At 39.7% G+C, this 72089-nt stretch overlaps 2 protein-coding genes across 3 annotated transcripts in view; both read right to left on the bottom strand.

Annotated features, from left to right (window-relative positions):
* Nucleotides 1-1673: 1673 nt before the first annotated feature.
* LOC119494823 (gamma-aminobutyric acid receptor subunit alpha-2) lies at nt 1674-45330 on the bottom strand. Of its 2 annotated transcripts, none has more exons than XM_037780989.1 (10): nt 44871-45330; nt 44290-44374; nt 40477-40592; nt 28758-28825; nt 24383-24603; nt 23138-23220; nt 22064-22207; nt 5809-5961; nt 4961-5163; nt 1674-2601 (listed from the first exon to the last, which is right to left on the bottom strand). In XM_037780989.1, exons 2-10 carry the CDS (start codon nt 44358-44360, stop codon nt 2293-2295), a joined length of 1368 nt encoding a protein of 455 aa, XP_037636917.1. In that variant the 5' UTR covers nt 44361-44374; nt 44871-45330; the 3' UTR covers nt 1674-2292. The 2 variants fall into 2 exon arrangements, with proteins under 2 accessions (XP_037636917.1, XP_037636916.1); XM_037780988.1 differs by having other exon boundaries at nt 44290-44394.
* A 21237-nt stretch (nt 45331-66567) lies between these two features.
* The window catches only part of gabra4 (gamma-aminobutyric acid type A receptor subunit alpha4), a 25125-nt gene continuing 19603 nt past the window's right edge, over nt 66568-72089 (bottom strand). The window contains exon 9 of the mRNA XM_037781230.1: nt 66568-69343. Within this exon, the coding sequence (XP_037637158.1) occupies nt 68810-69343 (534 nt within the window). The 3' untranslated portion in view covers nt 66568-68809. The remainder of the gene's footprint in view (nt 69344-72089) is intronic.

Raw genomic sequence — 72089 nt, forward strand, 5'->3', positions numbered from 1 at the left:
GTCCTCAGTCTTCGGGTTTCCCTTTTTGAATGACGAAAACAGACTACCGCCGCCTGCTGGTTTGGAGAGTTATTTACTCTCACGCAGGCACAGAACGTACGGGGTCGTTGGCCGTTGGCTGTAGACTTTGCGGTGTGTTTGAGTGCAAAGTTTTGGCCAAGACAAAGGCAACGTGAGGCGACACAACAGTTGGCCTTCATCACCGCTAGTTCTCTGATGGCGGGTTGGTGTGTCTGGGCCTTAAGGTTGAAAAAACACAAGTCCAATGTGATGATAATGTTGTTCCATGTCTGTTGGATGCGTAAATAGGCACTTTGTTTGCTAATAGGTTGGCCAAAAACTTTATCAGACAATACTTGTGTGTCTGTCAGCTTTCCGTGGTTTTCTTCTTCCCTCTAGAGATCAAAAATTGATAAATGCATTTTCAAATATGTTGAATTGCAAGTTACTTCAGTTAAAGGTGCTAAATGCAAGATTGTTAGCTACAAGCCGACGGAGCTGATGGAGCCGACGGCTCGTAGTTAACGGTGCTAACAGTGCAAACAACAGCAACACTGTTGACAGAGCTAACAGTGTTTACCTGAGGGGGAACCGGAGGGTGGGTGCTACCGTCCCATCCACCGTCGGTTGGGATGACGTTATCAACTGTAACCGCCATGCAGAGCAGCGGCCGTGAGCTAGCCAGTGGGGCATGCTCACATGCACGAACATGCACTAAAAGCACTCGCAACTATGTCAACAAAGCACGGAGAAACTTGGATTACAACACAGACAGACGGAGAGCGACTTCATTCTCTGCTCAGGTAGACATTACTCCTCTACATCTTTACATAGCAAATAGTTGTTTGCTGCTATATGAATGCTCTGGATATTGTATAGAGCACCTTTAATGATATTTCTCTTGACTATATATTGTAGTTTCTTCATTTATTTTTTGTGTAAACAAATATTAAACACTGCCTGCGCTAACAACGTTTTATCTTTTAACACCTCAACACACACTGTGTGCATCTTTTGTTATTCTGTTTCTTGTTTGTTTGTTTCCTTCCCAATGTAATGTATTCCAACACAGTCTCATGGCAGTTCGTGAAATAGTCACGAAATGTATCTATTGGATTCGTGTACATTGACACAAATTTCGCTGTTTTTTCGTGATGCTCAGCACGACTTTCAACAACATATTTTTTGTGCGTTTTCCTACAAATGCCCAGCAACACGTGATGCGCGGGTCAGTTTCCGCTCCGGTCTTTCAAAATAAAACTACTTAGTTAGGTTTAGGCAACACAACTACTTAGTTAGCTTTAAGAAAAGGTTGCGGTTTGGGTTAAAATAACTGTGTTGTAACTTAAGTACAGAAGTTACGTGACAAATAAATCAACTTTGACTTGTGCTTTCACACGGGACACGGACATCAGTCTCCTGGGTGAAAATCCTGTGTTTCTTGACCACCCATCCACCCCGACCAAATGTGAAATTTGTGTCTACCTGCACAAATCAATGCATTCAATTTTGTGACTATTTCATGAACTGCTTTACAACTGGGTTGTGTATTCTCATTCGTTTTTGACAGATATTTTCCTGAAATTCCAAATGAAACCACTGCAAAGTTAACAACACTAAACATTATTACATGCACAAGCACACTAATGTTGCAGCTTCCTCTGTTTTTTTTGTTTTTTTTACAACCTTTTTGGCTCGGAGTGTTTCAGTAATTCTGGAGGTCAGCGTTTGATTGCAGCCCCATACCTGCAGTCACAGATAATATAACAACTTTTACACTGCAACAATATTATACAAGTGTGTTTTTGCATTGGCTTGGACAGAAAACAAAAGAGTCAGGCCACTCTTAGATGGCAAAGAAAGTAAGAAATATGAGTCCCTTTCACTCAAAAGAAAATATATACTGTAATATCAAGAGAGTGGGCATTACTGGAAAAATTCAACACATTTAGAAGTAATCTTAAATAAAATGTATGTTTATGTGTTTACTCTTCATTTGATTTGTATGTACAGTGGCCACATACTGTAACTGGAAACATACTTTAAAGGAAATATGCACTCTAATCGAAGTAATCACACAATATGTCACCATGAAACCATGAATATAAATATACGTACACATTTACAAAAGCCGGGCTTTTCAAAAGTGCTGCAGACGGTGTAGAAAACAGGCGGAGATAGAGGATCACACTGCAATCCAGGACTTCACTCTGCAAAGGTATGTGTACACAGTTGCTGGAGGTATTTGGTTCGTCTCTTAGTCCCCAGACCAGAACCCATTGAAACTGACCTCTAAGTAGAGGGGACCATGTCCTTTATAATGGGTTCTCTGTTTAAGTAGGTGGCCCAGTAAACGAGGTTGAAGCTGCTAAAGAGAACCGGAAACAAAACCCTTGACATCCTGTCAATTTTGCTGACGCTGTTGAATGTCTTCTTGCTGTCCGGGATTTTGCCGTCTGCTCTGGGCTTGTTGGGATCCAAAGCTCCACCTTTGGCGATGTTTGGAAGTGCGCTGGAGTCCTTGTTGATGTTGGGCGCGTAGTTGGCCACTGCTACAGCGTAGGCATTATTCTTCTTGACGACAGACGCCCTCTCTTTTTTCTGTTGAAAGACCAACGGATTAGATGCAAAAGCTTAAAAAGGCCAAGGCAACCCTGAAACTCATCCCTCGTCACCATCTATCCATGAATTTAAAATATATGTAAATGAAGGTGTGAGATGACAATGGTAATGGATCGGCACAAGGGCCAAATATGTCAACAATTTGACAAGGATGCAACTTTCACAGTTTTATGTACGCTTTTTCTGCCTTCCATTACTTCCAAGGATGTTTGAAACTTGCAGCATAGGTGGACTCACACATCTACAGTAAGCAGGAGGTCACAAAGGATGTAACATTTGTAAGAACATTTCACAAGACACCCTACTGGTTCGTTTAGATTAAATATAACAATTCTCATTAAGTGGAGAAACACAAATATTCGGGCTTCAAGTGTGGCCACGGATGCAGTAGGTCATCATTAATAATGATCACACAGGCCTTTTTGCATTAAAGGTGCAGAGAGTAGGATCTGGCTGCATCTAGTGGTGAGATTGCAGATTGCAACCAATTGAAACTTCCCCTATGTGCCAAGCGTGTAGGAGATCCACGGTGGCCGACTCGATAATGTGAAAACTTGAGTGCTGCTATCTAGAGCCAGTGTTTTGTTTGTCCATACTGGGCTACTGTAGAAACGTGGTGGCCGGCTCTGTATGTAGATATAAACGGCTCATTGTAAGGTAACGAAAACACAATGATTCTTATTTACAGGTGATTATACACTAAAGAAAACATACTTATTAATATTATATTATATTTCTGACAATGAATCCCCTTAAAGGCTACACATTGTTCCTTTAAGTGTGGCAATTACAACGGCAATTAGGGGCCGTTCACATGCCACGTTTTTTGTGCCCTACAATCCATTGTTGCAAGCATTCCGAAGCGCCTATTATTCAGGATGCTACGGCTGCGCCCCGAGAAAAAAAAGTTCAACTTTTGGAATGTAGCAACGCACACCACACGTCATGTGACGAGGAACAACCAATCACAGCCGGCATATAGCTTTCCTTATTATCATAAATATGGAAGAGAAGATAATAATTTGAGTGCAGGACTACCCAGAGCGTTACCATCTGTCCCACGGACTATTTTACTTGACTTCACCCTTTCTGTCCAAGAACGTCACAACATCAGGTTGAAAGGTCAGCCAAATTGACACAGAGAAATTGAGCAGTAAAGCTACTGTGAGGCATTTACAGTGCAGGAAATCCATTTATCTTTTTTTTTTACTTTGTTTAGTATAGCCAGTGAGGCTTACTGTTAAATTACCGCAACTTCGTATTTAGCATCATTGCAGCGCACAGGTTTTGGTTGCTTGTGCCTGATTTATACTCCAGCGGCTGTGCCTCTTTGCGTTCTGTGCAGGGGCTGGTGCGGGCACCTCTCGTGCACGCCAGGCATACATAGTACTGTGGCGAATTGCGCATAGCATGCAATTTATTTTTGATTTGGACCCGCAGTTTTCAAATCCTTTGTCAGGCGGTCTTTGATTTATTTGACAGGCATGATTCAATCGTTCCATATTAGTTTGGCCCAACGCAACTCCATGGCTGGAGTAGAGTTGGACGATGAGGCGGAGCTCCTGTGCCTAGAATTAATAAGGTTGTTGTTGTTGCTGTAACAGATGTGAGGTACTTGTCTGGACATGCCACCCCCCGGCTCTGATGTCCAATCAAAATTCTGCTGTATCTGCTGTGCCTGGCGCATAGTCACATTTTTCAGGAGGTGCGCTGTGCGGCTCTCTGCAAGTCCGCAAACCATCTCTGCGGCTCTGTGGGAGCTCTGCGCAAGCTTTTCCGCAGAAGTATAAATTAGGCATTAGTAACAGCAGGCGCGACAGGAGCGCAACCTCCCAAGCACCTTGGATAAAAGGATGAAAGCAGCACGGCTGCTGTTTTCCATGCATTTTGAGATGCGATGTAAACGGCCCCTTAGAATGGTAGAGTTTGATCAACTACAGCATAATGTATCGCCAGCCTCATGGTGAACATTTTAAACTTCTCTGAAGAGTTGGAGAAAAATCACATTATGGCAATATATATAATATTGCAACTTCAACTTGATTACTGGATGATCAATGATTTCTTTCACAACATTTAAATGTATTTTTCTTTGATCCCTTGTTTTTGGCTCTGACCACTTAGCTACTTAGCTCTCAAAAATAGTTGTAGAACTTTGTCTCCCCTAGTGGAGGATTTAATACAGCCATTATCGCTTCTCCCCTCTGCCTCCAACAAATGTTTAAATGTCTAAAGCTCCAATCTGCAAGCATTGCCTTCTTCAGCATGCAGTTTCAATGCTAATGAATTCTCTTTGAAAATGGTGCCTGTCAAAAAGACATGTTTTTCTCCTCATTACCTTGTCAGTCACAACACTCTTTCCGTCCCAAGCCCAGCCGCGCTTTGTGAAGTAATTGACGGTGGCGAACTCAATCAAGGCGGAGAAGACGAAGGCGTAGCAGACGGCGATGAACCAGTCCATGGCGGTGGCGTAGGCAACCTTGGGAAGGGAGTTCCTCGCACTTATACTCAGTGTCGTCATAGTGAGAACGGTGGTTACACCTGGAAATACACAATCAAAAAAATCAGATTTCCTTTGATAGTCCATTCTTATAATGATAGTTTTATAACACACATACAGTATATAAATTACATAACACTGTAACTATTGTTTTACCCTTTTCAGAAGAAGTATTAGTCATTACTGTCCTTTGTCTCTTTACAGTATAAGGTCACTATTAGCCTACTCTACCCTAAAAAGCACTGACCTTCAGTAATGCTTTAACTGCTCAGCAGGTTTGCTATCTTTGGCCAAAGGACAGTTTATTCTTGACTTCTGCACCTGTTTTTCTTTCTTCCAGCTAACCAGTCTTAGGTCACAGTTATTAGTTCCACTTGGCTTACAAACGAGTCTAGCAGTAGTTTGTCCAACTGGATTGAAAAACACTGAAGCCTCTAAGAAATGTCTCCTCTTTCCTCTTTATCCTGTTTTCTCCTGTTCCCACCATACGTCAGCAACTGTCAGGCATTCCCTGTATTCAATCCCCCGGTGCTGACAAAGAGGATTTTGACAAAACTAGAGTGAAATTCTCATGCCATCATGTATGTGAGATCCAACATTCATCGACTTTAATGATATTAATGCCAGGTTAAGATACCATTTAAAATGTTTTTTTGTATGAAAGATGGTCTGGTACGGACACTTACCGAACACAGTCCTAGCCGGCACTGATTCTCTATTCAACCAGAAAGACACTTGGGAGAGAATGACTGTCATGATGCACGGGAGGTACGTCTGGATGACAAAGTAGCCGATCTTCCTCTTCAGATGGAAATGAGCCGTCATCACTGTGTATTCACCTGTGGAGACGAGAATCAGGGTCACTTTAAAGCACCACAGCTGCAGCTACTACTACTACTACCATTTATTATTTCACATTTGAGTACTTTTAATTACTTAATTCATTTAATTAATGCACACATATATACAGTAATCTCTGCTCAGTTAACATAGATTCATTTTGCATGCTTGTAACCGACAGCTGTGCATGAATGTTACGTTCATTGGGACTGTATACAGCTGTTGATCTGCATTACATCATACAGAAGAAGCCTTTTTTAGGTCAAACTTTTACATGAACTCTGGTTTGTAACCCCAAACCTTGTTACTGCAAATCTGCTTTTGTCTTTATAAGTTAAAAAGGTCTATGACTAGGGTTTAGTAAAAAAAATGTATGTAAATTGAAAATTATTATTGTTATTATGAAAATACTACTAAATATATTTTATGGAAGTGCAATATTAAATCACTGGAGTGTCTCTTTAAAACATTAACAAGTACCACTTGGTGATATATCCCCATGGAGTCCCCATTTGCAAAGCTTGTTTGTCTATTGTGAGAGACAGTGTCAACTGTCTTGTTAATTTTTATGCAAATGTATGACTATATTTATGATTAGAAATCAATTAACAACACAAAACAATGACAAATATTGTCCAGAAACCCTCACAGGTACTGGATTTAGCATTATAAATATGCTCAAATCATAACATGACAACCTCGAGCCCAACAGGCAACAACAGCTGTCAGTGTGTCAGTGTGCTGACTTGACTATGACTGGCTCCAAACTGCATGTGATTATCAGAAAGTGGGCATGTTTGTAAAGGGGTACCCATAGAACCCATTTTCATTCACATATCTTGAAGTCAGAGGTCAAGAGACCCCTTTGAAAATGGCCATGCCAGTTTTTCCTCGCCAAACTCTAGCGTAAATTTGGAGCGTTATTTAGCCTCCTTGACAACAACCTAGTATGACATGGTTGGTACCAATGGATTCCTTAGGTTTTCTTATTTCATACTGTACACATCTTCACACTGGCTTTAAAACAGAGCTTGTTACAACCTAAAAATCCCAAGTTGTGTTAATGTGTTAAAGAAATTAGTGGCGTTAAAATTGAATTGTATGAATTACATCGTATCGGAGCCCGATACTGATATTGGTCCCATCTCTACGCTAAAACGGAGCATTTCAGACAGAGGGTGAATACATGTATATTGAGACAGTCAGTATGCAATATCTATGTTTTTGAACATTAAAACATGTAAACATGTTCTAGTAGAAACACAAACTACAAAAACATGAACCTGAAAATGAGCATATGTCCCCTTTTAAGTAATTTATATCAGTAGAACATCATATTTTTATGTGACGCTTGTAAAGAATGCAGCTTTAAGATACCAAAGCGGCTTTAGACATAGATTAGACAGCCTACTCCAGCTGGTAACAGTACACATTTGATCAAATAATGCATCCATACATAGAAAAGTAGGCAGTATGATTTCCTCGCCACCGAGCAAAGCCTAATAGCTGACAAGGCCGTGAAACAGTGCCAATGCTGCAGTAGCAGGCGGGCCTTCCAAATTGAAGATATCTCAAAGAGAAGCCAAGATTAGACATGAGAAGAAAAAGATGTGTTACCCATGGCAACAGAACAGAGAAACATAGCTCATTTGCTGCGATTCTGAAATGAAGGCCTTGATACACACTGCCACTTGGCAAGAGGAAAGTCCTTTTCAGCAGTGGGAAGGGGGGAGGGGGTGTCAATTCCAAGGACTAATCCCAAAAGATTTTTTATTCCCTCTTTTTTTCTATAGCTATGTAGTTGTATTGCCTGCGTTTCTAGCAGTTATGTGAGGACTAATTCTCTCTCTTTCACCATACACACAAACACACACAACACACACACACACACACTCACCAAGGCACTGGAATTTAGAGGAATGCACTCTCAGTACCCTATGGAGCTCTATATCTTCTGTAATTTAATTTGCATGCCAGCCCCGGTGCCTGTGTTGTGGATGGAGGAGGAGGAGGATGTACAAGAGAGGAATGTGGCTGAATTTTCTCTGGAGAAGCCTGTGATCGTACCACTGAGAGGGAAGACAGTAATTATAGCATGGAGATGATAATCGCGTCGTGTTTCCCACAGATGTAGAAAAACATGGCTCCTGCTGACACCACGAGAATACCTCGCTCACTGAGGACACGCTGCACAGCGTCAACTGTCCGACAGAGGGCACGGACTCTCACACAAGAGACAACAAAGCTTTGCACATGGAGACTTCATGGGGATTTGTCACTATGACATACCTGTTAATGATTTAAGAGGCCTTTTAAATAAACTGAAGTGCTGTCTATATACAGTACAGTGAACTAAATGGGAAGGGTTTACTTGTAAATACAGGCCTTTTTGGGAAGGCTAGATTAAAGAGACACCACAGCGATTTAGTAGTGCACTTCCATAAAGTTGGGGACTTACAAGATACTCATTAAGCCGAGATATCCTGACTTTTAGTCCCAGTGGGTCACGCTAAACTGGACCCTACTAGGGATGCACCGATACCGGATCGGATTTCGGGCAGATACTGACTCAAATAGCTGGATCAGGTATCGGTGACAATGGGGTCGATCTATGCAATTCAATTCTATGTTTATATACCATATACATTATAGACTGGAATTGTAATTCCTGTTTAAGTTTTTTATGATTTATTATTTTAATAATAAAGAACAATTTACTAAATTACTGTTATGTTATATATGTATTTATTTGTTACATTGTGTTTTACAAAGTTAGTAAAGCAATGTTTAAGTCAAGCCTGATGTTGCCTCACACTTAAAGGGACTATTTGTAACTTTCAGAATTGCTTGTTAACAGCGACACCTGTGGCCGTTAAGTCAACGAAAGTCAGCGTCGGGCTCGCGCTTTGCTCGCTCTAAATAGACATGAACGAGCATCGCTAAAAAAACAGTGAGGCGACACACGTCAGCTAAAACCACAATATCACTGTATATTTTAGCTGCTTGGCAGTAATGTTAGCTGACCAGGCGAAGGTCTCTCCATGAATCACTGCTGATCCTAGTGTTGGCTTTTCCTGCTTCAGCCTCTGGGGCTGAAGCAGGAAAAGCGGGTTGGTGCCGGGGCTCAAGCAGGAAGAGAAACGTTATCGCCTCCCGACCGCGGTCGGAGGAAGACACCGGCACCCGGTCGGAGGCGATAATGTTTCTCGCTACGGAGCCCCTTACTTCACAAGACAGGGGAAACCTCTGTTGATCTGGAGGAGCTGCAGCAGTTATTTCTGCACAAACGTCCACTGTACATTCACTAGATATTCTCAGAGCTAAACTAACTCTTCTGCAGTGTGTAGTGAGCGCGCGTTCACGTCTAGAGGTGGAGCGAGACAGCGAGAACGCGCACGGGGGTGTGTGTGAAGGCAAGCAGGCAGAGGAGCAGAGACACGGGTCACACGCGAGCGTGCATATACGAGCGCGCATATGAGCCGCGCATGGGATCCCGACCCGGTAGATTTATACGTGTAAAAAGTTATAAACAGTCCCTTTAAAAGAATGATCCCAATCACTTCCACACAGTGAAGTGTATGGTTTATTGATTAAACACTGGTAACGGATCGGTACTCGGTATCGGCCGATACCCAAAGCCCAGGTATCGTTAACGGTATTGAGACTGAAAAAGTTGGATCGGTGCATCCTACACTTCCCATAATGCAACTTGATATGTTGATACGTCAAACCCTCCATGGCTTGTAAAAATCACGTTTTCAAACTCCACGCCCCAAGTTTGTAACTTTCTGTTAAACATGTGTAGTCTCCAAAGCCATGCCATGTCATTTTTTACAGACCAATAGATAAAGGTCTTATTGATTACATTTTTATGTAGACCAATAAAAAAAATGTGGGTGGCCAACTGAAAAAAACTCCACCACTGCTTAGATGACAAGCTAAACGTTACCTAAATACCTACTGTAAAGATAGACCATATCCCCAGATTACCATAGATTACATTAAATGACTCATGAAACACCAACGCACAAAGTAACCTAAATCTATAGCTAATGTAGGCCTACAGCTACATGTTACAAAATTACTTCGTTACTCTCCCACGAAAGATTCATTACTTGACATGACTGTCTGAGTCACACTTCACTTGACCCTAAAATATGCAGGTTGTGAATCGAACTGGCAACCACTTGTTGTGAAGTGAATGCTCTAGAACTGGTGAGGGAAAGTGTGACATCTAGCGGCTAATTTTGTGTCATTTCGGCACTATGAGTGACCCTTTTCACATTACACAGTAATTTGATTCAATGTTAATATCAAAACATTGGTTAATGCACTTAATTTTTTAAAGCGGCTATATCAATATTTTATATTAACAATGGATCGCATTGTCACTTGTATTTTGGAAGAGGTTGCTCGTAGTGACAAACCCACACAGAATTATCAACTAACTTTGCAGTACCCCTCATTGGTTTGGTTTTCTAACTGCAAATTTACTGTTTTGATTCACTCTCTGGTTTTCGTCCACAGCAGGCAGCTGTTTTCAGCAAAAAAAAGCTCTAAAAGACTAAAACCAACTGGACAAAAGCGTTTAGCTGCTAAAGAGTCAGATATTTCAACAAGTGGTCAGAAACACAACTCCAAATGAAGGCTAATGTTGTTCCATATCTGCTGGATGTGTAAATAGGCAACTGTTTGTCTGTCATATTAGCAACTTAAAAGGTGCTAATAATCTGGAAAACAGAAACTAAAACTACTACTCCTACTCCTACTACTGAACAAATGTGTTAAATATCTGATTTAAAATGAAATATTACACTTACATTCATTAACAAACAAGCTCGTAAATTTTGGCAAGTATTACTGACATGATATTACATTAAGAGAAACAGTATTTTGCAGTCATTGGAAAATAATAAATATATGTGCTTCCTTCCACTGATTTGGAGTGCGGAGTTAGCAGTTATAAAAGTCCAAATTTGGATTTTTTCTAATTCCAGGGTTAACTTATTTAAACAAGTGTGAAGTAAAATAAATTCAAGAATCCCCAAACAATGTGTTTACAGCTTGTTTCCACTGCTAAAAACAGATATACTTGATGTACACTCACTACATTCATGTTAACGCTACCATGACATTACTGCTGGAACACCATGTATCATACACAGTGTACGAAGTAAAACATCACTACTTTCAGTTCGGTTCAGTCGTGGGTTTTCATGTATAATGCAGCTACACAAAAACAGCAAACAAATCAAGTGAGATTCATAGAAAGTGCAACGGTGAGTGCTTTAAAGTAACAAGTCGAACACGACTGTGTGACACATACATGTATAGCTGAATAGTGGGACTTTTGTAGCAGTGAGCTGATATGTTCAGAGGCTTATGCAAGATGTCCGTCCCCGCGAAGCCTGAGAGCACATTCATTCGTGCCAAATGACCTAGTTTGCAAGTACGCTACACCAAACACTGACACACTAGTAATGAATGATTAATTTAAAGTCAGCCAATCAGATAATGTGGAGTGACTAGTTAAACAGGAGAAACAGTCACTGGCAGGCATTCTGGCTTCTACCGAGGCATCATACACCACTTAACCTAGATAGGAGCATTTAGTGCATGAAAGGATATTCTTACTCAATGAAACTGAAGCAGGGATTCCCTTGATAGTGGAATGCAGTCACTGGGGAAATACTCTATACTGGTAATTGATGCCTATAGGGAGTAGTGGTGGAGCACTTGGCACAGGGACAAAGTTATGAAGTCTATTTTTTTGTGATAGAAGCATTTTCTGCACGCAATGGTAAAATTTGGTAAACCTCTTTAATTATGCTATAATTCTACGGTGATATCACACGCCTTGATTGCGATATAAGAAAGGACGTAGATTTGACACTTTTTCGATGCTTTCACTCAGAACCACCACGAAATACCTACTGTAGAAACATAATAGTTCAAAGAATGAAAGAACTCACTGTGATGCTTTACAAACCTCCCACTCCTCCCATGACTTTCAAACTAAAGTCTGGAGGCGATAACCCCAAGGTCAATATCCTGCACCAGCAACAAACTCTTTTATGATCATCAAACGTAACTCATTCTTTACGTTCTCCTGAATCATGATACTCATTATTCACATTTTTTCCACCACAGAACCGACCCCCTCAGATCTTCTTAAAGGTCCGTACCTGTGGTTTTACATGTCGTAGCCTTCGGCCCCGATCACACTGAGAGGCGTGGCTAGAAACGCATCGCCCGCAAAACCACTGTTTTCCTATGGTACAGCGCGCCTAGTGTTTGCTCTTTTCTTGTACTGAATACTGAAGTTGTTAAACTGCTTCTTAAAAAAAAAGTCAGAGTGATATAGGTAATTTCATATCACTATAACGATATATATCACGATATAGCATGTTTTCTGGTTATAATTAAATAAATAGTCTATATGAAATAACCACATGGTAAAGCCTTTTTTGTATACTCCTGTGTGAATTAAATACTTGACTAATGAAAAGTACTGAGTATTTCTCATTTTAAGAACTTAAGTGCAAAATTAACAGTTTTAGATGAAATTATAGAGAAAAATAAAATAAATATGGTCCTAGCTTATATCACAATATAAACGATATTGAAAAATATATACAAAAGACATTTTAAAACGTTCTGACAATAATATCGTCATATTGCCCAGCCCTATTCTAGCGTTTTTTAGACACGCATAAAGTTAAAATATTCTCAACTTTTCAGTGCCAGGTTCTGAGCTCGTCAATGTCAAACTTGGCCCAGGCAGCCAATCAAACCAAGCAAGAGGCGGGCGGGCTTTACTATTTAACCACTTCCTTCCTCTTGTTTTGATGCCGCTAGATGAGGCTAGCTTACTAGCTAGCTAGCTGATAGACTGTGAGAGAGGGAAGGGGGGATTCATATCTCATGTTGTGATAATTTCACTACTGTGAGAAAGAGAGAGAGAGAGAGAGAGAGAGCACATTTTCCCGTTAATCACATTTGATCGCCTGGTTGCAAGCACAAGGCGATTTGCCAAGGCATTTTTTAAGTGGCCGCATCTGTAGTGACTCGTCTCTGTGTCATCGGGGCCATAGACTGTCTATAAAAAGTGGATGTAGTCACCGTGATGTCACCAATTGGTTTGTGCACTACTGTTTTGAAGTCTCTAGTTCTGCATTTCGGCCTTCGCCATCTTGGTTTTTTGCAACCAGAAGTGACACGAGAGGGTGGAGCTAAGTACAAGGAATGCTGAATAAGACATTTTTAGGCAACAAAAATGTTAAGATTAACATTCATAAACTGAAAACACACTGTGAAGGGGTTAAAGTTTGCAGACAACACCCAGTGGTAGCGACCTGTCACTCACAAGGTAGCCATGAACTAAAGCATCCCCTGCTTTATGATCTATTTGACTCTAAATGAGACCATAATTTACTAAATGAACATCATGCTGTATTGAAGAAGATTTGAAACTAGCGACTGAGACCATAAACTCATGTTTACAATGTTTACTGAGGTAATAAATCAAGTGAGAAGTAGGCTCATTTTATCATAGACTTCTATACAATCAGACTTCTTTTTGCAACCAGAGGAGTCGCCCCCTGCTGGCTGTTAGAAAGAATGCAGGTTTAAAGCACTTCCGCATTGGCTTCACTTTTCAGACACGAAAGTTTCCGCCTGGTTGTAGCCTGTTTACTAGTGTTTATCAGTGACCATTTTCCAAAGCAGATTTCAAGTTTCTGTGAGAGGATTTTCATACACAAACTGACAAAACTGTCTGTATTCAAAGTAGAAAAAAACACATTCATCAATCTAAAAAAAGAAGTTAGTTACAGTAGTTAGTTGCAGTTACATTTGAAAGGTGGTTTACAGTAATTTTCTGCATACACCATTTAGACAAAATTGACTAAAAAATGCAAAAAACACTGGCCTCCCAGTAATTATAGCACGCCTACACATTTCTCACCATTATTATGATCACTGCTATCATCGTCCTGCAAGCACTGTATTTTAAAAGCTTTTTCCATCATGTTTTCTTCTAAGTAGTATTGCTAAAATTAGATCATTGCTGTCGCTCAGTGACAGAGAACTGTACATGCTTTCAGATCTTCTCATCATCTTCACCCACTCATTAACACTTGTTTTTTACTTGAGTTAAATGGTGGCATTGTTCCAGGCTGTGTAAAATGCTGCAGCAAGGATTTTTACCATTAATGTTATTATGCTTTGGGTATCCTGAGCCTGGCTACCTATCAGTTTTAAATATGATTTCTTGATTTTTAGATTTTAAGGCTCATCAAGGCCTTACTCCTTGCTACTCTGTCTAACTCTACAGACTTTTGGTGACCTGGGTTTTACTACCATCCCCCCTATGAGGAGCCTGCCAGGTTAGATCAGCAGACTAGTATAATTCTTTACATTAGTGGTTGCCAAACTTATTGTCTTACAACCCCTAATAATGAAGCAGTGTCTACTATTGACCCCTTATCACAGGTTGCATGTGTCTATGAATTGTGAGCAGTACCCTAATTATTAGATTAGAGATAGGGCTGCACAATGAATCGAATATTAATCGCGATCACGATTTTGGCTTCACACAATTAAATGATCGACTGCGATATTGACGTTAAAATGCTCCGCTCATGGAAAACTCTGCTGCATAAATCAAGCACTTCCTAAACTAACAGAGATGCACCGTCAGTCAGCAGCTGATTGAAGTCAGCCAGGTTTCAGCAGTCTCCTATTCATCTATCCAAGTTTTTGCCGGTCACACACACACACATGTGCAGCCGCCACATGATGGTTTTACGTTGGTACACAGCGGCACAGTCAGTAACATCACACATACACACACACACACACAGACGCATACAACACGTCGTCGGTGTAAAGGTTCTTCAGTGCGAGTGAAGAAGACATAAAGCTACAATTTGTAACAACTCTAAGTCCAAAATAAGCCGTGGAGGAACAACCTTAAAACATTTGGAACGACTAACTTAATCGGACACATGAATTATATTGTAATTCATTCCCATGATGCTGCTCAGAGTAATCACAGTGACCGTCTGCTGACAGCACGGAGCATGTTAGGGTACGTTCAAGCTCTACTCAGTTCAAATTTGTATTGGGCGATGGTAAATCATTACCCTATCATGATGCCTTCAAATGTAATCTTGCAAAATGTAGTACATAATTAGAACTACTAATGCCAAGACCTTTTTTTAATCAAAGCAAATATTTTGTATACTGTACATAATCAACTTTTAAGACCCATCTCAAACAATGGCTTGAAGCCTCAGTAGGCAGAATGTTTTTGGCAAAAATTCCATAATAACCTTTCAGCATATTGTAATTCAAGTGTTCTGGGAGAAAACTAGACTTCAGCACCTATTGGCTGTGTTCCGGCTGGTGAGGTGGGCAGTGCTTGGTATTTCCTCAGCAGATCTCGACATGGCTGCCGGGTCACAAACTTTCTCATTTTACAGCTAAACAGTACACTACAAGCTGTTTCTGAAAAAATTGAGGTGAAAAATAGGCATTACAGTAACAGAATATTGATTCATATTTGATCAGCGCTGCTTAGTTTGACCGTTTGATCAGAATTCACGAGTGATTGACTCTTGGCTCTCATATACCCCTTTCACACCGAGGACTCAACCAGGGTTGAACCAGGGTAGGTTGTATGTATGAAAGGGTCAACCAGCGTTGATCGACTCGCCTTTGTGACCAGGCCGAGAGTTGGGTCAGACCAGGGTTGGACCAGGGTCGATTTCGATGTGAATTGCGCGCAATAGGATCGCTAACAAACGGCGCGGGACAAACCTATTTGGTTTCAAATTAGGGTGCACAGTCCTTGACGTAACTGTCACAGGTCGCCATGGCTCATAAACAAACTGTGGGACGGCAGCAGGAATGTTGTCAGACACACCGGAGGTGAACGTCGGACGAGAACAACACGGATGTGTGGCGAAACATCAAGGTGCGGGAGCTCCTGACCGTCCGCGGTGAGGAAGAAAAAAAGCAATAGATGACGGGACGGTGAGGGACAACGTAGTGTAAAGTTAAACTAACATAACAAGGCTGCTGAATGAGAGAGACATCCGCCGTTACGTTAGACGGAATCACACCGTCTGAATAATAAGCCGACCTCACGGTACCGCCAGCTGTGCTTGCATCTGTTTTTGAAGCGTGTTTACACATCTTCTATTTGTAACGTTACCTTTTTTTTTTTTTTACTTTTTATCTTTATCTCAATTAACCTGCTAAAAGATTCATCTGTTGCCTGTTCTCTCTGTTGTAAAGTAACAAACCAAGTCCCGATTCGTTACATTATCAAGTAATTAGTATTAATTTTATTGTTTGGACAAACTGTTACATTATCCAACAGTTGCCACATGCCCAGCTGAAAAACTTTAGTAGGTCTACTACCGTATATGTGGTAAATCTTTGCTGGGATGGTGGAGTGAGTGAAATATACATTTCAGTCTTCAGAAATGTCTAATCCTTTAGTAAATGTAGCCTATATTATCATATTAGATAACACAATGTGGTCTAATATATGATAAGTGGGTGATGTAGATAGACAGAGGAAAAAAGGTTCATGTTGATGAATAGATCCTGTAAATCTGTATGTTGTCTGTATGTGTTTGCATACATTACAGCTCCATACATACAACATAGTTAAACATTTTATAAAGCTAAAAATGCTGTGTGTACTATATTTACACTGTATCCCAAAAAACATGCATCATTCTGTGACATTTTATGTCAAAATTGATGATGTCACTATCACCCCTCTCTCTGTAATCCTCCAGAGGTCTGACTGGTTGTTTTCCTCCGGTCTGTGAAATCTGGCAGATGCCATTAGGAGCGTCGGAGGACACCGGAGGACACAGAGGAACATGATTTTTTTTCAGATTACCTGTCTCATGCACTACTGTCAGGATATAGTGACCGTTTTATAAAAATAACTTTTTTTTAATCATATTTGCTCCAATTCTACCCACTGCTGCTTTAAGGCAAACCAGAACTGTGATCACTTTTATCCTGACATAATGCACAATGTTTTGGTTGTTTCTACTTGAGTATTGTATATTTGTATCTGTATATTGTCACTTGTAATGTTTCTGTTTTTGTTACCTGTCCAGGGACTACAAATGTAAATCAGGTTTCTAGCTAACTCTGGCATGTTTACATCTTGTATTTTATACTGATGTTCATTGACATGCTCTGTACCTATCAAATAAACAAATAATAATATAGTCAGGCATCTGCCTCTGCTGTGTCAACTGACAGTTAACCAACCACAACCACAGCAATCACATCTCACTGCACTGCTGATCTGGCGGCCTATTTAAAGACCCTCACATTCACTCTGTATGCTGACGTGTGCTCGCTGCTGTTACTGCTGTGCTCCACACCACCCAGCCTCCACCTGCTTTGGTTCTGCTCTGTTTGTGTGCACCCCGTAGGGCATTTATTTCTAAGTTAATAACCATTGGGGGATTATTTGCAATGGTCTCTGCATGTTATTTATCACTGTGCTGGGTATTTCATTCTGCTACGATGTATTGCCACAGCAGGGAGCCTCACTGAGAGGAGCACCATGTTGCAGTCTCCATTTGTTATTTGCTATGTGACGTGATAGTTACTGACAGAATTAAGCTTAAAACACGGAAAATGAACGGTACAACAAATTTCTTCCGCCAAAGCAATAAAAATATCACACATTAGACATCTGTCTTATTTGAAATGCTGCAGAGTCACCTCAAAGCATCGTAACACATATCTTTGATCCAGACTTGTTTTCCAATCACTTCAGTAATTATCATTTCCTTTTATTTACTTGCACACAGAAAAAACAGAAGCATCTCTGCAATCTGGCCTTATTCTCTCTCTAGTGGCTCCCTGTGAATGCATGTACTTATTACAAACTAGGGCTGTCAATCGATTCAAATATTTAATCGTCCAGAATTAATCACGATTAATCGCAAATTAATAGCACATTTTTATCTGTTTAAAATGTACCTTAAAGGGACATTTGTCAAGTATTTAATACTCTCATCAACATTGGAGTGGGCAAATATGCTGCTTTATGCAAATGTATGTATATATTTATTATTGGAAATCAATTAACAACAAAAAACAATGACAAATATTGTCCAGAAACCCTCACATGTACTGCATTTATCATAAAAACAATATGCTCAAATCATAACCTGGCAAACTCAAGCCCAACAGGCAACAACAGCTGTCAGTGTGTCAGTGTGCTGACTTGACTATGACTTGCCCCAAACTGTGATTATCATAAAGTGGGCATGTCTTTAAAGGGGAGACTCGTGGGTACCCATAGAACTCATTTAAACATTCACATATCTGGAGGTCAGAGGTCAAGGGACCCCATTGAAAATGGCCATGACAGTTTTTCCTCGCCAGAATTTTGCGCAAGCGTTATATAGCCTTTTTCCCAACAAGCTAGTATGAGATGGTTGGTAAACCCTGTTACAAGCCCGCTACAACTTAAAAATCGCAAGGTGCGTGAATGCGTTAAAGAAATTAGTGGCGTTAAAACTAATTTGCGTTAATGCGTTATTATCGCGTTAACTTTGACAGCCCCAATACAAACTGTTATTTCCAACTTACAATGTATTAACCAGCCTTTATCTGTGATCTGCTTACTGCCATCATATAATCTCCAGTCTCAGGGTGTCACTCACAACATATAAAAGAAAACAGCTGCCAACCTTCTCTCATCCCTCGAGAAGAAGCCTTAAGTCCAGACTCAATGCCCATTTATTTACCACAACGCATATCCAGTTTTTGATCTCATCTTTCAAGCTATTTCTCCTCACTGTCTACAGTCTACTCCCTGGACAGCGGTGGTGTCCCTCATCTTCACACACACACATACACACACAGACACACATACAGACTTGTGTATGCACACTCAAGTTCTGGCCCCGTTTCTTGGCATCACTGTTATTGTGTTTGCATGAAATGTGTTAGTTTCTATTTTTAGCCCTCATTATCTCTTTCTTTTATACTATAGCCTATTTTTCCATGTAATTGTGTTCTTTGTTTTCCGTATTCACTTTGTGAACAATGTGCTTGTTGAAAGTGTTTTATAAATATAATTAAACATGACAAGTGATTGTCTTGGATTCTATTTCTGTACAGGCCCCTGACAGAGCCTCAAGACAACACGCTCGTGGATTTTGGTTACTGCTACATTTCTCCGTGCGCTTAAAACTAGCCGAGACATCTCTTTTTACGCAATTTCTAAGAATTACTGTGACAAATACACTTGAAAGAGGAAGAGTTGACTGTTTAACAAACCCCTTCCCCTTAGTCACTGTTGCTATGCACATACAGTATGCATTTAACAATAATAACAAGGGCAGATTTATTTTATCAGTTGCAGCTGGTTGGCTAATTAAGCTTGCGTTAGCTCCGTGAATTGGTTGCTGACTTTTTAACGTTTCCGGCTGACTTGTTTTATAGCTAGAACTTAGTCAAAAGATCTTAAATATGCTCTTGTTGGCTACATACAGGGCATGATTGGTGGTAAAAGAGGCTAAATCCATGGCAAAAGCTCAGTATCCTCACCAGTTGATGATCCATTTAGAAAACATCGAAATAAAGAAAGTACATTATTCTTCTATTGCAGTGTAGAGCTAATTAGTCGTAGTATTTTTAATTATAAGGAAAATTATAAGATCAGACTATTTTTTTTCCTAACATAACCCTGTTCAGCTGCTCAGCTTACATAGGCCCTACTTGCGAAACAGAAGCTAGATTTATGTGCTACTGTTCATATTTTGCATGTTTACTTTAAATGTGACAAGAGAAAAGTTTCTTAGCAATTTGCTTCGCGAACGTAACCCTTTCTCAGATAACAAGTTTGGCTGGGAACGCTGGAGTCAGTGGAGGCCGGTCCATAGAGGCAGAGGAGGTTGCTCCTCCTCAATTTATTGAGAGGCAAGAGGGAGATCAAAATATTAAAAAAAAGAGTAATTAGTTGAAATAAGTCATTACTAAATCTCAGTATCATTTATAAAATATTTTTCTCTCTTCTTTGGAAAAATTCCATTATTTAATAAATTCTAATTAAAATGCGTCAACAGCGACGCCTGCAGGTCAGAGAGGAAAGGGCAGCCTGTGTGGTTGTGGGCATCGTGGGAGGTAGAGGAGGGCGAGCACCCTCCCATTTTTACAGGCGTTATAACTTTGTATCCCCTGCATTTTTCTTAAAGTCCGTGTTTTAAAACTCTAGACTTCAGTTAATTATCCTGTCCACTAATGAGCTTGTCACTGTTGGATTCACTTGCTAATGTCTCCTGCAGGTCCATTTGAGTGAAATGCCACATTTTCAATGCACATCGAGTTATTCACTTTCTGGGCCCAGAACATAGATTTTCTTTGTCATTTCACGCATCGCTGCACTTTTGTGAGACATTCCTGTGTCTTTGGGCGCCAACGTAAGACACTTAAATCACTGAGGAATACAGCAGCTTTCCTTTTTCTCCAGGAGCTCCTCTGTTAGTGCCTCTGACAGCTACAACAGACAGATGCGCTCCCTTATGTCTAATTCTGCATCAGCATCTGCCATCTATTTTTTATTTTTTATTATCCATTTAAAATCCATCCAAAGAAACTGCACTGCATTTGAATGCCTGCCCATCTTTGCTCTCCAAAGATAGGGGGTTTATAAAGTGGAAAGTCTTGTCGCAGCAGCAGCAGCTCACCTGTCGTGCTGCTTTTTTGGGTCTCCGGGCCATGCTAAATGCAGATTAACAAAATACACAACAAAGTAGGGAATTCAAGATGCACGACTGCCAAATCCCTGTTTTGTCGAATCTTTGTCAAGCCAGAACAAATGTTACTCTGCATTTCAAGCCAAATAAAGTGAGTAACAAAAAGACAAAACTTAGCAAGCGTTTCACAGCAAGCTACGGCCGCCTCCTACAACATGTAGGAGGTGGACGAGTTCAACATCCACCCAAACGAGCACAAAATCCTCACAGTTTGATTTTCACACTCAAACAGTTTGGACCTGAGATAATAAAGATGTTTAGGTTCCTGATTCCACAAAATTCAATCGATTGCAATGTTTTATCACGATTAATCGCGTGATTGTCCGTAGTTAATTAAGATTAATCACAAATTAATCGCACATTTTTATCTGTTCAAAATGTTCCTTAAAAGGGAGATTTGTCAGGTATATAATACTCTACCAACATGGGAGTGGACAAACTATGCTTGCTTTATGCTAATGTATGTATATATTTATTATTGGAAATCAATAAACAATGCAAAACAATGACACATATTGTCCAGGTACTGCATTTAGTATAAAAAATATGCTCAAATCATAACAGGGTAAACTCAAGACCAACAGGCAACAACAGCTGTCAACTGTTGACTATGACTTGCCCCAAACTGCATGTGATTATCATAAACTGGGCATGTCTGTAAAGGGGAGACTCGTGGGTACCCATAGAACCCATTTTCATTCACATATCTTGAGGTCAGAGGTCAAGCAAACCCTTTGAAAATGGCCATGCCAGTTTTTCCTCGCCAAAATGTAGTGTAACTTTGTAGCGTTATTTAACCTCCTTCATGACAAGCTAGTATGACATGGTTGGTACCAATGGATTCCTTAGGTTTTTGTAGTTTCACATGATGCCAGACAGTTGCATTAATGCGTTAAAAACATTAGAGGCGTTAAATCGAATTTGTGTTATTGCATTATTATCGTGTTAACTTTGACAGCCTTGATTATATAGTTCCAATGGTTTGGGGTTTATTTTAAATGTTGCAAGCTCAACTGACATTGTGATATAATCAGTGTAAAATCCCAATAAACAGATTTGGAGAAAACAAAATCCACATTTTGCTTCATGCCAGCTGGCAACTATATAGCAAAACCTGGACTAGTACTAACTTCTTAAGTACTTGAAAATACCAAATCCAGGGTTTCTTTGCTATTTCTGACATTTTGTAAGCTGGAGGAACATTTACTGCAGAGGACGGAGGTCAGTGGGAGGTGGATTAATTCTCTTTAGACATCTAGTAACTAACTAGATCTCCACAAAAGCGTACCTGTACTCGACTTGATGGTTTCTTGTCCGACCGTTTGTCCGAGCAGGTCGTACTGGTTCAAGCGGGAGCTCTCTCCTTCCACCACCACAGAGTCGGAGGCATTCCGAGTCCAAGCATAAGTCACTTCTGAGGTTGTGTAGGCATCTAAAAAAAAAGAGAGAGAAGAGGATAAACCCATAGGGCATAAATCTGGGGCAGCCGCAGCTATTGATGATTTTTCGAGAAATTATTTCAGTGACCCAAATGAAAAGCCCCCACTACATTGTGTTTGAAGCTGGGTTTCTTAGAGAAAAAAAAGAGAGAATACTGTAGAGAGAGAAAAAATCTCTCAGTGGCTGAAGATGGAATTCATAAAAACGCCAGCAAGCAATTGATGCACAGTGACATTTGCCCTTTTCAATCAGTCACGGCATACACTGAATATGAAATTTGAAAGCTTGTCTGCTAGCCTATGAATGTCTGATGAAACAGAAAAACTGATTTATTTCCCTCAATATACCATTATTAAAATATTCTGCCAATCATGTCATGTTACAGATTTGTGTTTTGTTATAACAAATGAGCTTCATGTGAAATACTGTAGGTCAACACATAAATGCATTGAAACTAAATGGGACATTGAATTAATATGAGAAGTCAAGGCAATTCAGACATGACCCACCATGTACTGATGCTTTGATTTTTCCCTTATTTTTAAATCAATATCTTAAAAGCAGCTTAAAGCAAAAATCTTCATCCAAATGTAAAGAAGCCATGGCAATAAAATAGTGATTAAAACCAATTTAAATTCACAAAATAAAATATTTGGATGAGTCCTTTTCCCCATATTTCCCGGTAACACTTCCACTCAGTCATTTCTCTGTCAGTTATTCTATATTAATCTGTTTAATTGCTGCATATTTTGTTGAAATTTGAAAGGCTACTGCCAGAAAAGTGAGCCATGCATTCCAGCTTCACTCTGTCCTTAGGCTGCTCTCTTGCCAAAGAACCAGTGAGGAGAACAAGAAGAAACAAAAAAGAAAAAAGCATTTACTTAAAGGTCCCTCAGGCACTATCATCATCAGAGTTACTCACAGCTGCCAAATTTTAGTGGACAGGAATGAAAGTCCATGGGGAAATCCTCCAGATGCATTGGGCACTCTGCATGCACAGTTAACCTGCATCCAATTCACAGAAAAATTAAGGAGACTTTGCAAATGCATGAAAAGTAAACAGCACAGATTAGGCATGGTCTCAAAAAAAAAATTTAAAAAGAAAGAAAAAAACCCTCACAAGCCTCATGCACTATTCAAGACACTTCCCATCTGTAAGGCCTTAAAACAAAAATAATTCATCTGAACTGTGATCAGCAGAGCAAAGTAAACAAGGTGCTGCAGAGACCAGCAGAAATCAAATGTGTGTCTAGGTGAGACTGTAGGTTAGCTCTTTGATAAGAAACTGCATTGTATGTACTATTATACAACATTATTCAACCACTGTGAAAACAACTTGGCAAATTGTTTATCATTCAAATTGATTTTCTTGAAAGGCACGTTGACAAAAAAATGCTAAGTTGCTAAAAAATAGGATGCATAAAGAATATATTCGAACACTGATTCTGTGTCGCTTTTGGACGTACTGCTATAAAGCTATCACATGCTTTAGCAAGGTAAGCAGATCAGTCCAAGTTAGAAAGAGTTAGCTGAGACGATCAATACCACTTTCATGTCTGTACCATATAGACTGTAAAGATGGACGACATGACAGCTCCCCAAAAGCGAAGCCAAAACAGCTCGATCGCCCCCTGGTGGCTGGCTGCAGTAAAGCTCATAAATCCTAAAAATAGTGGATGGTTTCTGTCATTTTAGGTAGTTCTTATCACGATGATGTATGTTCAAGTGTTATCTTGGTTTTAATGAGTTATTTAATGCTATAAAAAGGGGGTGGGGCGTCATGATTGACAGCTGGATTGACAGCTCCTCTGAGTGAAGTCGCAGCCGGAGGTTCGGGAATTGTACGAGAGAGGAGATGTAACTTTAACTTTCCACAACCGTCACCAGTCTGTGTAATAGAACGTGTGTCAATTTGATCATAAATGTATTTATAGAGTTATTATGGTTAGTTGTTGTGTCTATTAAGCTAATGGGCTGCTAGCAGTAGCTTCATATTTAGCTTACAGACATGAGGATGGTGTCAATCGTCTTTGTCTAACTCTCAGTAAGAAAGCAAATAATCATTTTACCTACGATTTCAAACTATTCCTTTCAATCCACCTCATCACATCATACACAAACACAACTTTGTGACGGTCTTCAGACATGCTCCTGGGACTTGAATTACCTCATGGTGTACAGCAACGTCCCATCATCTTTGATCCTCAACAGCTTATTAGGCATGGTCATGTTATGAGCCACGGACTTTTTCCCATTATGGAAGAAGGTGTCCGGAGTCCAGATTTTACTCGCCATCAGGTTGTTAAGGGGCAGAATATTCATTGGTCCATGAAATTTCAACCTCTCATCCTTCCAGCTTTGCCGGAAGAAAACGTCTATAGTGTACTCCTGTGGGGCAGAGCGGGTTAAATGAATAAATAATCAAACTGTACTATTACTCTATTTTTATGCTTCAACTTTTCCACTTTATGAAAATGAGTCCAATTTCTGCAGAAAAACACTTTCTGCTGCCCTGTTCTATCGGAGCCTCCGAGCAGCAGCTCTTCACGACTGACTTCCTCTGCCACTTTAAAACCTGTGCGCTGAATGGCTTTCTCTATTTGTCAAAGCTCCATCAAGGTGAGGCCTGCGTCTCTGCGTGTTCCTCTCAGCTCTCTGAGTCGGTGCTTTCCTAAGCCGGCTCTGAGGCCAAGACAGCCCCTTGACCTACAATCCTCTGTTGTCAAAAGAAACCACGCACGAGAAAGGATTTAGGGCAGAAAGCGCTGCTCTGTGAAATGTGTGTACGTGTGAGAGCAAGTGTGTGTGTTTGTGTGATTCACACACAGCGAGTGAGAGTGAGAGGGAGATAAATTCCTCCAGAGTGTTTTTTTTCCCGTCACAGTTGAAAGGCCTCTGACATTTAGATCGTGGGACACTGAAACCAAAACTCAAGACTGTCTTTTAGGGCAGTGCTTCCCAAACTATTTTCCTCCAAGGCCCCCTGCTTGTATCTAAGGAAAGCTGAGCCCCTCACCGTAATCCATAATTTACAATTTGAATAAGGTGTTTCAGTGTATAAAATGAGTTTGTCTTTTTTTATTAAATTAACTTTCTTTAATGAATATAACTTGTCAGATAAACGCCAACAAATATGGATTGAAACTGAATATTTTGTAAGATAAAAACATGTTGTAAAATGGAAATGATTACATCCATCTTTTTCAAATAAATTTGGATTTTTGGGACTTTATTACGCTCTGGAGTTATTGGAAATGTTTGGATCACACAAGTCGGAAACAATCCTACACAGCCACCACTGGAATCTAATTCTACATATATTATAATACTAATAATATTATTGTAGCCTGATTTTTATCTGTAACTGTGCAGAAATACCGTGTTTAAACGGAATGTGGCCTACGAAGTACTAAAAAACAAACAAACTTTTAAAGTTGTTTTTTATACAGACTTTTGTATAAATTATCCAGTAAAAGTGTTATTATGATTTTAGTTATACATGTGCAAATCTAATTTTGACACCCTCAGAGCAGACAAGTCCTGGCGCACCCCCTATTATCTTTAGCACCTCTGGGCCCGTACCCCAGGTTGGGAACCACTGTTTTAGGGTGTAGCAGCAGTTAATTACAGAAAAGGTTTATTATAATTTGGGTCTTGTTTTCATAGTTTTGGCCATCTTCTGTATCGGGTATGATAACATTTTAGCCATTAAAGCACTTGAGATCTGGAAACACAGCAACATTACTCCAATAAATATACCAAGGCAGGAAATATGAGCAGTCAGGTGATCAGACATTTTGTAAACAGGCCGACTAAAGCTAATTCATCTTAAACATTTTATTTGAAGTGAAAATGAATGCACCTAAAATATAATAATCTCTCATTGCACAAGTAAACACAGTATCGTCCAGTACAATAGGTCACAGTTGAAGCAGGAAGTTGGTTTTAAACCGTAACAGATGTTTAAAACAGAAACAGATATAATACGACCATTTTGCCTTTGTTTTCCCTTCCAGATAAATCAGACTCACCTGAGGGTCAGTTTAAAGGATACATTTGGTGATAATTCATATTTTTCTGACTGTCAACAAATCCCATGAAAAGACCAAAACCAACAATTAATCTATCTTACTACGAAGTATTGTCTGTAGCTAAGCCTGATGTCGCGTATTATTCTGTGCCATAAAGCTCAACAGTGAAGTTACGGAAGTGAAAAGCCATAATGTCGTAACCATCCAAAGTAGACTCACCACGAGCTATGAGATTGTGAAACGATGGTATATACTCCTGTAGAAGCCACAAGTCCATATGATATCAACCTTATTATAAAAAAAACATGTTTTATTTGCGATGTCATGGAGAAGTACTACACTACCCACAATCCTAAATCCAACAGCGGCATCTCTGATTAGTGTAGCTTTCTGTTACCATGGAAATGTGTGCTGCAACCGCATAACAGCTAGTGGGGGTACATGCTTGTACGTGCTGGTCTGTGGTCTGCTCCTGGATTTCAAACCGGGCCAACATGGTGGCTTGTTTGGAAACTTTCTCTTATATTACAAAAATAGTTCACTTAAATGTGTTTCTGAAACACATTTGGAGAAATAAGACATGCAGTTGCTGAATCTGTCTTTATTTAAGATCGACAATGGTTCGTTATTCGTGAGTCGCCATTCGCAATGGTTTATGGGATGAGTAGTTCTTTCACTTTTAAAATATTATCTTGAACCATTGCCTTTTTTCCCCCATTATCCAATTTGTTTTTGCTCCGAATCATATGATTTATGGTCCCGATTCATCTCGTAGCCGATTGGCTTGGTTCCATGATTAAGACTCGTTACTTAAGGATTTTCTGAAACGTCAATGGAGTGAATGAATGGGAAACCAGAGCCGTTGGAGCTCACTGTTGAGCACTATAGACCTCTAATTTTCTCCAGAAATGACTAAAAACACATGATTTAGCCACGCTATTGCACTGTTCCTTCATTATGGTGAACATGGGCACTGTTGTTTAGTTTGAGTCAATCTCACATACAACATCGTCCTGCCATAAATACTCACTGGCCAAATGTGTTTTACTCCGTCACTGAAAATAGTCCCTCAGCAAATGCACTACTACACTACCTCCTGTTTCCTCCTTGTTTAAAGATTCATGTCTTCAGTATTAACAAATGGGCTTTTAGGACTGAGTGCCACAGGCAGGGTGGGGAGGTTGCAAAGTATTGAGAGACACATAAAACACAGAGCATCTCCAGACTTACTGTAGCCTATAAAACTGATCGCCAAAAGTTGTAGTAAAGGGAATTATCCTTTAAGGCATGGTGTAACTACACAGACCCCAGCTAGTATGTTCCACTGTATAACACTGCAGCCAAAGACAATAAAGCGTTTTTGCCACTAATTTTAAAGAAACCTCTTTGTTTGGCCAATGCTCTTTTGAAGCTAAACGCAGTATGTTTCATTCTGTTTCTTCTTCTACCAATTATATTTCTTTCATTTTCCAGCTTTGGCTGTCAGTAGACATCCTATAAATCCTATAAGGTAGGCCACCTCAGCAATCAGCTGAATGGCTCTACAGCATCTGAATAAATCAATCAGGTCAGAGGAGAATATATTTCAGGCTTTGCGAGACTAGAACCTGCAATAAATCCCTATTGTTTTCAACCATAAGTGTTAATTTTACTTATGAATTAATAATAATATACTTTTTCAAACCTGAATATACAGCGAAATGATTATACCGCATGGACTTCTTAAATTCTGATATATTAGTGGCTTACTTCTCGGCTTGATGACCTTTGCTAGTGAAATTGAGGGAGATGATGTGTTCAGCCCTGTCATCTGTCCATCTGTTTGTTTGCAAGGTTTTTAAAAAAAGAGACATCAGGAATGATTTGCTGAATTTTAGTGGAGGGATCATCCTCGGGTGAATTAGTCGATCAGATGTGGGTGGTGAACTGGATCTGGGATTTCCTCCATGTGATAATTTCTATCTTTTAGTCTTATTATTCTGTGTCCGAGACCTGCTCCGCATAAGTGGTGTTTTTATGTTTAACTGAGTGCCTTCTAGTTTACATATCATTCAGAGGCCATTGCATTGAACTCCGACATCATAACTGCTAAATCAATAGATCAATCACTTGGAAAATGGGCCTTCAACAATAGAAGGGACGCTGATGATATGATGTGAGGGTGGGCGCATGTTTCAGAATGATAAACAGGAAAGCCCAGGATAAACAAAGGAGTGGCTTGAATAACAAGAGGACTTTCAATAATTTATAAGATGAAAATTGTCAGATGAATAGACATCGTGCTGTAGTGTCGTCCCACTTCAGTATTGTGGTGAGTGTGGGGAGAGGGAGATGACGCAATTATGAAAGGAGGGAAAGCCGTAATGATTCTAAAAATAAAGCATCTTTTCTTCCTTAAAATGTGAACAGGGAGTTCAAGGCCGTCCTCTGGAGTGGTGTTGTTCTCTGAGTGTTTATACAGCAGCAATAATTAAACACAATAATTTAAAAAAGTCCAATATCCACACTCACCATGTCTGTGTCTGAAACTGGTCCAAAGCTGGTGACGTAGATGTTTGTCTTCACCTCAGTTATCCTGTCTGGATAAGAGACAACAATAATCAGAGACATCAAAACACCAAAAAGGTAAAAAAAAAATATTGTTAAAAATAAAGTTAAAATGCAATGAAGTGGAGAATATAGAATATATATATATTTTTTACAATGACTTTAAAGTTATTAAGTTACACGATTTTCATAAAATAAAACCCAATTTTTTATGCTATCTACTGTCATCATTGTTTTCCTGCAACATCGATTTAATGTGTTTTAATGTGAAGTAAATAGTAATTTTCATTGTTAGTGGCAGAGTCAGCCATTCACATCACCTACCTACGCACAACTGACTTTACTGTCCTTCAACCTTATTAGAGCTGTAAAAAGTTACTATTAATGAACACCCAACATTTCCTATTGCTGCTGCTTCACATTTAAAGCATTCAACTAGACAAACACAGGGAGGCTTTTATTGTGAAGCAGTAACAAGAAAGACAATGTATGTATTTGTATTTACCAAGACTAGCGCTGACACCAATCGCTCATCAAAAAAATGGAGCCAACAAAACAAGACATGGTCATTTCGGATCAGTTAAATATTGCAGCAAGTAATGGAGCTGGAGACACGCTGCACACCTCCTCAGCCAGGAAACCAACGTTACTGTGCCCTGCTGTTGTGTGGAAAACTGTTCGCTACGCAGATCGTGGCATGATGTAAAACGGGCAATTATTGACTGACGTCTTTATCAAAACAACAGACGTTAGTTTGGCTGAATAGAAACACTAGTTGATCTTCTGTTGTATTTCTGACAAAGTAGCTGCTCAACGAGTGTTTGCTGTAGTATTAAACCGCATTTGATGTTACCACCGGTGAATCAACTAGGACTGAAATTAAGGAGCATGGCTTAAAGCTGGAGTAGGCACGTTGGAGAAAAATATGATTAAAAAAAAGTGATTTTTATAAAATGGTCATCCTGATAGTAGTGCATGAAACAGGTAATCTGAAAAAAATCATGCGCCTCTGTGCCCAACGGTGCTCCTAATGGCATCTGTAAGATTTCACAGACCGAATGGAAACAACCAATCAGAGCCGATCTGGAGCAAACTCCGATCAAACGGTCAAACTAGGCTGTGCTGATCAAATATTAATTCATATTGTGTTACTGTAATGCCTATTTCTCACCTCAAATGTTCTCAGAAACATCTTGTAGTGTACTGTTTAGCTGTAAAATTAGAAAAATTGTGACCCGGCCGCTATGTTGAGATCAGTTAAAGAAATACCAAGCACCGCCCACCAGCCGGAGCAAACTTTCTAATTTTACAGCTAAACAGTACACTACAAGATGTTTCTGAAAAAAATGTAAGCGAGAAATAGGCATTACAGTAACAGAATATTGATTCATATTTGATCAGCGCTGCCTAGTTTGACCGTTTGATCGGAGTTTGTGAGTGATTGACAGCTGCCTCCGTTGAATGAACAGCCAATAGGAACGCTCTCTCTCTGAAATGACCTGTGATTGGTCAAAGTCTCCCTTCACGGGCTAGATTTGTGGATGTGCAGATGTCTAGTTATCTCTCAGAATACTTGAATTACAATATGCTGAAAGGTTATTATGGAGTTTTTGAGCAATGATGCCAAAAACATTCTGCCTACTGAAGCTTTAAATAACAGACAGGAAGGAATGTCAACAGAATTTAGTGAGTAAATACATCATGTTCTGAATAGCTGTTTTTTTTCTTGAGGTTATACACCATCCAACGATGCATGAAGAATGACTAATAATTTGTTGCTGATACATCCATCGTATTTCTTTCAGTCAATCAGATGAGTTGTGTACAGACTCTGTTCACCTATACGTGACTTGTGTGAGCCAATTCATAGTCAACTCCTGTAAGATTAGATCTAGAGAACCACAGCGTGATTTTAAGCGTATAAAATTTGTCCTAAATGTTCACACTGATGTGACAGATAGGAAGAGCAAAGCTCTCATATGCTTCCTATTCAAGTGATATTGTGCTGCGTGCATCAGCGCTGTTGCATCAGGTCCATTTGCTTTCTCTACACTCTGTCTCTTTCAATAATTACTGAAGCTCCATCTCTCATGCTCGGTCAATTCAAAAAGCTTTCACGTTTTACTCTACACTGTGTACTACACAGCAAACGGCATCTCACATGCAATCTAAAGAGATCATTACTCCTCCTAAGTAAAGTGCTCTCGTGCATGGCGAGGCGAGCCGCCATTCATGTCCCTCTAACAGGACGTATTATGAAAATGCTTTCTTATTCATAAGGTAATGTAAATCCAGACGAAGTAGCGGGTTGCCAGGTAATAGGTGCAATCCATTTAGCAGGGCATACGGTGGGGTGCATTTATTTATGTAAACCAGGCCTTTGTATGTGAATCAGGCTGATTTAAAATGATTAGGTTTTTACTGTGGCTCACTGAGGCCTCCATTACTTTGATTTATTTAAAGAGAAATGCTCTTTGTGGAGCCACACATGAAACACCATCTCAGTAAAAACCATGTTTGACACTAAAGGCAGTCAGACTGCACCGCTTCTTCTTGTAAAAAGATACACTATGGTGCATTTTATCGTTGGGGTGCACCTTAATACAAAAAGCTTCTCAATGGCTGTGTCTGAGATCATTCTCTATTACAGTCCTTTATATCACGTGTTAGCTATTTTGTCACGCTGTCTCTGAATGTCATAATAAAGAGAATAAAACATAGATCCGCACTCCAAGTAGCTCCTGTTAGAAGGATTTTTATTGCTTTGACGTTTCAAGCACCACGCTCATCTTCAGAACTCAGCGTCCTTCTATTGGGAGCTACTTGGTGTGCAGATCTATCTGTTTTATTTTGCTATATAATTCTTTGATCCATCGTCCATCCTATCGGACACTGGATGTGCGTGTCTATCTTACCATTTTTTATTGTCTGAATATCATACCTTGAATATTGGACTCAAATTACATCCCAGAGTGCAATGTAAAAAGTAGTATTAAACCTATAGTCACTAAAAGCTCACTAAATCATGCATTATGAATATAGACAAAAAGGTACATTTAGACCACTACCAGATGAGAATAATGTTATAAGTGCCATTTGACACACTCTCTGGTCCTCTATATATAATTATGTGTACAGTATAGTGAGTAGTGACAGGCACAGCCAATGCTTAATGCCATGAAATGTAAATGAAAAGATTTTTTTTTAAATATTTCTCTTGATCACAGAAACATACTTTTATAAATAAAATATTTTTTTGCATGAGCATATTCAGACAATTGTATTGGCGAATAGGTAGTCTGTCTCTCTATTTATCCTGTGTTAGTATTTCTCTTGTCTAGGTCTTGAGGTTTGCTTTTGCACTTTCTATTACGTTTTTTTTCTTATTGTATTGTGCTTTTTCACAAAATGATTGACCTATGTCATTATGAGAAGTTATGTTTTCTTTAGATATTTTGTGAGTTCCAGAGCATTGCTTCATTGTTTTGTATTGTTGATGTAAATCTTCTATATTTGTGCTGTTTTCTATTTTTTTTTGGCAAATTCATGCGTTAATGCGTTAAAGAAATTAGTGGAAATTAGGTTTTGGCAGGCTCAGTTTTAAAGCTAGAGTAAAGCTACTGGTATCATATGAAATCTATGCTAAATGAAGTACCTGTGAGGGTTTCTGGACAATATCTGTCATTGTTTTGTGTTGATAATTGTTTTCCAATAATAAATACAGTATATACATACATCTGCATAAAGCAGCATATTCACCCACTCCCATGTTGATAAAAGTATTAAATACTTGACAAATCTCCCTTTAAGGTACATTTTGAACAGATAAAAAATGTGTGATTAATTTGCATTAATCACGATTAACCATAGTCAGTCATGCAATTATTTGCGATTGAATATTTCAACTGATTGACAGACGTAATTTATATTAATTTACAGTGGGTGTGTTATATGGATTTCACCTGAATAGCCCTTGCTTGGTCTCATGGATTGGTTGTTGTTCTTTGTAAGTGTGTATACTGTATATACAGTATATGTAGGCCTATATGCAGGCTTGTTGTCATTTGCTATATTGTCAATAATTCATTTACCAGTGTTGAGAGTGTGCAGGTAATTATTTTTGTTATATCACAGTAGGCGTAAAACTAGAATTAGCTCCTCATGATTGTATGTCTCCTGCTCAAGTCAAGTTGCAGTTTACATCCTTGTCTGTCCAAAATGTCATCACTTCTTCTTGAGTTATGGCCAAAAACGTGTTTTGTGAGGTCACATTGACTTTGACCTTTTGAGTCCAAATGTCCACTTGAGTCCAAGTGGACATTTGTGCCAAATTTGAAGAAATTCCCTGCAGACGTTCCTGAGATATCGCTTTCACGAGAATGGTACAGACGGATAGACGGACGGACAACCCAAAAACGTAATGCTTTCGGCCACAGATGTCGCCGGCGCAGAGGTATAAAAATCACAACCCTGTATCAAAAAAACACAAGAATAAACAATAAACAGAGGTCGGTAGAGAACCAAAATCCACCACCAAATGACAGCTCCAGTCCATTTGCTTTGCAAGAGTGGAGCAAGCAAAACTAACCATATTTGTACAAATGATGCAGCCTCACAGTAGCAAACCTATAAAAGCACAGCCCTCAGGGAAAATCTGTGTTTACTATTTAAAAACATCTAGAGTGCATTTAATGCCGGAGGACGTCAGGACACTTATTTATAGGAACAAGGACAATACCTAAAGTTCATTTGTTCAGCAAGAACATTCAGAAACATGTGCTTTTCACATCATCTGAATCGTGTGGTACAGATGGGCCTGCTGAACCATGTTTAATTGGTCAGACAAAACCTGTCTGTGTTAGGGGACTGTGCATCCCGCTGTGCAACTATCCAAATGTCAACTTGACTCTTGCGAGTTTGGACAGAGATAAAGAGCATCAGCAAAATCCCAATGTTGTACTGCTGGATGGGTCAGGGGGAGCGAATGACATCAGTCCAGATTAAACGTCTTTAACACCTGATGTCTTGTACTGTAGGTGAAATGCTGTTTCAGTATAGTTAGCATTGCTAGCTTTTTAAGATGATTGAGCAGATATTGTGGCTCTACTGGTTACATGAGCAGCAACAGTCACTTTGATGATAAGATTATCACTTAAAGAATCAAACAAAATCCAACCAAAAGGCATCACAGTATCACCGACAGTACAAACAACATACATGTATTCAATAATATCCATTTAAACAAGGCAAGTTAGCAAGAACTCAGAAAACATATCAGAGCACCACAGCGAATAAAAGGGCTGGGACGATACACCTATCTCCCGATTCGATACTATCACGATACCTATGTGGCAATTCGATATGTATTGTGATTTTTAAGTATTGTGATTCGATATTGTGATTTATTGCAATTTTTGTTAACTTTTTTAACACTAGACCATGGACCAAAAAGTTGAATCATACACTTCTAGGGACTTTTACTTTGGAAAATATCTAAATTAATACTGTAAAAATGTTTTACTTTCAGCTTGTATGTAGTGAGAGATGTCCTGAAGTCATATCTATCAGTCACTGTCAGGCATTATTTATTGAACTTTTTCCAGCAACCCAAAAATCAAAGAATAAAGACATTCCCCTCACAAATTAGTGTTTTTTTCTTTCTAATTTATAAGGGACATGTAATGTTTTATACTTCTGGTGAATATAATCCAATCAATCTTATTTCCATATATGTATTTTGTATATACAGTTCCCTTTGTTAACATCAACCAATCCATTGGATCCATTGGATTGGATTGTAAAGCGCTTTGAGTGGTCGGAAGACTAGAAAAGCGCTATATAAATGCAAGTCCATTTATCATTTACCATCTTATTTTGCAAAACGGAGGTAGTCACATGTGTATACTTCCGCTAACTTTTCCTGTCGCAAAGTCTGTCGCTAGCTCTCCCGTCCTCCATTCTCTTTATACTTTGGAATTAAATGTGAGGGTGCAGGTCGTATACATGTGGACCCTCTGCCATTTTGTACTTTGTCGTTTCGGCTTGCTGGGGCCGTTCGCGGTTTGTTTTGGTTGACGGATACGGAATGGATATGACGAATACGGAGTGGATATGACATCACGTTACTCAGACTACAACAATAACTTTCTTCTACCTCCACATAGACTCAAATGTTGATAAGAGTATTAAATACTTGACAAATCTCCCTTTAAGTTACATTTTGAACAGATAAAAAATGAGCGACTCATTTGCGATTAATCATGATTAACTATGGATAATCATGCAATTAAATATTTATCGATCGATTGACAGCCCTAAAAAATATTGATTAGTGCAGCTCTAAAGATTTCTTGTCAGGGTTAAATATACCTGTTACCTCTTCTTTAAACAGATGCATGGATGGATGTTTACAAAACAAGATATAGTTATACTTAAGACCTGAGAACTTCACTTGTGTTTCAGAGTTTGTATTTTCGTCTTAATTTTAAACTCATCACCTCCTGTTGGAGAATTAACCTTAACCAACAACAACATTTCTTTTTGGTGTTCACGACAAATCAACAGCATCAGTTGGATTTTGACATCAAAATCTTGCTGTAAAGCTGGAACATAATGTATAGCTCTGAGCGTGAAGTCTGCGTTAGATGACAATTTTTTTGGGGTGGAAAACAAATTAGTAGCAGAAGTGTGAATATGAACAGAAGTGAGCTGCCTCGCAGTCACACTAATGATGATGTGGGAGCAACTGTGCTTTCTGCATTCACTCTCTGCAGCCTGGCTTGATTTCAGTGAAAGTGACAGAAACCAATTGCTGCATTTTTTAAAAGGGCTTGGTATTGCTTCATCGCTTGAAACAAAGGACAAGTATGAAAAATAAATGCTGGATTAAACCAGTTAGGGTTACAATTTAGTCCACAGTAGTTACATTATAAGCTCTATATTGGAGCAAAATAGCAGGTTTTGCTTCTGAAAGCAATAGGCCTGTTTAGCCATCAAATGGCTGTGGTTAGATTGTTTTCTCTATAAATAAATTCAGGAGAAATGTGCGGCCTAAACCCACACGGTAATTCATTCATTGTTGAAACGATTACAGTTGTTTTTTTTTCTCTCTCCCCTGAAACCTTCTAGTAGCCCCAAGGGGACACGTGGGTTCATCTTGAAAACCTCTGCCCTAGATTCATCTTCTCCATCTTTATCATCTGATTATCAGTGGGAGCTGTAAAATGTTTCATCTCTTCACTGCAATAAGACAAAGCAGAGTGCTCACTGGGATAGAGTTAAATGTCGCACACCTTAGGAAAAACATATTAACACTAGCTCAACGTTCTACCTTGATATACGTAGGAGTTTGTGTACAATCTAATGCAATCTATGGTAACAGCCCTGTAACTGATTTAATTTTGGCTATGGTGTCTGAGAGGTGTTGTGGTTATTTTTTAGGCTGTAGTTTGTGGCCTTGTTATCAATGCTCGAAGTGGGCCGGTACTCACCGGTACGCCATACCAGTACTTCTTCATTTTACACTTTGGCGTACCGTGACTTTTTCTTGCGTACTGGAACTTCTCACAAGCTGCTGGTACTCTTTTCTGCCCTCTCCACAACAGGACTTCTGAGAGATTTATAATCAAACGGCACAGCGCCAGAGTTTTTTGCGCCGCCCCTCACAAGCCGTATGAACATAAACAGTATGTAAACACTGTGAAGAGTATCTAGACGAGCCAGCACGGCACGGCACGGCACGGCACAGCACGGGAGAGGCGGGGCGAGAACAACGCTGCTATAATTTATCAATACAATACGTCCTTCACGTCCCTTTTGTAAAATACTGTAATTAGTGAACTGTTCGTCATAACTTTTTTTGTAGTTGTGAACAAATATACTTAATAAAACATTATTAAAACGTTTTCTGAATCTGTTCTTTTGATTTACAGAAGATGATTTTACAGGGCAAACATTTCCAGAAGAATTAAATGTTCAGACGGTGGCTGTGATATGTGTGAATAATAAAATAATTATTCAACCAAACTAAGTTTTGTTTTTAAGCTGTTTTGGAGTTATCTATAGTGATAATAATGGTCCATTCAGAATGTATCTCTTTATCCTGTTGCAATAACATGTAAATGCATCCTGACTGGGACATTGCTCCTAAGTGATACCCTGCTATAGGCTACAAATAACACAGGGAACACTTTAACTACTAACCCTGTGAGTAAATATACAAACACACCACCTTAACCCTAGAATGTTTCAGTTGGAATATTATTGTAATATTACTGTATAGGCCTACTATAGAAGATGCTTAAACCAAGTATAATAATAAATAAATAAATAAATAAATAGGAGCAACAACATGTGAATAAGGGGAGTACCGGCACTTATTTTTTACTACTTCAAGCACTGCTTGCTATAGAGGATTTGTTGCATTACATTACACAGGTGTTCCTGATATTCTGTCCACACCCTGTAGCTGTCTTTAACTGCTGTTTTCTATGGAGGGAATTGAAAAATGTCTTTGTCCATTATCATGTAGAAGAGTAAAATACAAAGATGTGGGAGAAGAAGACAAATGACTGTGGGGCTAAATACATTTTGTAATACACTGTATGTATGAAGTAATGTTGTCATGATGCTGTAAATAAATGATTGAATATTTGAAGTTTCATACAGAGAGAGATTACATGCAGTATATGTTAGATACATTGTGATTCAGGCTATGGCACACTACTTGAACCATGAAAACTCTCAAAGAGACTGACTCTGTATCCCAGAATATACTGTACTGTATACGTCTGAGTGAACACACTCATGCAGCTGTGAGGAGGTGCTTTTTCAGCCATTACAAACATGTTATAAACTAAGGCTCAACGAAGCGTTCACATGTTTTTTCCACAGATGAGACATAAAGATCTAATGTGTCTACGATGTGGAAAACTCCATCTGATGTCGTTTTTCTGTTCTTAGACTGAATTCGGCTCCTTGATGTTAATGGGTACAGTGTGTGCAGCTACATCTGGAGTGTTGGGAGTCTGGCTCCCACTGGGGCTAAATCTAATAAAAATGTATGTGCTCATGGTACTGTAAGACACTTTGGATGAAAGTGTCTAATTTATGTCGGAATGTTTTATTTATATGTTTTTATTTCAGATTGCAAAATCTCCCCTAAGTCTGCCTGTAACACGATCAGGAGAATCATTAGTTAATGTAGTTTAAATCAATAAAGTTGTGTAGATTCCAGCCTGTAAATCTCCAATAGACTATAAAAATCGTGTCAAAAGTGCCAGGGCCAAATGTCAAGAAATATACTCAATATATATATATTTTCTAGGGACGCATTAAGTATAAACTTTGGTGCATAAACCATATTTGACAGAAAATTCTAAGAATATGAACATTAAAGATCTCTAAAGTAAGATACTGAGCTGCAGTGTTGTAATAGGCCAAACCTTTATGCTTTTCCTACACAGTAAATAAGCTAGCAGCACCATTACTGTAGGTCCAGTTGTACAGGCTGAGCACTGCCAAGCTAAAGGAGGTCTGTTTCCCCATATGGCAGCTCCTGGACTGGGCTGATGGCCCCAGGAATTTGAATTTCAAATGGAACCAAATCCTGAGGGAGGAGCTCAGCTTTGGGGTGAGGGGCCAGCTGGAAATGAGATGCCAAACATGGAGGATGACGGGAGAGGTGAGGATGGAGAGGGAACCACTGTGGCGCACTGAGAAGACGTGATTGTCATCGGCACACAAAATGCACCATCTTGTGCAGAGAGTGAAAAATATTGAAGCCTATCATGCTCATATAGCTTCAAATGTATCAAACCTCACAGAAGCTCAGGAAAATCACATTTTAGTATTGTATATTATGCACTGTATGATTATATTTTATGATTAAATATTTCATTTTTACATTTTTTTGTTGAACTTTTCCAACATGTACGTTTACTCATATCACAACATGACATAAGTCACGACACGCAACTTCCATAAAGCAAATATATCCAATGCACAATTACTAATAAAATTATATATATATATACCAGAGCTGCGCAATTAATTGAATATTAATCGTGATCACAATTTTGGATTCCCACAATTAAATGTACATGATCGACTGCGATATCGATGTATAAAATCAAGCACTTTCTAAACAAACAGCTAGCCACTTTTGGGGAGCTGTTAAGCTTTGTTTATACTTGCGAGCGGCACCGTGGCGCACGCTAAGAGCATGCACAGAGGCGTTTATGCTCAGCGCATTCTTGATTGCAATATGCTCCGAAACGCCAGGTGCCGTACAAACAAAACAGTCTGTGGATAAGCAAGAAGTCAACAAACGTTACCGGAAATCGTGGGCAAAAAGCTTCTTCTTTCCCCAGTGTGTTGCCTATTTCTTTCCAAGAATTCAATGACATGTGATTGTCCCTGAGGTCTCTCAATGAACAGTTATAGAGATGTCTGTACAGGCGAACCTGCTCGACCAGCTTTCCTTCGAGGACATCCATGTTGAAATGAAAAGCGGAGTGCGCGTAGTTACAAAAATTCAGAGGTGCCCGACCAAGCATTGTGACAACTTGTGCAAAAGCCTCGTTGGTGTAATTTTGTGGCGTGCGCACCTTCGCGCCGACGTCATTACGACGATCATAAACCTGCTGCGCGCAGTGCTCCGTTTACTTAAATGTGAAAGTGCAATAAAATATAATATAGTTTTGTCGCTAATATTAATGAATAATCAAGATGAATAATCGTGATCTCAATATTCATCAAAATAATCGTGATTATCATTTTGGCCACAGTCGTGCAGCCCTAAAATATACAGTACATAGACACACACAAAGCTGCCAGATACACTGAGGGTTTGGGTGGGAAAGGGGGTCATGTTTTAATGCAAAATTGCAATCAATGTAGAAGACAAAATGCTTTTCTCCTAGTTGACCTCTTGAGGAGTATTTTTAAGTCTATCAAGGTTGAGATGTGCCATAACATCCTCTGACCAATTAGAGTGTAGTGGTGGCTTGGCAGATTCCCACTGAATCAACACTAACCATCGTGTCAATAATGACAGACAAGCTAAGGCTTTCAGGCTGTGCACCTGAGAGTGCAAACATCTGGTAACAAAATCAATGCTACATTTTACTCAAACTGCTCCTTTAAAAATATATAATCTAAGATGGATGATAGAAAGATCCAGTCAGAATTCCCAAAGTTCCAACATATTACTTTGCCATCCCTTCAACCATGTCTCTACAGTCAAACTAGCATTACAACCATGCAGCACAACCAAACTGACACGGCAACCACACTTTATTTCCTCCAATATCTGACAAAATCAGCGGGCATTTTCTGGGAAAAATTCAAGTGAGAATGTAGCCCTCTGCAGGGTTAAATGTGGCTAGTTTGGCTGCTGTGACTTTCCAGGAAGTGGAGTGAGTGTTATATAACCTAAATGTTTTGTGCACAGAGTGTGTTTGTCAGTTTATTCTTGAGGGAATTGTTGCCAAAGGTTATATCAGTGCTACAAATCTGATGTTAAATGAAGTGTTCTCACTTCAAATGAGCCATCAACTGTTTAAAAAAAGACACACGTGCTGTTTCATAATGGGAGCTCAGGAGTTAGATAGTATTATCTAAAAAGTATAGATATTAAATGATACAGTTCTGGTCATCCAAGGATAGTAGATCACTTCCTTACCCCCAAGCCCTGGCCGTAGACGGTTGTCATATCCATCCAGCAGGCTGTCCAGGATCCGTGTGAACAGGGTGATGTTGGTTTTAAAGGCATCAGATGTGGTATCGGCATTCACTGACCTAGTCGACGGACACACAATAACAACATGACCAGCTAAGGGACACTTGAACAAACAGGAATTTGTTTCATTAAAGTTTAATAACTGTGTTTTCCACAGAGACCTGATTTATTAAAAAAAGGGGTCGTTATTATCTGGCAGAGACTTCATACGTGCCCACACAGACGCACACATACACATTGTTTCTCATCCACATGGATGACCCAGTTCAAGGCAGAACATTTGTGAGCCATCTGATCGTGGAGCCAAAACACAACTGAATATGCAAATGTAATCAGAGCTAGAGATTCATGGTAAATAAATTCAGATAAGGTCCTACATTAAAGCTCGAGATATTCACCACCGTCAACAGCACTGGTGTAACAGCCACAGGTTTTTACTTTAAAGCAGGGACTGTGTATACAATATTAATCATTTTACACATCTGGGTATTTTCTGTTTGGACCATAAGTCCTCTAATTACCATCAGAGAAAGTGTTAGATTAATGTAGCCTACTTATAATGTTACAACCTAATAGACTAGGAATATTTTGTTTCTCAGTATGTTCTCTAATGTAGCAACAGTAACATACTTCGCCACAGTTTAAATTACACATATTAATGTTAGAACAGCCAGCATATTTTTAGGCTCTGTTAGCGTCAAATGTACATTAGCAGATGTAGGAAACATTTGGTGGAGGAAATGATAACCTAAACCTTCATATTTATCTCTGAGCCTTAGTTCATTAATCTTTTCAGCAAATTTTTTGTTGTTCCCTGTTAACATTAGTATGTTAACGTTAGCTGTCTAACAACTAGCTAGTTTTCAGGAAGTTAGCCAGCTAAATTAGAAATGTTAGCTTGAAAAAAGTGGGTTACATTGCTATAGTTTTCTGAAGACATTTTCCTATCTATATCAGCTCATACATAACCATTACAGATACTCGTGCCTTTTTGTGAGAGTTAATTATGCTGTGTTCATGTCATGTCATACAGACATATCTATCCTCCTGGTTGTCAAGTTGAAAATATCAGGAATTTCTGAAAACTATCTCACACTTGGGGACAGATGTTTCGATAAACCAATGGCAAAATGGCTGCCAAGCTCTGCTCTATTCAAGCATGGATGTTTAAAGTACTCCAGTGTTCCAGTTTGTGACAGTGAGCCAGTTAGGCCCATGGCTGTATTAAAGGTCCCATATCATGCTCATTTTCAGGTTCATACTTGTATTTTGGGTTTCTAGTAGAACATGTTTACATGCTGTAATGTTAAAAAATCAACTTTATTTTCCTCATACTGTCAGCCTGAATATAACTGTATTTACCCTCTGTCTGAAACGCTCCGTTTTAGTGCATTTAAATGGAATTGCAACAGAATTGCGTTGCTAAGCAACAGTTTGGGTCCATGTTTACTTCCTGTCAGCTGATGTTATTCACATACACTAAAACAGGAATAAACTGGGACACATTTAGAATGTTTACGTTTAAAACCGTGTAATGGTCTAAATATTGTATATTTGTGACATCACATATGGACAGATATCAGCTTGTTTCAAAAGCACAATTTCTGAATACGGACTGTGTGTATTTGTCTGTATATTAAGTGCTTCGATACTTTAACAGTATTTATAAAGCACTTAAACCTGCTTTATAATATAAAAGACGTGAAAAACGTACTTTTTACAATATGGGACCTTTAAGAGAACTGGATACAGCGTTGGAGGCGGGGCCCCGTTCATTCCTATGAAAGTCGCTCATTGGCGCATGAAGCCTAAATGGCTCGGCTCGATCTTGGGCACATGAAACATGCGCAGTAGCATCCGCTCGATCACATGACTCGGTCACAGGGTCCCAACATCACGCCGTCGTCACGGCTTGCGCTCCAGCCTCGGTCTGGGTCACATTCACATGAACGGAGGAAGGGAAATAACTCTGGATTCGGCTATTAGTTCATTCTACAACTTTAAAAACGTATTTATTTAAATAAGGGTTATTTAGGTGTTCGTACTGGGAAGTTGATTCACCTAAAAAAAAAATATCCGCTGAGTTACAGACATCTCTTTCCCAATGTAAGTCTATGGGAAAAAGTATTTTTGGGCCCAATGCATCACGTGACTGACACGGAAGTTGCAGTAATGCTGTTTGGCCACTACGAAAGTTGGGGTCGACGACCGGTGCACTTCCTGGGGGCTTGGTTAGGCCTAACTTATTACAAAGAGTATAGAAGCAAAGAGATGGTATGGTGTGCCGCTATTTGGACTGAAAATGCTTATTATATTCATAATATTGAATTGTTCAACACAGGCCATTTCCATAGAATATGACAATAGAATAGAAATCATTTTGTACGGTACTTTTTAGGCCGATGTTTTACTGGCACCCGGTAGTCGCTTTCAGTCCGAAATGGCAGAAGCGTAGCTTTGCTGATGGGCGCTGATGTCGCAATGGAACGAACAATGCATTTTCACTTCTTGGCAGTGTACATTCTTTGCTTATAATACAAGCACCCTAAATCGAAAGCAGCAAAGCATAATTCTGATGCAATTAATTGTATTATTTACACCTAGGTGCTTTTGAAACCTTTTCCGTGAAAACGTCACACAGCCAAGCGCTAGACAATAGAAACGTTTTTAGAATCTACAGTAGCCTGGTGGGGACATAATAGATATAATGAATTCAGTGGGCTTTTTTTTAAATTGTCTCTCATGCTTCTGACATCTGGCTGTTTCTTTATTTTCCTCTTGTCAGCCGTCCTCTGGTGTGAGCTCTCAAATGACCTGAACTGTCACTCCCAACAGGGTATCAAAAGACACCTTTACACCTGAGGTGATAATGTGAGATGTCCTCTGATAGAACAGTGGGCGCCTGCCTGTCTGTAGTAAAAAATGAAGGCGTTAGTTAGACACATTTTCAGGAATTCACGCAATTTCAATCGGGGGCTGTCTGTGTTTCTGAATATTTCCACTTTAACGTTGGCTTCAAACACTTGATTTTAATGTGTTTTGTATGATATTATGCTATGTGTTTATTTTGCATTTGTTTTATGTTGTGGCATCTGAAACTTTAATGTATGTTTAAATGCTGCTGTCTTGGCCAGGTCTCTCTTGCAAAAGAGATTCTTAATCTCAATGAGTACTACCTGGTTAAATAAAGGTTAAATAAAAAAAAATAAAAAAATGTAAAGCAATTAGGCCTCATATATATATATTTTAATTATATGATTTAAATACTATTTATTGATTGCATTCTCCTTGTAAATTAGGCCAGCTGGTCACAAAATTGCATTTCAAGGTTTATTATTGGCTGTAGCTATTATCCAAAATTAGAAAAGGCTATTAAAACAACCATTTTTACAACCCTGTTATGGACAATAAAACTCAAGCTCTATGGAATTTCAAATAACCTTAAACCAAGATGGATGGTTTTAGGCCTACATTAGAAATAGTAGCTACTAAACAATAGGCTAGATAATTACCCACAAGCCCTGCGGGTTGTTTTTATGATCAGACTGAGGCTCCTGAAGGCTGTAAACTGCCTCCCCTCCTGCGCATTGAGCGTCCACTGATAATGAGTACGGTGTGATAAAAACTTGATAAATGGAGACCTCCTGTCCGTCCCCCAGAGACACACAGAGATACACAGAGACTGGTCCTCGGCCTACAGCTCGTACACCATGAGCCTATCATCGTTCCGAGGCCAACCCATTCAAAAAGACTCACCTGGTGTTCCAGAGAGCTGTGAGCGCCAGCAGGCAGACGAGGAGTGGAGGAGCGCTCTCTCTGCTCCACATGGCTGCTTCAACACCTACACACAGCAGGAATGAACTGCAATGAACGGAGGAGGCTCAGTTTAACATGCCGGTGGATTTTAATGTGACCCATACAGTCAGTCATTATGTCCATCACTCATTTTCTGGGGGATTCCCTTCAGCAGGCGAAAAAAAAAAACAAAAACACCAAGAAGAAGAGGCAGCAGCAGCAGAGACAGCTACTGACAGCAATTAGTATTCACTGACACGTCCACACGCCTCCACTCACTGAACATTACTGTTACCAAAAATACTGTACATGTCAGTATACACCGATCTGAAGCTGTATCATTAATTGACACAATTAAAAAAAAAATTAAAAATCATTAAATGCAGAAATATTCAATTAAATGAGAGAGAAAATGTGGGATCAAGCTCCTCTCCCACGCTTTCCAGCATCTCCCCACATAATAATAAATAATAATCAAATTTCCTTTGTGTCTGAGGGGGGGAGATTTAACAAAAAAAAAACAAACAAAAAAACAGACTCACCTCAAGTGCAGAAAGTACCTGCTGCAGCTGGAATCGTCGAAGATGCAAGAAAGTTAAAGAGAAATCACCGCTCTCTCCTGTTTTGATGCGACTGAATGAGTGCAAGTGTGTCATGAGAACAAAGCTGCGAGCATTGATAAATCATAGTCCCAGCCAGCAGCAGGAATGCACCCGAAATGCACAAGCTTTCATAGTGTCCCAAAAATGTAAAAAAAAAAATATATGTGTAATAATGATGAGATGGAAATAAAATGAAATAAAAGCTTTTAAAAAAATGAAAAAGCAGCAGTTGTGGGAGCTGATCCTGGCTTCAAATCGCCCTGTTCAGCATCCCCCTCAGCTGGTAAAAAAGCTCGATGTGAATCGTGATAAGCAAGAAGAAGCACATCTCAGTCTCCCTCATCTCCACACAAAAAACTACAAAGGCTGAGGAGGAGAAACACTGGGTCCTAGAGGTAGTTTGGTATGTACTGAGCCTCTTGCAGCCCACACCTTGGAATGTGAGGATGTTAATGAACGTTGTTTCCACTCACAGACAATATATCAGTGCTTTATTGATTATGCAAAACACTCAGTCTTCATTGCATCATTGATGGAAATGATATATGTTTAGAAATGGATCCCATGGGTTCAACCATTTTGGGTGAGATATGTTTTGATATGTGCAACACTCACCAGAGCCTTTATTTTATTTATTTTCTTTTATTTTCAACATTAAAAAATGATCTGATAATCTGGACTTGTATTTTTACTGGAATGGTTAAATCTTTAAAACATCAATTAGACCAATGGACACAACATTCTCCACTGAAATACTGATTAAAGGTAGAGTGTGTATGATTTGGCAGCATCTAGTGTTGTGGTTGCAGATTGCAACCAACTGAGTACCCCTCTGCTCACTCCTCCCTTACCGAGACTACTGTAACGTGAGCCGCCAAGTGTAAAACAGCGGGAACGCCGTTCGCCTCGCTCAGAGGCCATCCTTACCATAATAACTCTACTTTAGGAGCAATGGAAGACATCAGACGGCGGCTGGCGGTACAGCGGTTTCGCACTCTGAGGCTCGCGTCACCGCAGTTTCATAAGCATGTCGGAGAACTACGGTGGCCTTCAGGTAACATAAAAACGTGAAAGGCTCTCTCTAGAGACAGTGTTTGGTTTCTCCGTTCTGGGCTACTGTAGAAATGTGGAAGAGCAACATGACGGACTACGTGAAGAGAACCTGCTCCCTATGTAGATTTCAGTGCCCGATCCGTCCCGGCTGCTCGATCCGTCCTGCGCTATGTGCGGGTGCGCATACCCACGATGACTTGTGGGAAGACCAACCCCTAAACTCTAACAGTAGGTAGCCCAGCTATGATGCTAACCGGAACTTTGGAGCTGCCATGGCTGAGAAGAGCGACTCAACCACAAATGTCCGAAAACGTCAATCACTTTTCGTAAAAATGCCAATATTTCGAAATCTAAATAATTCATTTCTTGCCTCAGAAATTCTCATAAGTGAATTTAATGATGAAAAAATATGACGGTGTTCAGACCAGGTAGCCTGCCTTTGGACTGAGTCGCTCTCCTCAGCCATGGCAGCTCCGAAGTTATTATCATAGCCAGGCTACCTACCATTAGCGTTTCGGTTTAGAAGCCAGTAGCCAATCAGAGGCAGAGTAGGGTCGGGTCTTCCCGTAAGGCATACTGGGTAGGCACACCCGCACATGCTCAGAAAGGCTCGGGCAGCTGGGATGGATCGGGCGCTGACGGTAGATATGAAGGGCTCATTCTAAGCTAACAAAAACACAACCATTCTTAGTTTGCAGATGATTATACACTAATGAAAACATAGTTGTGAATATTTTTAAAAATTGCATATTCTTGGTTAACACTGCTGTACCAATATCTGAAATGTAAAGAAATGGCCAATATCGGTCTCACAATAAATCAGTCTAAACATAAATTGGATTTAATAAAAGGTTGTTTTTTTTTGTTTTGTGTATGTGTGTGTGTGTGTGTGTGTGGGAGACAGAGAGAATGGATGGCCCTCTTGACACTTTGCTGTTGCTAGGATTGTGTATTGTGGTAGAAATAGTCAACCTTTTCAAACATGAATTGTAGTTGCAGTGTTTACAGCATGTAGGCTCATTTCTCTGGATTGTCACAAATCAGAAACTGACAAATATAATAAATAAAAATAAAAATCGTCATTACAATTCAAGCTAGTCCTGCTTTGCTTTTGAATTGGGCAACATCTGTAATGTCAAGCTTTGGGAGCTGTTCTTTCAGCACCACATGCTGTAGACAGACGTCTTTCATTGGAGACATGTAACTACTTTTTCTGTGTGTAACAATACTTCTGAATGCAACACCAGTGTTCACATCATTGGTTGCACACATGTGGGCCTGAAATAAAGTGTATATTTATTTGTATTTTCAATTAAATGAACCAATACACATGCAAACCAGTGAAGAAAGCAAAACAAAGGCATACCTAATGTGGTAGCTACAGTCTTTATTATACATAAATTCCATAAGATGTTCCTTTGGTGGCAAATGTCAGTTTGTGGTAATAAAAAATGGATTTAACGGAAGACATAAATACATTTTTACAGAGAAGTGTGTAATGTATTTGTTTATGTTTCAGCAACATCAGTATATCTTTTATGAATTTGATGGTGACTCTTTCCATGACTGGATTACCAAGATTCCCAGGGACACGAACACGAATGTCCCTATCTAGAGCCAGTGTTTGGTTTGTCCGTTCTGGGTTACTGTTGAAACATGGCGGCCGGCTCCGTGAGGAGGAACTGGTCCATAAGTAGATATAAACGGCTCATTCTAAGCTAATCAAAACAGGATTCTTATTTTCAGTTTGATTATACACTAGAGAAAACATACTTATTAATATTATATTCCATTTCTGCCAATAGATCCCTCTAAATGTTACACACTGTTCCTTTAAATAAATGAGAAATGTTTGTGCTGTATAGCAGGTAACTGTGGCAGATGCTCAGACAGGTTGGAAAAAAGGACAACGGAGCATTAACGAGACCTGGTGACTGATAAAGCGGCACATACCCTGATTTAAGAGGCAGCAAGGGAAGTGAGTACTCAGACTCACACACACACACACACACACACACACACACACACACAGATCAAAACAGACCACTGGACCTCAGGGGTCGGACCATTATCAAGCAGTCGCTGCCTTCCTTTGCTACACTTCAGACTGGAAGGCTGTCCCATTGATCTGCACTCTAATCCATACCTCTGACAGGTGATCGATGAGGCAGGTCATCTCTACGTAGACCCTCGGGCCGGTCATCAAGTCCAACAAAGCAGGCAGGTAGGAAGCAGCCAGCCAAAGCAAGGACATCGAGGACAAAAGACACAAAACCTCCCCCTTTATTCTATCAAAGCGGCAGTAAGCAGAACATTTAGGGCATCATTGGGCAAAAATACCATAATAACCTTTCAGCATATTGTAATTCAAATGTTGGCCAATCACAGGTCAGAGAGAGAGTGACCCTATTGGCTGTTAACTCAACGGAGGCAGCTGTCAATCACTCGCGAACTCCGATTAAAACGGTCAAACTAGGCAGCGCTGATCAAATATGAATCAATATTCTGTTACTGTAATGCCTATCGCGAGTGATTGACAGCTGCTCAGAGACGGCAAGGCTCCAGCTCGGCTCTGATTGGTTGTTTTCCTCCAGTCTGTGAAATTTTGCAGATGCCATAAGGAGCACCGGAGGACACCGAGGCATATGATTTTTTTCAGATGACCTGTCTCATGCACTACTGTCAGGATACAGTGACCGTTTTATAAGAATAACTTTTTTTTAATCATATTTGCTCCAATCCGCCTACTCCAGCTTTTAACTGCGTGTGCATGTTTAGTTTTCCTCTAAACTTGAGTTTGACTTGCGCTGCTGCTAGCCTCTGTGTTACATACTCTTACAGCACATTGTTTATTGCAAGATGTTGCATCATGCTCAGCCTACTGCCAGGCCTGAGTGTGTCCCAGTTGGGCACAATGAGTGACAATGCATATTGATCAGGTCCATGTAGAGGAAGGTAAGCACATGATTCCAGGTTTGAAAGGTAGCCGTAAATATTTTATTAAAATGGAAATGTAACCCTTTCATCACTGTCACCCCTGGTTTTATGTGTTTTATGATCTGCAGTGTTGCTGGTGTCAGAATATGATGCGTGGAAAGGGAAATCCTCCAGAGTTAACAAGTTAAACAGGACGTAAAAACTCACAATACAGTGATTTTTATGTCACTTTGATTATACTAAATATGAATAGTGCAGGCCAAATATGCAAAGTAATTAATCACTAGTGTGATTAATGGAGTGCTGAGTAATTCCAATCTGTCCTTTTGTCGCTAACAGACTTGTCCGTTAACCATTTGTTTGTTTTTACAGGCATTAAGTTACCAACAGATGGATTACCTGTAAACAGGGAGAATACCAAAGGGAGCGATACGAATTCAGATTCAGACATGCAGGAATTGACTGATGTGCTTTCAGTCAGTGGGGGAGCAGCTCAATAATGATCTGGTCGATCAAAAAAATACACACAGGTAACAGAAATGTGTGCTGCTGCTGCTACTGTGGTGCATTCCAACAGGCTGATTGAATTATTTTCCTTGTCAGAATAACTATGAAATATGTGCATCTAAATATAGTCAGTGGTAGCTTGTTACAGAATGAATTACAATAGAATGACATCCATGTGGGGTGATTATATGACTTACATGCATGCACAAATATCCATGCAAACACACAAATGTACACACAGACACACACAGTGTCCTCTGCTGGAGAAACACAGTAACTCACTCCTCATAGATTTGGAATCAGATGTAGATAAAAGTGACTGTATCAGCAACACAAGGACGTTTCCATGATCAGGTTTGATTTTCCTGTCGTCACACACAGCTCAGTTTGCTCCATTTGTCATGAACATGGCGTGGTGCCTTTGATACGGTCCTGATATATAAGAGTATGCAGCACCAGGTGGTTGTTGACTCTGCTGACATTTTGGGGAGGAAATACCTGAGCCAGTCATGCAGCATGTTGTTGTCAGTTGCATGTCAGCATGAGTTGATTCACCAGGCAGTGCTGGAAATGCTAAACCAGTCTCAGGCCTGTTACCTCGGCAACAAGCCATGCATGGCAGAAGAGCGATGTTGTGAGAGAGAAAAGATGAGGAGCCCATCGAGGAGCTCTGACACTCTTAAAGTGATAGGTCACCCTTCAAAAATCCTTTTGCTATATACACACACACACACACACACACACACACACACACACACACACACAGTAATATTGAACCAGCTGACACTCAGCTGCCCTCCCTGAAGAACTAACATCAATATCTTCACCCCTATTTATTATTCTCCTTAAAGGTGTTCCCTCTATATGAAATTCAGAGCATAAATATAGCAGCAAACAACAATTCTCTATGTAAAGATATAGAGGAGTAATGTCTACCTGAGCAGAGAATGAAGTCACTCCGTATGTGTTGTAATCCGAGTTCTCGTCGCTTTGTTGACATAGCTGGGCTGGCCGCGCGTGCTTTTAGTGCATGTTAGTGCATGTGAGCGTGCCCCACTGGTTAGCTCACGGCCGCCACTCTGCACTGCTCTCATACGGCGGTTATAGCTGATAACGCTGTCCCAACCAACGGCGTTGTTGTGGATTGAGCACCCTCCACCTCCCTGTTAGCTCTGGTGGATGGATCCAACAAACACAAGGCTTTCATCCAGGAGACCGCGGTTAATATCACATCCGTCACGTTACAATCAGCTGTTCGGTTGTGTCCCGTGTTCACAACGTTCAGTGTCATTTTCACTGTAAAAAACTTAATAGTTTTAAGCCAAACCATGTAGTTCTTTCCTAAACTTAACTATAGAGGTTTTGTTGCCTAATCCTAAAGTGACGTTGAGGTGTGTGAAAAAGTGGCGTTATGTGATGAGTTGGGATGAGAACGTGTTGGGTTAACACTGTTAGCTCTGTCAGCACTGTTGCCGTTGTTTTCACTGTTAGCGCTGTTAGCACCGTTAACCGTCACCATGTTGAGAGCCATGCGGAGGCAATAGCACTGCTCCAAATCTCGCATTCAGCACCTTTAACCAAGTCGATGAATGCATATGGAGAGGAGCACACTAGCTCTAAAGATGGCTCTGTTACATTTAAGAGTGCAAATGAGTTAACATGCACAACACCCATGGAGGTATTAAGACAAGTGGATAGCATGTTTCAAGTTGGCGCCCCCATTCATTCCAATGGAATTTGCTTCTTGAGGCTTCCTCGGGCTTCTGTGGCGTTGAAACTTCTGGCTGAGCTGACTGACTTCCTGTTGGCTCCCCGAACACATGAATGGCATTAGATCAATTATAAATCCAGCTCTTAAAGACTTTTCAAATATCATTGAATCAGGTGTGTTTAAAATTCTGCTAATACAAAGAATCTTTTGGGGGGTATTTGTGACAAATGTATTTATTTATTGTTTTACAGATATTTATTTTGTAATGATTGTGTATGGGAAAAAGTTTTTGGGCTGGTGTGTGTCATGTGATCCTGGCCACCATGGGCTTGCACTGGAAAAAAATAAAAAGGAATGCAGCCATTAAAGATACAGGCTCTCAATTTTTGAAGTCTGTCTGTTTGGTGCCCATCTGAACATCAAAATATATTTTGCTAGTTGCAAAGAGACCTCTTGTTTATACTGGCAATTAAAAGATCCCTTCCCAATACACCTTTAGTATAAGTGATAGGGGCCAAAATCTGCAATCCTTGTTCTGTACAAAATTATATTCAAAAGTTTATCTAAAGTAATATGAAGCTTCAGCAATCTGAGTTAAGTCAAATCAAGTTCCAAAGTCTTTTCAGCCTACAGTCTTCTCTGTAGTGAAACAAATCTGCGATAAAAATAATTTGAAGGTTAGATCAAAGTAAAAATCTAATAAAAACCTTCTCAAAGGAACATACAGTGCTTGTTAACTCCACAGATTTTAAGACAAAATTCAAGATTTGTATTTTGTCTTCAGGACCAGAGTATAAAAACTGATAAAATGTAAGACAAACCATAAAAGCATCAAGAGTTTCAAGACAAAAACATGTTACATCTAAAGTGTATGGATGCATCAAACCGGGAGTGCAATAAATTATTTATGTTCAAATAAAGTGCGTACAGTACACAGCAGAGTAAGTCAACAACATGTTTGCGCAACGTGCTTGTTTCCCCTAAACACATTCATGCAAAAAGAAGGGGAAAAAAGAATAACCTCGTGTCTTGAATCATTTTTGATGATTTTTATTTTCACCCTGCAAAACTGTTGATGTGTTTTGGCACAAAGTCTTAAGCATAATCGACAGCACTGAGCACTCTCTTTAAAGGACACATCATGCAGTCACCAGCAAAACAACATGTGCCTGTACACCTGTGAGGAGATACACAAGACGGAAAAAAGGAAAAGGAAAAAAAAGAATTCAAAACATTTTATAAAAATCAACTTTTTGGGAACTTTAATTTTGAAATCCACCCCCAACAATGCTCAGGATATTCTCTTACATTGCTGTTTCAGAAACGACACCTGACAATTGAATCAACACTTCACTCTAAATAAATAAATGTTAATAAATGTCCTGTCATTTAATTCAACTATTAGGTCATTAAATGTGCGTTATCAGTGGTTATAAGGTTCATAGATGTGGGTCAGTAGGTCCCTGCTATACACCTACTCACAGGTTTTATCATCTATTCACATGGTCGAACACCAAAAGAAGGAATAAAAGAAGACGACAGTGACCGTTGTAATTATGACAGGAGCAAAAGCAGAGGTGAGGCGTTGAGGTATAGACAGCATGAAACTTCATATGGAGTTTAATTCTCTCTTTTGAAACATAGTTCCTTTAAGCCAGAACACAATGTTTTTCACTATCCTTAAAGCTGCAGCGGGTAGAAATGTAACAAATATGATTAAAAAAAGTTATTTTTATAAAACGGTCACTATATCCTGACAGTAGTGCATGAGCAGGTAATCTGAAAAAAAATCATGTTCTTCTGTGTCCGGTGCTCCTAATGGCATCTGCAAGATTTCACATACCGGAGGAGAACAACCAATCAGAGCCGAGCTGGAGCCTTGCCGTCTCTGAACAGCTGTCAATCACTCGCAAACTCCGATCAAACGGTCAAACTAGGCAGCGCTGATCAAATATGAATCAATATTCTGTTACTATAATGTCTATTCCTTGCCTCAAATGTTTTCAGAATCATCTTGTAGTTTACTGTTTACCTGTAAAATGAGGACGTTTGTGACCTGGCAGCCATGTCGAGATCAGTTGAGGAAATACCAAGCACCGCCCACCAGCCGGAGCACAGCCAATATGAATGCTCTCTCTGAAATTAGATTTTTTAAAGCCTGAAAACAGAGCGAAGAGGAGGTGCGGAAGTCTAGTTTTCTCTAAGAACACTTGAATAACAATATGCTGAAAGGTTGTTATGGAACTTTTGTCCAATGAAGCCAAAAACATTCTGCCAAATGAAGCTTTAATTAAGTGTTTTTGTTGCATAAACCTAAAGACTGTTTTGTTTGTGTTCAGAACGTAACGTTTCATGCAGTTTTACAACGTGTTATAGCGAGCAATAGCTCACATTTAATGGCCTGATAACAGTCGAATCGGGTGGTCCTGCATACCTCTGTGAACACAGTCCCAACAGGTTAAAGAGTGTGGTGTATTTTTTGTGGTGTTGTGTGTCATTGAATAAATGACAAATAAAAGAAGGGCTGAGTCTTTAGCATCAACAGATCACAAAAAAACACATACACACTTTGGTGTTTGATTGACAGGTGCAATGCAGAAACACCTCTGCTCGGAGCCCTGAGGACCACAGATGGAGACAAATACAAGTTCACTTAGAGTTCATCATGTCATCGGCTGCCAGATGATCTCACCGTTACATCCCTGCATCCTATTTTTTTTTTACCTCTTCTTGTATCTTATATAACTCAATAGATGAATCACATTTAGCTTATAAAAATTAAAAGGTCACTTTCCTGACCTTGCGAATGCTATTTATGTAGCGGGAGAATTCTGCACTCACTGTTGCTAATTTCCCTCAGGTTACCAAGGAAACTAAACCGAGTGCAATTCGACAGTCCTCCGGTGTTTTGCTGGCCATATTGCGTCTGCCATCTTCAGCTCCAGAGTTTCTACAATAATTCCCTTTTTATCCACGGCTAAATTTAACTGCCGAGCCAGTGTACAAACAGCAGAGAGCTAAACCGTGGGCTCCCACACCTGCTCTCTACTGCACAGTATATCACGATACAGAAGAGAGAGAGAGAGATACTGGAAAATTACAGAGATTTTAGATGTGGACCTGTAGGTGGCCAGTTTTATATTATAATAGTACAAAGCTGATATTGTTTGGCATGAATACCCAAACATATTTACAAGAATATGTGTATACTACTTTCCTTTATGAATGGTTTTAAAAGATGAGTGCGAGCTAGGGCTGTCAATCGATTAAAATATTTAATCGCAATTAATCGCATGATTGTCCATGATTAACCGCAATTAATTACAAATTAATCGCACAATTTTTATCTGTTCAAAATGTACCTTAATGGGAGATTTGTCAAGTATTTAAAACTTTTATCAACATGGGCGTGGGCAAATATGCTTGCTTTATGCAAACGTATTTATATATTCATTATGGGAAATCAAATAACAACACAAAAGAATGACAGATATTGTCCAGAAATCCTCACAGGTACTTTATTTAGCATCAAAAATATGCTCAAATCATAACATGGCAAACTGCAGCCCAACAGGCAACAACTGCTGTCAGTGTGTCAGTGTGCTGACTTGACTATGACTTGCCCCAAACGCTTTGTGATTATCATAAAGTGTGCATGTCTGTAAAGGGGAGACTCATGAGTACCCATAGAACTCATTTTCATTCACATATCTTGAGGTCAGAGGTCAAGGGACCCCTTTGAAAATGGCCATGCCAATTTTTCATGCTTGCCAAAATTTAGCACAAATTTGGAGCGTAATTTAGCCTCTGTCACGACAAGCTAGTATAACATAGTTGGTACCAATGGATTCTTTATGTTTTATAGTTTCATATGATACCAATATCTTCACCCTGCCTTTAAAAGAGCTCACTGAGCCCGCTACAACCTCCGAAAGGTTGGTTGTGTTAATGCATTAAAGAAAATAGTGCCGTTAAAACGAATTTGCGTTAACACATTATTGCGTTAACTTTGGGAGCCCTAATTAATAAGTATGTTTTCTTGTATTTAAACACCTGAAAATAAAAATCATTGTGTTTTCTTTAGCTTAGAATGAGCCATTTATATCTACATAAGGAGCCTGTCCTCTTCACGGAGCCGGCCACCATGTTTCTATAGTAGCCCAGAACGGACAAACCAAACACTAGCTCTAGATAGGGCTATTCACGTTTTTGCGTAGGACACCGTAGTTCTCCTACATGCTTGGCATACGGGAGAAGTTTCAGTGGGTTGTAATCTGCAACCTCACCTAAATACCGCCAAATCCTACACACTGCACCTTTAATCTAACACTATGAACAGCACTGTAGCTAAACACTGAGGACACTGCAGTAATGTCCCCTTTATTATCTATGGGTAATCCAGGGTTTTAGTTAGCTGTCAGGTTTATACTGAATCTTATAGTTAAAAACCTACAGACTTATTCCATTATATTTAGATGTAGTCAATATACTGAAATTTGACTACTTTACGTCCAACAAAAAATAAATCAATAAAGAGCTAGGCCTGGGTCTCAATATTATTGCCTATATGATACCTTACTTTTGGGAATATAAACATGTTTTGACCTTTTTTTTAATTTGACACATATAACTGAACAATTATTGAATAAATTGGGGGACTCATGACCCTGAGTATGAATCCTTCAACATTTATTGTTTTTACAGCACCCTAACAATGAGGTGGTGGCGATGATGATGATGATGATGATGATGATGATGATGATGATGATGATGATGATGATGATTGATAGTAGTAACAGTAGTAGTAGTAGTAGTAGTCGTAGTAATAGTGTACAATTGGTGTAGTGTTTCTGCTGCTCTGTTCAGTCCATCAGTATAGAGGTGTACTGTATATTTCCAGTTGCTGTTCAGTCCAAACAGCCACTAGATGGCACAGAAGGTTTATGTTCTGTGCTTCTAAATGAGTGAGAACAGTACATTCCTAGAATACCTGTATTTTGATCAAGACCATCTTAAATATTGTTTTTGTTGTTGTTGTTATTTTTACTTTACAACTTCATCATCCATCTCTGATCTCAAGTCATTAGGATTCTTGTTGGGGGAGATTAGTTCTTCATTATAGAGTATGCTAGCAATCTAAAGCATGTCAATTAAACGTTGCTTTAAAAATGATAGAGCAGTGATTAAACTCTGACAGTGATACATCCTGGTGGACCTCTGACATCCTTTATTGATGTTTTTCTATCTCTTTGCAGCTTTTCACATCTCTCTCTGCCAGCTGTATAATTGCTTTTCTCTCTCTAATGCAATGAAAAGAACGGTTAGTGTCTTGTTAATATAACTCTGTATTAGTAGTTCCTTCGTCATCATGACATGTTTAAATCAATACAAGCTAACCGGTTTAAATGAAAGCATTGGTCAAATTAGTCAAGATTTACAACTTTTAATGTAAGGCTCTATTGCAAAAAAAAAGACACTTATTACACTCTGTGCTATTTGCCAGTGAGTAATATTTCCATTATTTAAGAATCATTGGCTTGATTATTGCTTATCAAATCTTAATTACTGCTTTTAAGGGTTCTTTACGTTAACAGTATGAAAGTCGATCAGTCAAACAAGGTCAGTTTAGTTTCTACCTGTTATGTTTCCACACCTGTACTGCAAGAGAAACCATCTGCAGCTGTACCTCATTATGTAGCTTATGAGCTTATATATACATATATATATATACATATATGAATATATATATGTATATATATATATTCATGATTGATTCATACTCAATAGTAACTACAAACAAAAAAGGCAATTAATAAAGCTAAAAATAAAAGTTGAAATGTTCTTTCTCATTAAGAGAGCATGTAAATCTGCATCAATTTTAGACAAATTCATCCAAACTCACAAATCTACTAGCAATTGATTTGGACAAATTAGAACATTAAAGATGCAATGAGTAATATTTTCCTATACTTTTGACTGGATCTTGCTCATCTATGTTGTGAAAAGTTCACTTAAAGCAGTAAGAATTGGCGCATGAACAAGCTGTAAACACAAAATTGACATATTATCACTTTGTAAAGTTGTTGTTGGTAGCTAATGTGTTTGCAGATAGTTGCCTATTTACACATTCATCAGACAGAAAAAAAACCTTAGCATTGATTTAGAGTCACTAGACTAGTCTAACTGGGGAATGTGTGTCCAATATTCACTATTCACAACATTCTTTTAGTTTTGTTTTTTGTCTCCACCAACTCCTGAGGGTAATATTAAGGGCTCATTAAGTGCTAAATGCTCCACTATGTTTTCTAACATTGTGCTACACAGGTAGTATACAGTGGGTTTATCAGAGCTTTTTCTACAAAAAACAGCTGTCAGAAGTTAATAAGAGCAGTCGGAGTGAACCAAAATAGTAAAGTTGGATGCCAAAACAATGAGTTGAAATCATAGACTGTATATAGGAAGTGGACTAAGTCAACGTGACGTCCCCCCATTGGTTTGTGGACTGTAGTTTTGAAGCCTTGAGTTTGGCATTTTGGCCGTTGCCATCTTGGTATTTCGCAACCAGAAGTGACACGAGAGGGTGGAGCTAAGTACAACCGAATGCTGAATAAGACATTTTCAGGCAGACAAAAGGTTATAATTAACTTACATGAACTGAAAACTGAAACGAAAACACAAAGACCGGACAATGCCGTGGTAGCAACCTGTAAATCACAACGTAGCCATGCCCTAAAGCATACCCTGTTTTATTGTTTATTAAACTGTAAATGGGACCATAATTTACTAAATGAACATCATGCTGTATTAAAGAAGACTTGAAACTCACGATTTAGATGATAAACTCATGTTTACAATGTTTACTGAGGTAATAAATCAAGTGAGAAGTAGGCTCATTCTCTCAAAGATTTCTATACAACCAGACTTCTTTTTGCAACCAGAGGAGTCACCCCCTGCTGACTATTAGAAAGAATGCAAGTTTAAGGCACTTCCACATTGGCTTCACTTCTCAGTCCCGGAGGTAGCTCACTGGTTGCGTTAAAACGCTCTGTAGTCACTTGATCCATTGTTAATATAGATTAGAGCAGCTTTAATTGTCTGTATCAAACAGTGGACGGAGTGATGGAACTCCATCCACTTGTCGAGTCCAATACGTACTGCCCCTTTAAGTGCATCTATAATTAACATAACCATTTGTCAAGAGACACATATTAAAGCTTAGGTTTCTCATTATGCGTTTTCACCGGCAGGATGCCAACAGTAGTCACCAACCTTACATGGGATGAGATGTGACACAAAACTGGCAAGCTAAGCTAGCAGCTGCTGTTTTGGACACAGGGAAGGGAAGGGGGAAGGAGAGGTTTTTAGCTTTGTCTCATCTTGTTATCCACTTTTGTATTTTGTAGGGACATTTGTATCTCTATTTTGAATTTTGTTCTTTATCATAACACCTTGATACATAAAGACAACTATTGTTTTCAAGCAGAGCAACAGGCAAAAGACCTCTAAATTGTAAGTGGCCATGTTAGTTGTGTGTAGGCAACATGCTGCAAAGTGAAATTTTACATATGTAGCCCCTCTAATGTCCAACCTCTGAATTCCTCTTCCTTCCTTCCATGTTAACGTTAAAACCACCTGAGTCAGGCAATCAATTTTAAAAAAATGTATTTCCTGCTAACTCAGTCAACATCTGCACTTGTTCTTCCAGGCACCCATATCAGATTAGCCCTCTATCTAGCCTGCATGCTTTTAGCTAAATGCAGCAAGCAGCTTATCTGACGGTTGTTCTTGGCCAGCGAACAGTTTAATGTAATCACTATATCATGACAGAGAGCTTCCAGCTGTCTGCTGGCACATTTACAGATGGCATGTGGTGGGTATTTAGGTGCTGAATTCCTGTCAAGCTAATTCATTCCTGGAGTTTCCAATGATGATTTGATATGACAGGAGCTCAGGTTTCAACCTTAAAGCTGGACTAATCAATAAATGTATATAAACAATGTGTCAATTCATATGTAATGTGACAAGTGTTGTTTGAAGTAATGAAACCACAGAGCCCCTCAGCTTTTCTTTTACTATAAATTATAAAATTGTGCTGTGTCATTAAAAAGTTAACCCCGGACGCAACGAACCGTTCCTGCTGCTGCTTAGCTTGAGAAATATTTGAGTCAGTCCATATCGTCAAGTGACGCTAAGCCCAAACTAGCTAAATTGAGAAAATATGATGAGAGTTACTTTTTATCACTTTTTATTTTATTGTGAACAGCGACGGGAGACCAAAATGCGTCAAGTTGTATCTTCAGGTGCTAGCAAACAAAGCCATGAAGCTAGCCAAGCTAAAGCAACATCTGATTACAAAGCACCCAGATTATCAGGGCTAACAAAGTGATATTCACATCATTCAAATTGAAATGTGTTTCAACAGCAGACAGACCAAGTTAGTGACTAACTGGTGAACATAGTGGAGCATTTAGCATTTAGCATTGGTGGAGACCAAAACAGAGATAAAGGGAGAATGAATATTGGACGTACACTCCCCAGTTCGACAGGCACACGAACGCTAAAGTTGCTCTGTATCTGCTGTATGTGTGAATTAGCAACCGTTTGCTAACATGTTAGCCATATCAACTTCATAATGTGATAATACAGTATGTCAATATTGTATTCACAGGTTGTTATGCTGCCCCCAAGTGGCCAAAAACAAGTGAACACTGCAATAACAACAAACAAGATTGTCTGACACACGGTAAATGTCCACCAGTATAATTGTGCTCTTAGCTAATCACCAAATTAGACCGACACAAGAGAAGGACTTTTGACATATACACACATATACACATGTGTCTCCTGCTTGTATCATATAGTACGGTGAATTTGTTGCCAAATGAAGTTACAACATGAAGCAGGGATTTGTCTAACATGTTTAATTGTGTTTCTTCAAAACAGTGCATTGGATAAGGACTAATAAATGAAACATTAGTTCAAAAAATACTTTTACCAGCATATCCACTGTAACAACTTGAGAGGATGACAAACATTCAAGTCGGAACGATGTAGAGTTAATACCATAGTGTGTTGTCAACCTTTAGATAAATGCAACGTGGCATCAATACGAAGTACACAATATTCACACAATTTCCATTTTCACAAGTCCATTTGATTCAGGCAACGTTGCAGAACATCACTTGCAAACCAGTGCATTCAAAGTTCTGCACTGCAGTAACGTTGAAATATTAGTCCAACTCGAGGGTCTGTTAGTGTTTGATTATGAGCTGAATTAATTAAAGTGTTTATCTTAAATCCTTACATAATGGAAAAGCATTGTCATGAGTCCTTTGGTGCAGCTTTAGTTTATGTAAGGAAGCAATTTAAGGTTGTGTACGTATTGTATGTCCTGTTCTATGCTTTTCTTTACATTATTGCTGTCTTTGTGTGGCTTATCTAATACTCTAAATATTGCTGTAATTGGTGCGCCTACTGTTGAGTATTATTATTGTGGGTTTCATCAAGATCATGACTCCAGAAATCATTGCTTCACGTCACCGGTGCAAATAGTAGAAATAAGGAGAGGTCTCTTCAGTTTATGAGTGTAAATGATGAGAATCATGTTGCTTTCTTCACTGGGAAGATTGTTAACCCCCAAAATGACGTGCACATGTGCTAGAAAGTGTAATGTATTATCTACCAAGGGCCTAAACGTAATTATCTTGGCCTATGGCATTCCCAAAACTGGGTTAAGTGAGGTCTTATTCCACATGAAACCATTAAGATACACAAGCTGCATGGAAAGTGTGCCAAAAAGAATATTTTAAAAAGATCATGATGAATTGAAAAAGATATTTTGACTCACATAGTATCAGACACAAAAAGTAACATAAGTATAAATATGATGAAACAATAGAGCGCTCCAGGGATGACGTATTTTTGTAGGTCAACCAGGAAGTTAGCATCGCCCTGGTTCCCTTGACAAAAAGCCAATGGGATTTTCCATTGGGTTTTGGATTATTGCAGAAAATAAACGCTGTGGTAAACAAATGTTTATGATACTTACTCGTTTTGTTCAACAAGATAATCTTCACAAACAAACACCACTTTTATGATTTTTGAAGTGTGAATGCAATCCCCAGAAGTAAAAAGCTAACGTTAGGCTATAAATGAACTACACCACGGTCGCATGAGCGTGAGTATACACAACAAGGCTGTAAAGGCGAAAGAGTAGTAGTAGTCTCATTTAGCCACTTGTTAGCAATCGCCTTTTTAAAGACAAATCAAGGCTTCAAAATTCACCAGTGGGGTAGTTACTGACGTATTTTTTTCGTAGAACAAAACGTTAAAATCTCTTCCACAGATCTTATTTTAGGCATCTAACTAAAACCCATTGACTTCCAGACGAGGGAACCGGAAGTGCTAAAATGCTAACTCATTTCGAGGTTTTAGGACTCACTCCTGCAGCACTCTATTGGATGAATCTTTCATTGCACAATCTGCAAGCAAAACGTATAATCAGAATACACCCCACCATGTCTCTTAAAGCTGGAATGGAGATAGAGTATAAACACTGGTTGAGTCCAAAACACAATGAAAGAGCACATATAAAAATATGACCATATTTGGGAATAAAGTTGAAGCCTATTTCTGTCCGTTTTTGTTGCTAAAACTTCTGTGTCTACATCAAGAAGCCCCAGATACTCACCCTAAACCAGTGAACCCCCCCCCCCCCCCCCCCCCCCACCCTTTCCCATTTATGAAGACAGATGAGTGATGAGAATAATAATACGGAGGGTAGACCTACATTGTTACTGTGCTAATCTCTTGAGAGTGGCTCGTGAAATGAAACCATTCCTCATTTTGCTGGGAGACCGTGAACCCCCCACACTCAGGGTTTAACACAATAACATGCTATCCATAGGGATCTTCAGTGAAATTAGACACTAACATGAGAGCAATCAGCCTGCCTGTATGGAGAGTCGTCTGATTGGGATCATTTGGATTGGGAAGATAATCACAGCGTTTTTGCTCCCTCTAGTGGTTCATCTTTCTCAAGTTGTTAGAACTGAAGTGCTCTCTGTACAGTGTGATGCCATGGAAAGGATGTACTGTATCCAACATACAGATATGTCTGTTCTGAGATCATTCCTCACATCACACCACCATGTGTTAAAGTTACATTTTCCAAATTGCTTGCTTTTGCCATTGAGCGTGTGAACAGATGATCATCCCCTACCCGACAGACTTGAATTTTGTCACACTCACATAATATTTTAGGTTGATACCTTCTTCTCTGGTCATGCTTGACTAAGGTCAAGATTTAAAAGGAGAAACTACAGTGCAGAACATAACACGGGATGTCTTCCAGTTATTTAAACAGAGGACCTATTATGGTTTTCCCCTTTCCTTTAGTGTGTTATATAGTTTTTGTTCATGTAAAAGGTCTGCAAAGTTACGAAGCCCAAAGTCCACGCCAAAGGGAGTTACTCTCTCTCACAGAAACACTGCTCCTGAACAGCATGAAACGCCTTGCTTGAAGTCCTGCCTTTTCTTCTGCAACGTGGTGATGTCACCAAGTAACACATCTGCATAATACCTGCCTAGCAGCTAGTTTGGCCCACCATCAAACAAACCTTGTTTTTGCGGAGAGTTTAGTTTGATTGACCAATCACAACAGAGAGGGCCAGCTGACCAATCAAAGCAGACTGGGCTTTTCAAACAAAGCGTTTCAGATGGAGGGTGAATAGAGGTGCTGGAGCACAGCCGTTATGAGAAAAATAAAGCCTGTTTTGATCATTAAAACATGTAAACATATTCTAGTAGAAACCCAAAATACGAGTAAGCACCTGAAAATACACATAATAGGTCCTCTTTAAGTTCAAAGGTCAAATTTGGATTAGTACTCTACTGACTGAAAATAAATGTTTATGGCCTTTTAGGCATATATTATATCACTGTCTTAATGTCACTTACAGTACTGAATTTCATTTAAAATGCTCCCTTGCCACTGTGTATAAAAATACACAGGTTTCAAAGTCACTCTGTTATGAGGATAAACTGAATATTTTTATATAAAACAAGGTGAGTCAGATCACCCTTACATCCAGTACATTTTGTGTCATTAAATCCCATGTGATGGTAACATAAAGGAGACTTTGCTTTGTCAGCAGGAAACACAGAATTTAAACAAACTGAAATACTTCTGAACCTCCGATGAAAAAAGAAAACTATGGCTGTCAATCTGTTAAAATAGTTAATGCCATTTATGGCGTGATTGTCCATAGTTAATTGCAAATTAATCACACATTTTTTGTCTGTTCAAAATGTACCTTAAAGGGAGATTTGTCAAGTATTTAATACTCTTATCAACATGGGAGTGGACAAATATGCCGCTTTAAGCAAATGTATGTATATCTTTATGATTGGAAAATCAATTAATAAAACAAAACAATAACAAATATTGTCCAGAAACCCTCACAGGTACTGCATTTAGCATAAAGTGGGCATGTCTGTAAAGGGGAGACTCGTGGGTACCCATAGAACCCATTTTCATCCACATATCTTGAGGTCAGAGGTCAAGGGACCCCTTTGAAAATGGCCATGCCAGTTTTTCCTTGCCAAGTTTGGAGCGTTATTTCACCTCCTTCATGACAACCATGTTTAAAACTGTTTAAAACTGCGGCCGTAATGTAAATACACTTCCGTCAAATTGTATTTTCTCCCGAATTGAGAATGCAGTTTAATTGTATGGGAATGTAATTTGATAGGAGACAGGGTTGTTGGTACAAGTCTGATCTGAACAGAGACTCCTCTGTTCTAAAAAAGTCTGTAAATGTGTGATGGCCTGTTGGATGGATTTGTTTAATTCCTCTAGTTTGTTCCCAGCTTTTCCAAAGCTAGACACCCGACAACCAAAACTGTGATTTTATAAAGACACAAAACCTGGAGCTGGCTCATTAATATTGAATAGAGGACTGATTTACAGACAACGTGTTAGTGTGGCACTGCTTTAATTTTGTTTCACTGTTATAATTCATCTTTTCAGCGGAGCAACTCATGAACAATGCAAAATGGAAAAAGTGTCCTGAGACTTTTTTTAGACTTTTTCCAGACTCAACAGACAGTTGTGGTGGCTAGTCAGCCATACAAGACAAGCTGATGCTGAATTAAACTCTCATCATCATGTTAATTAGGATAATATAATACTGTGGCATTCAACTCCTGCCTGTTCAAAATTAATAGAAGAGCACTTCCTCAAATAGGATTGTGTTGAAAATGAAAAGGGGGTCAGTTGAGCCACTAGAGGGAGTGTTACGCCATGATTCACTTCAAAAGTGCTCCAAAACTACAATGGATGCCCCATTTTACCCAGCCATCTGCACTCTGTAGCTTTACACAAAGCTATTTTGATGCTCTTGAACTATTTAAACAGCTGAAATGACAATGATTAATTGAGAGCTTGATCTCAGGATGCAGTTCAACTTTCCATAAACCTGCACCATGTGTGTCAGCTTTCAAAATGGCAGCATGAGCATGTGGAGCATCTTTAACTGTCAGTCTGTCATCTAGAACAGCATGTTTGTCAGAAAAAAAAAAAGAAAACCCACAACCTGGCGTTGGCAGCTCCATCAATCATGCACCCGTTTACTGTAGAGCGGCAGAATCACACCACATAAACACCGAACATCAATCTGTCGTCGACAGGGTCCTCATCAGTACATGGATGTTCTGTGTTTTTACGGCGAGATGTATTTTTGTACACTGTTGTGAGAGACGGAGGGAGAGTGAGGCCAACAGGGAGGTAATAACGGCAAAATCAATTTCACGCATGGCTGCGTTTAGGAGAGGTGAGTGGCGGCGGGCATCTTGATCTGTCCATCAGCCCGCGCGTTCGTCGGCGCATCATAACTCCTGTTAGACTAACCGATCGACGAGGGCCAACAAGCGTGACTACATGGATGATGTGGCTATTAGAGCAAGAAACCACTGCATCATGAATCCCCACACGCACCGCGTCCATATGACATCCCCATCTGCAGGTGTACAGTGGAGCTGAGCTCATCCTCTTTAACCTTCAACTTCTACTAACAGTCTCAGATGAATAATAAATTAGGCCACGAGGTAATATATTCTATTAGTCGAGCAAGACATTTGTGATTCCTTTATCAAAATATACTGAGGATGTTAATTATCTTCTAATGTTTCAAGAGCTCTGTTCCTGATTGATGAGGGAATATAGGTAAAATGAGACCAATTATTTACCAAAACTCTACTTCCTGCTCTAGTCAGGAGTCTTCTTTGCACTAATACACAGCACGTAATAACTGAAAATGTCACATTGTCCAGAGAAAGGACTCTAAATGACAATACATCCCCTACTTCACCTCTACCGGTCAGTAACAGGACAGTAACAGGAGACAGCAGAGAGGACAGTTTGTCTGACGTCATGTTTGTCATATTTAGATGACGTCCTTCACACATTCAAAGATTCAATTATCAGCAGTCTCTTTCATCATGACCCCTGAGGGTCACCACAGAGCGAAATCGCACAAGGTCCTGATCACACCGGAGGCTATTTTGAGTTATTTTTTAGTTGGTTTAAGGTATTCTATGCTATATGACTAAGAGGACAAGTAAAAATGTGACGTATTTTGTGTCCACAGAGATCAACTGGATTTATAAAAAAAAAAACTGAGTGAAACAAAAAATGAGACACATTGGAAAATATGCTTATTTGCTTTCTTGCCGAGCGTTAGATGAGAAGAATGATACCACTCTCATGTCTGTAAGCTAAATATGAAACTATAGCAAGCAGCCAGTTAGCTTAGCTTAGCATAAAGACTGGACATAAGGGGAAACAGCTAGCCTCCGAGCTGACTTCCTGGAGTCTAATTAGTGAAATTAATTTGAGAGCTTTAAAGGTGCTAAATACGAGATTGGGAGCATTTCTATTGCCTCCGTACGGCTCTCAACATGGTGACAGCTGAGCTGGCGGCTCGTAGCTAACGGTGCTAACAGCGATAACAGTGAAAACAACGGCAAAACTGCTGACAGAGCTAACAGTGTTAACCTGGGAGGAACCGGAGGATGGTTGCTATGCTTCCACAATGGCGCCATCGGACGGAACGGCGTTATCAGCTGTAACTGCCGTATGAGAGCAGTGCAGAGCAACGGCCGTGAGCTAGCCAGTGGGGCACGCTCACATTCATGAACATGCACTAAAAGCACGCACGGCCAGCCCGGCTACGTCAACAAAGCACGGAGAAGCTCGGATTACAAGACACACAGAGGGAGAGCGACTTCATTCTCTGCTCAGGTAGACATTACGCCTCTATATCTTCACATAGCAAATAGTTGTTTGTTGCTATATTAATGCTCTGGATATCGTATAGAGCACCTTTAACAAAAAATGGACTCATTGGAAATGCGCTTATTTGCTTTCTTGCCGAGCGTTAAATGAGAAGCTCAATACCACTCTCATGTCGGTACGCTAAATACAAAGCTACAGCAAGCAGCCAGTTAGCTTAGCTTAGCATAAAGACTGGAAACAAGGGGAAACAGCTAGCCTCCTATCTGACTTTGTGAAGTCTAATTAGTGAAGTTAAAGGTGTTATTGATAAAAAATGTATGTAGACGAATATTAAAAAAAATAATAATACATCAGTTTTTAGAAAGGTGCCAAATAAAAGAAAATTATTGTGATTGTGAATTAATCATTTTAAAAAATTTGACGGGTCCAAAATTACTGTTTTGTTTATCTCCGTGGAAGGTATCTGATGTACGGTTCCCAATCCTAACAAGGCTTGTGAGCCAATAGTATAACAACGTTGGTATCACGTGGTATCTCTGTGTCGTCAGTGATCAAGTTGCTAATTAATGTGGAAAAAACAGATAAATGGCGTTGATGGTTGATTTCACTCTGGTCCAACACACCCACTGACTGTAGGCCTATAGCTACATGTTGCAAAATGATTTCATTACTCTGCCACGAAAGATTCATCACTTGACACGACTGTCTGTCTGAGTCTCTCATACAGTATGCAGGTTGTCTTAACATATGCAGGTTATGCAACAAACCACTTGTTGTGAAGTGAATGCAATGGAACGGAGGAAGGAGAGTGCGACATCTAGTGGCTGAATGTTATCAATAGCAGTAGGTATATTTTGTTACCTTTGGACAGAGCCATCTGTTTCCCCAGTTTCCAGTCTTTATGCTAAGCTAAGCTCAGCGACTTCTTACTGTAGCCTTATATTGAGCTCTCAGCAAGAATGCAAGAACAACCCTAACGTATTTTCCAAAATAATGTCTTAAACAGGATCTAAACAGAAAGAGCGAGGCTAGAGGCAGTGCTGCACTCAGACTTTTATTAGGGTGTTTTTTTCTTGCTGGTAATGTAGTATAGCTACAGTAAATCCCATTACCCTAACTCTAGCTGCCACAATTAACAGTAGCTGAATGAACGATTGAATAATAAAACTCAACGGGCCGTTCTACTTTAGGCTTTTAACGAAAAGGCACCCTTTCCTTTGTTCAGCCTTAAAAATGTGGTGTGATGGGGCTCCACTGCAGCTTTATAATAATAATAACACTACTTGGGCTCCGCTCCATAGACCTGAATCAGCCACACATGAAAAGGCTCCCAAGATTAACACCATGAAATGCAGTGGAATATGTGTTAAACTGAAAGGGTATAGAAACACGTAAAGCATCTGTTTAAGAAGGTGGGTGACAGCAGTCAGCTCCTGAGTCTCTCCTCTGGAGGAGCAGTAGTCCCTAAACAGACAAGCAACTCACTGTTTTATTGCTGCGGTGATCAGCTTTACTTTCCGCTCCCTCTATTTGTCTGTATTTTAATCACTTGCACAATCGTTGTCTACTATTTGGCAAACCGATTGTGGCAGGAAAGAAGCTTAAATCCTACTTGTACATGAATTAATAACTTGTCTTGACTACTTTCTACCCGACTGATCCCCGAATTTCATCTTCGGTATTTCAATATTTCCAGATTAGTTAATCCGTCTTTGACAGTCACTTGGCCTGTATTCAGGAAAGTGAAAATCCAAGGAAACCACCACGACCAGAGACCCTTTGCTCTTTCCAACAATTTAACTTTGCATCATCTAGCCTGCTGGCACCAAAGCAACAAGTCCTATTATTCAAATGGAGGTACACTGTAATCATTAAATATAAATCCGTTTATCCTAATAAATTTGTATATTTACATAGCGTTGGTGCAGTTCATTTCGTGTGGACGGCGGTACACACATCCCAACATCTCGCCAGGTGCAGGGTACAAAAATAGGAAAATGAAAAAATCCCATGCTTTATCTTGACTGCAGGCCAAAAGGGATCATGAGGCAGTTGAAGCCAACGCAGACCTTTACAGTCAGACGTAGCACGATATAAAGAGGACAGTAGCATATTCCAGTGTGCAGGTGTTCCTTCTTATGTTGAGTCAGATATTTCTAATTTGGTTGATTTGTTCCCATGCTTGCTGTTCGAGGACCTTAGGAAGAAATAAATAAATGTGCTCTCCGGGATGTGGAAGTGCTTGGCGAGCACATTTTGTTTATCTGTTTGGCAAGAACAACAGTTTCCTCTTATTGTTTGCAAACTCCCATAATCCTTATTTGTTTCCCATCTGTTGAAAGAAAAGAGTCTTCAGTCTTGTTGCCAGAGCAACATCTAGCCACCTTTGGACACCATTGTGTCCTTTGATAAGTAAACCACCCAGTAGACCATATTGAAAGCCCCGAAAGACACTGGGAACAGGATCCGTGCGTACTTGTCAATTTTGCTGGTCCCGCCCATACCAGCGGTGGTGGGCTGGGAGCACGGTGTCTGCTTTAGCTCCAGTTTGTTCCCCATCATCTGGATGCGCTCCAGCTTGGGCCCCAGCAGATGCTGCAGAGACGCGGAGCTGGCGTTCGGCTTGCAGGGCGTCCCCGCCATCACGTCTGGCGTGGAAGCTGCGGCCTGAGGCGCACTCTTCACCAGCTGGGCGGAGGAGGAGGCCACGCTGAGCAGGCTCTCGGACTTGGGGCTAGAGCGGGAGAGGGTGGAGGAGCTGCCGTTTACTCCGCTGGCTAAAGGTCGCAGAGGTCTCGCTCGGCCCACTCCCGAGATGTTGGTGGTGGACTGGGCTCTCTGGTGTCTGCTGGCCTCTAGGTGGGAAATATAATTCATCCGCTTTCTCAGGTTTCCGTTGCTGTCAGGATTCTGTGAGACAGAGATAAAAAACAATGATGATATATCTATGTATTAGAGTTCACCGACACTGGCATTTTTTTAAAAAACACTTTCCTTGTGTTTAAGCTCATTAACATCTGGGGTGTGAATCATTGGTGACTGCCGTTTTGAAGCCTTGAGCTCAGCATTTTGACCGTCACCATTTTTTGCAACCAGAAGTGACACAAGAGGGTGGAGCTACAGGAAGTGCAACCAAACGCTGAATAAGACATTTTTAGGCAGCCAAAAAGTTTATAATTAACTTTCACGAACTGAAAACACACTAAAGTTCTAAGACGAAAACGTGGACAATTCCCAGACAACGCAGTAATAGCGACCTGTCAATCACAAGGTATCCAAGCCCTGAAGCATCCCCTGCTTTATGGTCTATTTGACTCTAAATGGGACCATAATTGACTAAATGAACATCATGCTGTATTGAAGAAGACTTGAAACTAGAGATTGAGACCATAAACTCATGTTTACAATGTTTACCGAGGTAATAAATCAAGTGAGAAGTAGGCTCATTTTTCTCATAGACTTCTATACAATCAGACTTCTTTTAGCAACCAGAGGAGTCTCCCCCTGCTGGCTGTTAGAAAGAATAAAAGTTTAAGGCACTTTCGCATTGGCTTCACTTTTCAGAACCAGAAGTTGAATAAATTGACCAATATTATCTCATCACAGCTATAGGCCTATTGGTATTGGTACATATGTTTGCTAACAAGTAAGAAATCGATTGCTCGCTAAACCCCTCATCTGAACAGCGATGGTCCAATCAGAGCTCAGCAACTGTTAGTGGTCTCAGCAGACCTGTAAAGGGCTGTGCATGGGGCTGAGATAATCAGTATACAAAGAAATAGTTTTAGCCTTTTCACAATAAAAAATGCAACAGCAAATGTGTGAATGACAGTGTTTGTCTGCTCTACTATGACTTGCAACTAGTTTACAACTACTACTAGTAGCCTACTAACCCAGCGCTACTCCCAAAGCCAAGGGGTAGCATATCGCATAAATAGGGGGAAAAAAACATGATAGAGTTTAAACTAACATAAGCTCTCTTCTGCTCTTTGTCGGACCCATCAAGGACGCATTGTTTCAAAAGTTACTATGAATTTTGAGTTGTAAATGTAAATAATGTAAACTGTGTCTCTGTTACATATTTTGTCCACCAAAGAGCATTGATAAGTTTATTTTTCAACCGTAAAATGTACCACTTATCTGTTTCACAATTAACAAATTTGAAAAATGATCATCATAAATTCTTGTTTATGTCATGTGTTTATGTTTAAAAAATAAATATCGGTCAATATATAGCTCTCAGATTTTCAAGATGTCAAATATCGATGTTGGTATCCGTCTCTCAGTATCAGCCAGGCACTATTCTATAGTCCGCATGTTTCGTAAAGAGCTGTTGACTCACATCATGGTCTGTTTCAGATGCTTTTATATCCTGTTAAAGTAAAAATCAAAGATATTACAATATCTGACCAAAATATGTAACAAACTGTTACATGTAGCTATTTACGTACTAAGTGATAATATTAAGCACTTCAACTCTGAGTGAGTCACAAAATAAGTAAAGTTGGACCCACATTTGAGAGTATGAGGATTTGTAGTGTGAATAATCACGTTTACAGGCGTTTTCAGGAAAGGTAAAGCTCACTTGCTTTTTCCTCTCTGGAAAGCGGGCCGGGCAACGTAAACCTCGTCACATTGATCTGATTACAGTCCCCCTGACTGATGGCCTTCATTTGTTAGCAGATGAACGAGCGTGTGCAATACAGATGTCACTTACCGAGGATTTCTCTCATTTCACACAAGCTTAAGACAGAAAGTAGGTAGCACTTCATCGGGGCGGTAATGCAGTGTAGCGTCAAAGGAGCTTATCCTTTGAGAGTTGATGTTTTCAAGCAGGGAGAGTGTGATGTTGGTACTAAAGCATTTGCAGGAATAATCCACCCCCCCTGAAACTGAAAGGATCCAGTGTTATTGTGTCCCGTGTGTGTGTGTGTGTGTGTGTGTGTGTGTGTGTATGTGGATAGCGGGGTTTGCTTTTCGTCGTGGAGGAGGTCAAGGGCTAAGGAGCTGGAACCGTCTACACATCCTGCCCCTCGTGCCAAGCCCTTTGGTTAGCGCCAACAGGACCTGCTCTCGAGGAAAAGAGTATTAATTCTTTCCCCCAGTGCCAGAGCCTTTCTGAAACCTATACAGATGTACCCGGGCGGCGTTGCCGTGGCAACCTACTAATCCACTGAAGTGCCGTTGTCACTATACTGCATTCAGGCATGATTACGCCACACTGGGATTTGGACTGGAGGGGGCAACTTAAAGTAGTTAGTGTAAAACTGACATATGCATTGCTGGGTTGTGTCAGCTTCAATGATCAGTCAACAGTAGGCCTGTATATTAAATGTTAGCTCGTCAGAAGAACACGAAGTCTAAGAAATGTGCACTTCTCCATTCCTTTCACATCCCATCTGTAAAACAGCACCATAAATACATTGCTGCAGTTACATGAACAGTGATTTGTAACACATACATCATATCCCACTAGGAGCTCTAAAATAGCTCCATGGCACATTCATGAATTCTGATTCAATCCATATGTCAGCTGCCATGGTGTCAATGCAATTTGTTTCAACTAGTGATACAGAAATAGGAGATTATGCCAATGTATTCATGTAGAATTTCAAAATAAAGGTCCCACAGGAAACAACATCATTGAGAAACACCT

Source organism: Sebastes umbrosus, chromosome 9 (assembly GCF_015220745.1).
Source record: "Sebastes umbrosus isolate fSebUmb1 chromosome 9, fSebUmb1.pri, whole genome shotgun sequence".
Classification (NCBI taxonomy): Eukaryota; Metazoa; Chordata; class Actinopteri; order Perciformes; family Sebastidae; genus Sebastes; species Sebastes umbrosus.

Coding starts and splice junctions, on each gene's coding strand:
- LOC119494823 (XM_037780989.1), bottom strand. CDS start 44,360: ATGTGGAGCAGAGAGAGCGCTCCTCCACTCCTCGTCTGCCTGCTGGCG. Junction 23,221..24,382: donor ACGTTGCTGTACACCATGAG/GTAATTCAAGTC, acceptor AATTGGATGCAG/GTTAACTGTGCATGCAGAGT. Junction 5,962..22,063: donor AACCATCAAGTCGAGTACAG/GTACGCTTTTGT, acceptor TCGTCTCCACAG/GTGAATACACAGTGATGACG.